The 72,089-nt window shown below is 36.9% G+C and overlaps 1 protein-coding gene across 1 annotated transcript; it reads right to left on the bottom strand.

The window, feature by feature from the left end:
- Positions 1 to 21,557: 21,557 nt before the first annotated feature.
- Positions 21,558 to 49,684, bottom strand: LOC145692040 (uncharacterized). The gene is made up of 4 exons (XM_081767333.1): positions 49,567 to 49,684; positions 43,889 to 44,191; positions 36,824 to 36,954; positions 21,558 to 22,723 (listed from the first exon to the last, which is right to left on the bottom strand). The coding sequence occupies exons 1-3, from the start codon at positions 49,624 to 49,626 to the stop codon at positions 36,850 to 36,852; spliced, it is 468 nt and encodes a 155-aa protein (XP_081623459.1). The 5' UTR covers positions 49,627 to 49,684; the 3' UTR covers positions 21,558 to 22,723; positions 36,824 to 36,849.
- Positions 49,685 to 72,089: the final 22,405 nt, after the last annotated feature.

Raw genomic sequence — 72,089 nt, 5'->3', positions numbered from 1 at the left:
TTCTAGACCTGGATCCGAAGAACCGGTTCCAGACCTGGATCCGAAGAACCGGTTCCAGACCTGGATCCGAAAAACCGGTTCCGGAACCGGATCTTCTAGAACCGGGTCCGTTCAGACCCGAAAACCGGTTCCACCAAGAACCGGTTCTAGCCATCCCTAGTTCAGGCAGCGAAATAGTCATATTTTAAGTCTTTTGTACATTAGTTTGCAGCCCTGGAATAACGCCCTTATGGAGAGTTTCATAGAATTAAAGCAACATCTTGTTGCTGTATCTATGTTCACAGATGACTTACATATTCTGCGCCTTCATAAATAAATTCCCTAAACATTTCTCTTTTGTTCTGAATTAACACCTTTTACCTGTAAATTGTAATTTTAAAAATGTCCACGTATTCTTAATCCCGTTTCTGCCACTCCAAAACACTTACTAAACCTACAAGAGTTCATTTGGTGCTAAAATAAATTGATATATCATGAATGTCAGTACACTTAAAAAATAGAACATAACTGAGGAAACCTGAAATTTCAATCTTGATACACGTATCAGTGCGCAGCACGAAATGAGATTAAAAAAAAAAAATCCCGGCGTTCTTCCCGCCTTTGATGGGACAAGGCGCAATTATTTACGCATTATTCAGTGCATTGTTTGTGTATAATCTTGTTCGTTTGTTGAATGTAAAACGCAACTCACACAACCGTTGTAACAACATAATGTGTTTTTTTATTGTCCACCAGTACACGAACAAATTCCAGATATGTCTTAAATTATAATCCACCTTGGCATATTATCTCAGCAGTAATACTGTCAACAGAGCTGCCTTGCTTATGGATACACTGAGCATTAAGTGCTCCAGGGTAGTGACGACATTAAGTGACGTCATGTCCTGTTGCTGTGGTTATGTCAACTTAAGAACTCCCGCTCCGAGTTATTCTGTTAAACATAAACAAGGCAAACACGTAAGTGCAGAAGAAAAGCAAATACTTTATCAAACGATATCAACGTTGTTCAATTCACTTGAAGAAAATTAAGACCTATAATAGCTAATTTCTCTCATGTTCTCATGGAATATTTATTTACTTACTTTGTAGTACTAAAGTTAGTATGTGTACATTCGCATGCTAAGAAAGCATATCAATAAATTGAACTAAAGGGGGGAAAATACCATCTGTTTTTCATGGATATGCTTAATGATTTAGGTAATAGATGAAAAAGAAATAATCTCCCATAATGATAAATATGCTTGCTGTTACATACCAGCGCCATCTCTTTATCGTTCAGTTGATAATTTGACACAACTCATTGTAATTTCATCTATAATTACAGTTTGGAGAAAAATAACAATGTTCAGTTGCTCTTAAAGGAGGGGGGATTATATAGTATTGGGTATTTTGCCCTATATCACGGCAATGGTGTGAGATTGAGACGAGTAATGTACATCGCAGTAGCAGGAATACATGCACGTGCTGCAGCAGAAATATTGCGGGAAACAGACGAAACAATTTCCTCTTCACCAATCAGCAAATAGTCGTGTGCGCAATGATACAACATCAAGTTACGCGTTTTGATTTTGAAAGGTGCAAAGGACTGTGAAAAACGCTTTAAATCAACATAATTTAGCACACCCTAATTGGTCGGAGAGTTGACTAGGATGTGGGTGGAACTAGAATTGCAGCCACCTCCTCATGATGAGTTCTGGGCCATTTAAAAAAAAATGTTGACAAATGGGCGAAGAGCTGCAAAATTCTTATGAAAATAAAATTATAAAATCACTCACATTAACGAATTAATAACAAGCATGCCCTCACATAACTAAAATAAAAGTACTTAGACGCTATAGAAATAATAAAAAAAGTAATCTGCATATTTCTTGCGTAAAGGTAAATTTTCGTTTTTTTTTTTTTTTTTTTTGTCATACTTTTAAAATTTTAGGGCGTTTACGCGAACTGAAGATCCAAAGTGTGATTATTTTTTGTTATTGTACCATTGATTAGCAAGCAAATACGCAACTTTTGAGTCCTTTTAGAGTTTTGTACTCAAAAATTTGATTTTTTTCGCATAAAGGTAACTTTTGGGGCTTTCTGTCAATTTTTTCAAACTTTAGGGCGTTGCGCGAACTGCAGATCCAAAGTGTGATTTTTTTTCATTATTTTTCCATTGATTAGCATGCGAATACGCAACTTTTGAGCCCTTTTAGAATTCGATACTCAAAATTTGATTCTTTTCGCTCCACCCTACTAAGCAACCACGCAAGAAACCAGAAAGATGCTGCATGTCTGCGCGATTGTCGTTGCCCATCTAGCGGTATATGGACGCGTGTTATGTGCTGAAGATGTGTCGACATAAGATCGATTATGTAATTGACAACACCTCGAAGGTACTACGTACTAATGCTATTCCCTTGAATGAAGGCGAATATATAGCTTATTTTAACGTCCCTTCCCTTACGAAGTACCAGAAAGTCGTGTGTGTGTCCTATATGAGAAATGTGAACACGCTATATTTTCCTAATCACCTACAAGTTCATATACGAGCATGTCATAAAGGTACGACGTCACTGTGTCTAAGATAGAAATTACTCTCATCACTGAATACCATCAACCTCTATTTCCCTTGTCACTGCATTCTATCAATATTGCCGAAAACATTTTTGATGATGAGCAGGCGTCAACAATAATTGTGCAAAAAAACTCGGGATAGTTTATCGATCATCAACGATCGATTGTTTAGTGTTCCTGCACTCACATCTTAATCATGGTAGTTCTGATTGCACTAGCGGTCACCGTCCTGTCAGGGCGGCGCAAATGATCCTTCTTTCCAAGAGCTTTTCGGTACGTCGCGGCAGTGGCAGATCCAGAAATTGTTTTGAGGTGGGTTGGAACAAAATAATTTAGAAAAACAGTGGAATTCATTTTTGCTCTTCAAATTTGATAGAGTAATATCAGTGGCGGCTAATGTTAGTGTTGCAGCGTTGCGCAACGACCAAAGTATTTCAAGAAAAAAATATTATCAATAGTAGTAAAGAACAGAAAAAATATTTTTAATACTCGCATATATACACTTTAAATAACACATCTTTTACTTCTGTAACTGTCCATCCCGTTAATCCGTTGTAAAAAGCGAAAAATAATCCGTCAGAGAGTCTCTAATTTATATTGAGTTGCAGCGAGCATACAACGGCCAGATTCCTTCAGCGCGGCAACTGGACAAATGTTAAGTCTCCTTTCTCCTATCTCAGAAGTTAAAGGGACTGGTCGTTGCAGTGCTTCTGCAACACAGCACGGTTTCCAGTGAACGAGGTTTTTCGCGCTAAATAAGATTTCTGAATTTACTTTCGCTAGCAATTAACAAATGGAATTTGTTTTTAGGCATTCATATTTTAAAATTACGGGTCCATACTGAAGCAAATCAATATAATGACAATTAAAAAAAGTGATTGCAAAATTACAAAATAAGAAAGAAAATATCTAGTAGAGGAGAAAACAAATGAAAGTAGATCCGCATTTACAAGTTAATTCTTAGCTTATATTGATAATGAAGGCTTCTTCTACAGTAATTTGTGAATCAAATATTAATAAGTCAGTATGTAAAATCGTCCCCCCTCCTCTGTGGATAGTATTTTAGTATACACATATTTCTTTTATGAAATAAGTATATTTTATACTTCTGATAATTTCCACATAAAACAGTATGATGGGGAACGGCACATTGAATTTGAGACTAGTTAGCAATGCTCAGGGGCGTAGCCACGAGGGGGGTCCACCGGATCCGGACCTCCCAAAAATTTCGAAACTTGACTAACATTTGTAGATTTTCTTAACGAACTATACTTGTTTAACAGAGAAACGATTGATGTAGGCTAAATATTTTATTTTACGCCTCATCATGTACTCTTCTTTTCTTACAAAAATAATCGTTCTATCATTTTTCCTAAAAATATAGGTGACAGTAAGTAAAAACTACTTATCGTCTTTTCGGGTGTGGTATAAGACAGGTTCCATATTATATAGACGTATTGTACTTCCCTCAAATACTTTGGACCCCTCCCAGTTAACATTTCTGGGTGTAGAACTGGCAGTGCTGTTTGTTTTGATGGTCTTTGATTTTTGGCTTCTGTTACATGTTGATCCTTCATCTGGCGTATTTCGAGGTTTCCTTTCCAGAACATATCACGATTTGGAATGTATTTTTTTTTCTTTTACGCACATGTGTGTGGGTTGATGTATGAATATGTGATATGACATTGGGAATTCATATACCAGTACCTCTTTTGTATCAGCTGGTTTGGTTTTTAATTATTAGGTTTAATTTTATTGTGTGCGCTTTAATTCTGCAAATAACCTACAAATTCTGAATGAATTGTATACCATGACTTTTGTAAATAACTTACAAAAAACATTGACCAGCTTTCAACTGAGAAAAAATTTGCAGACAAAACAAGCAAGGAGCAATTCAGGAGAGTGTTCGAAAAAAATCCAGTTTAAATTTACAGGATATCTTATGGCAGTAGTGTTGTTTGGACCAGATACATTTCCTCAATTTATTTTAAATTTTAATGGATAAACTGTGAATAAAGTATGTTCAATGTACTTTTTTTTAATAACTAATCTCTGCTACGAACTCTCTTCAGTCAACGCTGAAGAGGAATTCGGATCACTGTCAGGGACTGAGTTTGCTAGAATGAATCGTTCGCAATAATGTAGAAAAAATATTTAGTGAATCTACAAAGCTTCTGAAATTAATATTAACTGCACCTATAGTGTCAGCAAAAGACGAAAAGTTTTTTTTCCACATGAGAAAGAATTGACACTTTCAAGGAATTGAATGTCCCAAGAAAGGTTATCACCATTGGTTATGCTTTCCATCGAAAAAACGTGACAATAAGAATACCAGGTTCAACCAGCATGTATTAGACAAATTTGCTCCAATCAAAGAGAGGATAATGAACTTACTAATTAATTAAGGTGATTAATCGGATAAATGTTCTGCATTTTTTATTTTTTAAAAACAGAATTTTATTTAATTTAACATGCATTTGCATCTAAAGTTATGCTGATTAGTCAATGAGTCAACTTTATATCTTCTGTCTCTTATCGTTCGTACTGCAACACCCGAAACCACAATCCACCGGCCGCCACTGAGTAATATACACTTGCATATAGTTAAAAATAGGTTAGTTAATGGAACCAAAGAAGTGGCGTTACCCGATATTCTACCTAATTTATTTAAAAGGTTTATTTTATTAAAATTATTACATTGTTCAATGTATCTCATTGTAATTTTTTTCTGTGTTCTTAATAAGCTAGGATTTTAAAAAATCTTCGGAAGATACATGAAATATTTTGTAACAAATACATATCACAAACTTCACGACAAAACAGAAGTAAAAAATACAAAATTAATATATCTTTGCTTCAATCATACAGAAATTGCAATCTTCTGGAATGCAATTGGGGTTGTGTGTTTACAACTTAGTTCGCGATTTGGCTGTTAAGGCCATCGACTCTCGTCATTGAAAAGACGAGCAGTTAATATCTAAAGCCAAACACAAGAGGAAGCCCGAATCATCCATTTCCATAATTCAGATGAAAACTTATTTATTACTACAGCAAAATTCTCAGCATTTTTAGTGTGAATGACTTAAAATTCCTCTTGCTCCAAAATTTTGGGTGGGGCTTCAGCCCAAAAGCCCCCTTTAAATCCGCTATTGCGTCGCGGGAGTATTGCGGCTGTGTGAACCCTCCGTTTCCCATCGTGTATAGTACCGATGAATTACTGAAATGTCATGACCCGCGTTAGTGGCAGTTCAACTCAATAACCACCGGTCCTCTCACATTCTCAATATACGGCTACACCTACACTCGAAGACAGCTGTACAATAGGCGTTCGCTGGCGTCGTCCTGGAATTGGAGACATACGTGTACAATGTGATCATGCTTATCTATGATCTCGTTGTCCGAATATTGCTACCACATGCACTCTATACATGGTGTTTCAAAACAACACTGACAATGTTTGGTAGGTGTTTCCTGACATCAAGATAAGACAAAAACTACTAAGTTTACTAATGAAAATTGCTATTACGCTGCCTGCACAGAAAACAATTCTGTTACTGCAAAATAGCACACGCCCATATCGCTCAGGAGTAGTGATTTCAGGGAGTGGCTCATGGAAAATTTGATCCCAGAGATACGAAATTTCCAAGGCTTATCTCCGATCATGCTCAACGCGAATTTCCATCAATTTTGCAGCACTGTCTTTACCCATCGTATATTGTGAGTCTCTTAGGAGGAAATTTCATAAAATCACGCTGGTCAAGAAGTCTATAACAAAAAAGAATCAAAATGGAGTGTTCTACTTCACCTTCCCAAGTAACCAAAATGGTCGGCAAAACGTTGATTTATGGTTTTCACTTTTTTTTTTTGCATAAAATAACTTTGGGACACAAAACATTCTCTGATAGTAAAAATCGTTAATTTTAACGAACGGATTTTAGTTTTAATTAAACTATAATCTATGGTTGCTAATTTCGTTAAATTCAACCAACCAATATTCACCGTATGACCAACGATTATTTTTAGTAGTTAAAAATTGTCATCTTGGTTCCTTTTCAGCTGAAAATTGGTTGGTTGAAAACAACTGTGGCGAATCAGCCATCATCAATGTCGGAGAACCGCTGAAAAACAACGATCACAACTAAAAGCCAACCGTTGGCCAACACTCACTTTGGTTTATAGTCCAGATATAACGCTATCCGATTACCGTTTGTCTCGAACCTTATAGTTGTTTGTAGATTCGTACCACTTCCGAGCATGCGAGTTCTTTAACACGGTATTGAACAGTATTTGACATCCAAGCCTTCGCGCAATTTCAACGTGCTATCGAACTAGATGATTTTCATATGGGAAAATGTAATAGTGACTATATTGCTAGTGTTCTACGTGTGGCGTGATTTAAAAGTGTGCCTATGCACTCTCGAAAGTAACCAAATACTTATTTCGCGTAAAATTGCATAACGTCGCCAGTTGGTGTGGTTGGAATAAGCCAAAGTCGTGCAACCAATTTGTACCCATTAGTCGCTCGGCTACTATTATTTGCCGTGTAACGGAAGTGAGTTGATTTTGAGTTTGTCACGTTCAGCAGCGAGGCTATATGAAACGTGGATCTACTGATTAACGTGGAATCCAAACCACATGAGCTCCCGACGTGAATCGAACCGGGTCTTCCATGCCAATGTAACGGAAGTCGAATGTACCAATTGCATGCCATTTACTTTTAATGTGACTGCCGGCTGATGTGTTTATTCTTCTCATCGAAAGCATAGATTTATGGAAAATATTGAGTTACTCTTTAGGATACGCATTTCAATGAAAGTGTAATAAAAATCCACAAGATATCCTATTTTGACAAATTTGAAACACTCTATCCCTTAGAAAAATACTTTAATCAAATTGATAACAATCCAGCTTGAGGTATAAGTGTTTTCTAAAAGCAATTTCAAATGAGTCATTCATGTTCTCAACCCCAAAAACTATGGATTCGACACCAATCTCACATCATCATTCTTCACTTATACTATTGATGTGCGTGAACTTGAACAGTATCGTGAGTATCATTATTCATCTCAGAGATCCAGAAAACTATCGATTCGACACTAATCTTAGTAATTTTCCCTTCTTACCTCCTTACCGATGGGACTAAACTTGGACTTAAAGGGCATGCGAGTATCACTATTCGTCTCAGCGACCACGAAAATTGTGGATTCGAAACGAATATATACAGTTTTGGATTATTTTTATGCCACCTCTTCCCATCCTCCCTCCAAGAGTCCTAGCCCCTCAATATTCATGTGCAGATTGTAAATTTATGTCTAAGTTTGGTTTAAATTGCTACAGGCGTTCGTGAGTTTTGCTGCAATATATGTATATACATACATACACACACTCATGTCTATCTATCTATCTATCTATCTATCTATCTATCTATTTATCTATATCTATCTATATATATATATATATATATATATATATATATATATATATATATATATATATATATATATATGCGGAACCAGGATAGGATCAAGGGAGGGGCTAAACCATATTTTGCCGTTTTATCCAGTGTATACCTCAGCGTCAAGGGGGGCTATAGCTCCTATAGCCGTCCTTCGATCCGCCACTGTATATATATATATATACAGGCATGATCCCGGATAGCAAAAATGGCTTGCAAAAAACTTGCAGCAGATTTGCAATTCAAGTCTGGCAAAGTTGCAGCAGACTTGTGATGCAAGTCTGCAAGTTAGATGCAAGTTTAATGCAAACTTCCTAGTTGACGCTCTTCGAACTTGCAGCACGCCTACATTGCAAGTGTATGGTAAGTTTGCAAAGCAAGTTTCTGGAAGGGATTTACTTGCACAGCAAGCCTACTGCAAGTTTCCACTTGCACTGCAAGTACACAGCAAGTAGGCAGCAAGTTAGTGCAGGTTGACGCAAGTCTCTGCAAGCATATTACTTGCACTGCAAGTGCACAGCAAGTTGGCAGCAAGTTTGTGTAGGTTGAAAGCAAGTCTGTGCAAGGATACCATTTGCACTGCAAGTCTCCAGCAAGTTTGTAGTAAGTCTTTTGCGAGTATATACTTACATTGCAAGTCTACAGCAGGTTTTCAGCAAATGAGTGTAGTAAGTCTTCTGCGGGTACATTTACTGAATTTACCGTATACTGTATACGAACATACACACAGTATATTTTTCTCAACAACTTTGTCAAACAATACACGTTTAACATATAAATTATCTCTACATACTGGAAACTTACGTAATTGTCTTAATTATCCACTTGTTTTAATGCTTCATTCACTTCGCACCTACTACAAATGGCGACCTGGCGGAGAGATTTCTAAGATTAGACTTTTGTGCCACCTGTTGGTAGAAATTAGAAGTGACACACTTGCTACAAAGTTGCAGCAAGTCTCCGAGGCAAGTAAAATCTAGTAAGTGAAAACCAAATTACGACATTTGCGAGTAACTCTTTCAAAAAGCCTGCAGCAGGTGTACAGTGCACGGAAAGTCTAGCATGTTAAAATCAAATATAGTGAAAGACTTGCTGCAAACCAACATGCTATTAGGGATATATACCTAGTATATTGCAACGCTTCCCGCTTCGCCTGTGAAAAAACTACTTAGAATAACGCCGAATAACACCTGCGGAGTTGCATCTGTCCGAAGGAGTTGCATCTGTTCGGTGTTGCAGGCATGTCCATCTTGACTAAACTTGGGCTTAAACTCATCGGGTCTGTCCCCGGTGATGTTAGCGATCCTGAAATGTACACAAGCCAACAAATTTAAACCTTTTGTGTCACATACACGAAAGTAGGTTACTTGAACTAAATCTACCCTTCTGAAGAGGAAACTGACAATAAAAAGTTCGTAACACGTAAGGTTTTTGTGTGACAGAAGTGAGTTGAAATTCGGCGGAAAATTATAAATTAATTTTGTTACCAATATTATTTAACTACAGAATCTTATTTGGAAATGCATTCATATTGCATATAAGACAATATAGAATGTAATAAGATAGAGACGCGTTTGCAGAATGTTAAAGTTTGAATGTAAATCAATAAATATCTCCATTTTCGACAGTTAGTTAAACTGGTTTAACGTACTAAATAGAAATTCAAATAATAATCTAAATTATAATTTTGATCAATATTTCAATTTCAGTTAGTCCATTAAGCCACGTTATTTTAAGTAATATTTTTACAATAAAAGGTCTCAGAATTAATGTTCTCATGTGTCTGTGTTAATACTAAACTAAAATGTGCAGCTAATATACAAAGCATTGTAAACTTAATAAATGTTTTTAAAATTTGTTTTCTCTATACTGTAATGCGTTTCATTTTCTCTACCAGAAGTAGTCATCCATCATGTGATCCTATCTACCTAGATAGCTGTTATCTTTTCTGTATATTATGATGAATTTACCATCATTTCTGTATACGAAAGATTCTAACTTTTCAGTTAAAGTCTAGTTGCGAATGTACGAATTGAATTTTCAGTCGAACTGTCCATGGCTCTAAATTTGTCGTTCGACCCTTTTTATATGTAGAAATAGTAAGCAGTACTTTGTGTGAATTTACTAATTGAACGTATGTAACATTATTATGTTGTGATGTGTAAGTATTCTCAAAGGCTAGTCTTTCACAGTTAAGTGTGACTCGTTCGTCCTACTGCTCTAGAAGCTAAGCAAACAACAAATTATTCCTGTAATCCTAACAATATAGAAATAATCTTCGAATCTCCACCAATTTTCCAGCAGTTATTGTAATACACAGACATTATGTTTGCATTATATCTGCGGAATATGACACTGGTATTAGTAGTTTATCTTCCCATTGTATAAAATAGTGCTTTGAAGTTTAGTTTAGAATAATCGTTAAACACCTCTAGTTTTCTTAAGTGTTTTGTTAACCTAATGCCTAGACCAAATTATCTATATTTAAACTAGAGAGGGATTTTTGATAACATAGTAAGCCGAAAATTATTAATGTATGTTTCTTTAAAATAGTGAAATTCTAGTGCTAGAACCCAATAAATCCCATTCCTAGAGTCCTCAGCTTGCTGATGCGAATGAGATTCAGATCTCTCACTAAATTGTCCAGTCAAGAGAGAATAAAACTTCCTATATTAATTTCGTCAAAATGAGTTTGGTGACGTTGCATATATATACATAAAATGAAGACACAACAAAAAGGGATAACAAATACATTCGGTGCGTTTGTCTACGCGTAAACAGTGCTGCTATTTAGCCGGTTCGCTAGAACCGGTTGTTAAAATATTGTGTTTGCAGAACCGTTTATTATACCCAGACAAATACGTGCGCGCGCGCACGCACGCATGATATATCAAGAATGGAACTGTGGTCATATGAGTAAAATGATATGGGTATTTATATCTGAAACACCATTATTTAATTTGAAACATCATTATCAGTAATCGTCAATCCATTGCTAAATGATCTCTCCAATAATTTTTGACAACAATCTATGTTGGATAACACGGTTCCAAGATATTCGCAGTGCTACATAATTTCGTCACATCACCTTGTATTAGGATATTCTGTAGGTTGCTACTAGTCATTTGTGGTATCAAAAAATCTTTTGTCTACCTTGTATGGTTAGTTTCCTAAGGGAATTATATCTATCCATCTATTATTTCTCTCATATATATATATATATATATATATATATATATATATATATATATATATATATATATATATATATATATATTGCGAGCGAGACAGAAAACCGGTTGTAAAAATTAGAATAGCACCATTGCGTGTAAGTCTTCAAATTAGTTAAAGTTTCATCTTTGTTATATTCACATAAGGAACATCAAGTAGTGTTTCCATTTGGGATATTTCAAAACGAAAAAGTTTTCCATTTTTCTTTAATATTCTAATTCATTCGAGGTTTACGGAACTTTCCATATTTTGATGGTAAAACAGTATTTATGTAAGGCAATCTAAAATTCGTGAATACCTTTCTATTGTGTCAGAATAATGAAGAAAGACATTCTTGTTGGGAAATTTCACAAATTTATCTCTATTTCGGATAAACTAACCTCCTTTATGCCTAGATGAAGTAGAAGTTAGTTTACAACTTTTGGGTCAATTGAAATGAATAAAACACGGCACTGTATAATTCATTAAATGACGATAATTCTGATAACAGAGACAGACAATTAAGTGGAAATACCTCCTTTACATAAAATATCCCAGCATCAAATGGATTTTAATAATGTACTATAAAATATAGGTTGTTGGAATCTTTTTCTCTGTGTGTTAGTTTGTAGGATGTAAAACTGATACTTCCGCCTATTTTCAGACATGTCGCAAAAACCCTGTCTAGGCTACGGTTTCGATACTAATCCCGGTCATTTTAGGTATCTTATTTTTCACCACTTCTCCTGCCTATATTGACGGGAACTGAACTTGGATCTAAATAGAATCGGAAGTGTCACTATTTATTTCACGGCCCCGAAAACTATGGATTTGATACTAATACGGATGGTTTAGATTACTTTTACATGTCATCCATTCCGCCCCCTTTAGGGAGAATAGGGGTCTTACCCCCAAAGTACTTTTTTCCAGAAGAGATAAGTTACATTTAGTTGGAATTACTAAAGGAGTTTCAGAGCTATGCTGGAACATACGAGGGTTGGTCAATAATTGTTGTCCTCGTATAGAAATATTGTAGCTGTTTACATTAAAGTTATGAATGAAATGACCCAATATATCATGAGATTAATTACGAACCGTTGTGATTTTAGGTTAAAACTGCTTAAGATATGGAGTCTGAATGTAGTGGAAATGTCGAACTGTCAAAAGTGGAATATGGAGTAGTCAAAGTTCCTAGAAGAGGATGAAAGCGAAGATCTATGAAGAAATGAAAACTTTTTATGATGTGGGCCAGAATTGTCGTGACTGCAGCATTTCAAGGAGGAATTCAAGCAGCACCTCAAACAACCTGTGTCGACAATCATAGTCCGCCGCGACTTCCGACATGGGCATAATACAAGGTTGGGTGGCAGGGGCAAAACCGCTGATACGGAACAATAAGGCTTTAGCACGATGTCAATGGTGTAACGAAGGCACAATATGGACAGCTGCTGACTAGAAACGTGTGATATACACAGATGAGGCATCATTCAAATTACGGGCTGTGTTTATGTATAACGGACGCCCAAAGAAAGGTATGATCCACGGTTTTCAGTGGGTCCTCTACTGACATTACCGGTCTCGTCATTGCCCATGGTTACATAATCATTTAGGGGATCATATAGATTTTATGGCCCAGAAGTATCCGTCAATGGTGCATTATTCCAGGAGATAATGTGCCCAGTCACAAAGTTGAAGTTGTGGTATGGAATGAAGAACGTCGGGGTGAACACCTCCTCTCGCCCGAACCTAAACATAATTTAAAATCTGTGGTCATTCTCCTAAATATTCAATAAAAGAGAATACCGGTTTAAAAAAACTGAAAAAAAGTAGATGGAACATAATCTAATAACAGAATTTAAGTACATACCGGTACATCAGGAATTCGAGCAATTGTTTAGAATAGGCCTTAGATACAGTCCTAACCCCAACAAACCTTCGATGAAATTTATTTCATCCGGAGAGACGGTTGTTGAAATGTTAGATCACAATGAAAAATTAAATGCAATCTTTCACTTTAACGTCCCATGAATATGCTCTTTAGGTCAAGGGAAACGGACGATAAAGCAAGTGAATCATAATGGAGAAATCGGTGCCATGATATTGTGGGAGTATACCGAGAAAACCCACGGACACGATGCCCATTACAAACTTACTTGGCGAGGGATCGAACCCCACGTACCAGAAGTACCTACTTGATTTCTCCATGTGTTTTGCAAGTATTTGCTTTTGAACCTTGATTGCTGTGCTTCATATACCACACGATCTTCAACAATAATAATCTCAAGTATGAATTCTGTGATTCTTGTTTATAGTGGCATATATTCAAAACAATTTCACGCTATCTTTTAGTACTGGATCATACTTGATACTATGCACACCTGAAGATAATAACAGTTCCGAATAAGAACACTTTTATCCAGAAACACCGGCAGGATTTTCCCAAGGCCGGGGAAGGGACAAAAGCCCGACATACATTGATGCGCATAACGCATGATGCAAAACAGTTATTATTCAGGCTTATTGTATATCTTTGTGGACTACATGTGGACTACATTAAATAGGTGTATATTAAATATTCTAGTAGGTGTAACCAAATATAATGTTCCTTCATGTGTGTTTCTGGGTAAAAGCGTTTTGAAACAACCAAACACCTTTCGAAAATGCAGGGTAAAGCGCTTGTCCCCTTGCCTCCACTGCGTATGCTCATAGTCTGATTGTTGACACAGCATACGGGTCTATTTTTTTACTCAATGGTGTCATTCACCCAGTTCGCCCGAACCGGTTATTAAAATTTCTCAGGCTTTTGGAACCGGTTGTTAAAATCGTATCTCAACTTCCATATTGAGAGAGCATGGAACAAACGAATTTCATTTTTCTACATAATCCACTCTACGCTCAATATAAGTTTCCCATTACTTCCAAAGTGTCCCAATGCATCTAAAGATCTTTATTATTATTATTATTATTATTATTATTATTATTATTATTATTATTATTATTATTATTATTATTATTATTATTATTATTATTATTGGATACGCAATCAGTCATACACCATTCGTTGCACCTCTTCATCAGATTGCAACTTCTTTATCTTTACTGCCTTTCACCACTGAGGCGAGATTCGGTACGAAAGGAGGATGAAATGAAGATTTTCAATGATCGCAGCCATTGCACAGGCAGTAGTATGAGGCCGAGTATTGTTATGTTATAGAGGAAATTTGTTTTCAGAAGTCCGTATTATTTCGTATAGTAAGTTTAGGATTTTTTTGGAGATCGGAATACAAGATATTATTGACTATGCGTTCCCTATGCTGTAACGCTCCAAAATGTCACCCTTTTGGTCCCAGAAGGAAGTACTAACTTCCCTGTAGATGGTTGTGTCCGATAATGGATACTGCCATTGCATACTCGCTTTCTTACTTCCGGAATGTAGTAGTGCACCCATCTTTCATACCCAGTAACGAATCTCTTCTAAAAGTCACTACCTTCTCGTTTACGGCGTAGCAAAATCTCGTGACACATCAACACATCGCTGCTTCAGTTCGTCTATCAACTGGCGTGATACCATCCTGGCACACACATTCCGAAATCTGAGTACAGCGTGGATAATATTAGAAATTGAACAGTGACTTATGCCAATGATTGTAGCTACTTCATCCAGTCATTCGGCATTGCTCCTTATCACACTTCCAATTTACATAGAACAAAACGGTAAGCGATAACAAGAAATTATTTGTTGATATAGATTCAGCGTCCCATGCATGGGTTCCATCTCCGCTCCTTATTCTTATGTTGAAACCGCAAGCGGTAAACGTATCACTTACAAATCGGAATTCACGGACAATATTCGTCAGAATATTGGATCAATAAGAGCTAGACATAGATCACTCACTTCTGGTGGGTCAGGTTTTTGGTTGGATCCCAGCTCGCGCCAAGTGAGCTTTGTGGTGAACAAACCATGAGTGGAGTTTCTTCCGGGTCCCTCCCTTTCTTTCATTCAACCATTTCATTCTTTGTCATCATCACCTTCTATCTTTCCTTCGAAGCACAATAATAGGACGTTACAGAAAAAAAACATTCATGTTTCTCGGAATGAATTAAATGGTAGAATGAGAAAGTAGGAGCACAAAGAGAAACTGAGAAAATCCACACACACACATGGTGTGTGTCCACCAAAAAGCTCACCTGGCTAAGCTGGGATCGAACCAGTGACCCCGCATACAAGATGTCAATGCTCTACCACGGAGTCACTGCAGCTTCCGGAGTAGAAAAATAATTTCTACATGAGTGGTTGTGTTTCTCGAGTGAAGCTATAGGGTCTGAATACTTTCTTTTCATTATAGAAAAAAAAATCAAACTTTACGGTTTTATGAATTTTTAAGTACTAACTAGAGAAGGTCACGGGATATTACTCTGACTTCGTTTCGATATTATGCTCAGTCGACGCCTTTTTACATATGAAACAGTTAAGCAACCATAGAAATCCTCGATCGCAAGCGTGTTCGAATTATGAGCGTTAAAAGTTCAAAATTGAACAGATTTTGCAGAAAGATTGAAGAACCATTTCTTGAGATAGACGCTTCAGTTTTGATATCAGGGAGTTCTCCTGGATACCCAACAGAGTAGTAAGTTTAAAACATATGCATTTTTCAAGATAAGGGCAATTATTTGGAATGGTGTGAAGGGTAATGGCGTCTTACACCATGCAAATTGCCTCCCATTTGACATACTGGGCCAACCAGTGGTAAAAGTGGATCTGAAAGGATGAGGGGACGGTAGGTAGCGGCATGATGCCACGCCGTTCCCCTGCCTATCTATACCAGAGATGTGCGTCTACGCGTAAAAAACGATAGTTTACGTTTACTTGTCAACTATGCGTAGACAATGTAAAAAACGTAGACTATGTAGAATATGTCAACAACACGTAATTTAATATGGCATCGTGGACAATAAAGGAGCTTTATTTTGTCGTTACCTTCCGAAATTGCGTACAAAATAAAATGCCTAAACCAGCGAATAGTAACTTTCGAATACTTAGTTTCGTCTTGATGAAGGAAAATGAAAAATATGCATTTTGTAAAATATGCAAAAAAAATTGGCAAATACAGCAGATTCAAGACAAAGCCCACAGGTGAGAATTAGTTTTGTAAATTTCATTATAAAAGCAGTGCTCGAAGTGGAAAATCTAAGGAAGTGGTATGCGCAGAGCAGAGTAAACATACAGATTAGATAATTCCCTCTACTTTTTATATATTAGTCGTTTCCCTAATCTTTCGCTGCTCCGAAGCAAAACAACTGAATGAGGAATTATGAACAAACGAGCAACGAAATTGTTCCTTACATTTGATAGTGGTTGTCTACATAGTCTACACGGGAAAAGGTGTAATGTAGATTACGTATAGATTACAGTAGACAATCGTGTAGACGTAAAATTATAGTTTACGGCACATCACTGATCTATAACCATTATAGTTTTTTCTGAACTGGGGGACGCCTTAACTTTTTTTCGAGGTGGGGGTAGGCGTCCGCGCATTCTCCTTCACTTTTACCCCTGGGGCCAATAGGCTAATAAAATGTATTTGATACTCCTGTTCGACTATATTGTTATTCAAATATTACTATCGGGGGCCGCGGTGGCTCAGTGGCAGAGCGTTCACCTCTGGTGCTTGGGGTCCCGGGTTCGATCCCAGCCCCCGCCAAGTGAACTTTGTGATGGACAAACACCGTGTGCGTGGGTTTTCTCGGGGTTCTCCCACTTTCTTCATTCCACCATTTCATTCATTTCTCATAATCACCGTCTCCTTTAGACTAACCGGCATAACCGTGGGATGTAAAACTCAAAGATTTCATTTCATTTTTCAAATATTACTATCCTGTGTGGCCACCTTCAAATTGAACAATCACATTTGAGAACGGTTTGCCAGGCGTGCAAAATTCAATGAAGAACGACGTGATATTCATAATTAAACTTGTGATGATCTATATTGTTGTTCTTCCCAGGCCCGTATCCCTGGGGGTCGAGGGGGCCGGGCTCCCCCTAAATTTTTACTACTCCTCTAAACTTTTCACGATAAGCTTGCAAATGAACAATAATATGGTGATGAACTATAATATGGTTGGATCGGCCCCCTAACTTCTACCGTTCCCCCGCATTTTTGGACTGACTACTTACTGGCCTGGATCTTCCCCTTCTGTAGCTAGGTCCAAAGAGCTCGAGCAACGCCAGACAGGCTTCCCCTGTCGCGGTACTCCGAATCCTGTCGGCCTATGCTTATGCATCGCAGAATACGGTGTTCTAATACATCGCTAGCCATGTGCTTATTTTTCAGTAATTGGAATGTCAATTATGGGGAAATATTGGTCAAACTCCAGGAAATATTTTAAGATATTCAACGAGAAAATAGACCAAAAAATTTAAAGAAGAAAAAATGGTTAGCGGGAATGTGCGCTCAAAGTTGTGAACTAGGTGACTTTTATTCTCGAGAAAACCGCTGTTTCAATACATCACCTCTAGCCGATTGTTTGTTTTTTGGTCACATTTCTCGCGAAATACCGTAAAATATTGTCTGAAGTTTGGCCACTATTTTCAAACAATCGCCATTGAAATCCGTTGAAAATTTTAAAAAATGGCTAGCGATGAAATATTGAAACACAGTCTTCCACAATGGATACCATCATGTCCATGGGTTTTCTTGGGGTACTCCTGTTTCCTCCCTTCTTCTCATTCCATCAATTCTTTCATCATCATTCACTTGCCTTAATCATCGTCTTGCTTAGCGTTAAGGGTATAATCATCGGATGTTAAACTGAAATATTTCATTTTTTCCACAATGCACAGAGGTCGGCTGGGTTGAGTGTCGCGTTGAAGTTAGTCCCGCGGCAAAGCGTTTCGGAGACACCTGTCATTGTTTAATGTTTAGATGGCCACACAGAAAGTGACATTTGAATGACAATACAGTTGGTTTCAAATAAATTTTATTAGCCTATTTATCCGGTGTGCCAAATAGGATGCAATTTGTAAGTTGTAAGACGCCATTACCCTTCATCCCTTCCCCGATAAGTTCCCTTATCTTGCAAAATTCGTACGTTTTGACCTCACCATTCCGTCGAGTACCCAAGAAAACACCCCAGTACCAAAAATGAAGCGTGTATCTTAAAAAGTGGTTTCTTCAAACTTTTTTTCAAAATCTGTTCAATTTTGAAACTTCTATAATTCGAACAAGCTTGCGATCGAGGATTTCTCCGGTTGCCTAATTATTTCATATGTAAAAAGGAGTCGACTGAGCATAATATCAAAATGAAGTCAGAGTAACAACCTACGACTTCCCTAGTAAGTGGAATTAATTACTATTTTCCACTAACGGTTTCAGACATTAACGGGTATGTATGAAAGCTCAAAAACATATGTAAATTATTTTCAAGAAGATATAATATTTTACCTAAGCAAAATGAGTTTCAGAAAAAATAAATAAAGAAAGAAAGAAAAGAAGAAAAAGAAAGAACACATATTACATATTTAACATTTAAAATGATCGTCAAAATAAACTATCTTCGTATTACACCTGTGTATAATATTTACGTGGAAACAAACAGTTAAAAATTGAAAAGTGCTTAGCTGTTTCTTCGAATTATTCTTCCTTTCTCTTCGCTTCCCTTGGCTCTTCGATCTTTTACTTTGAGTTGGATTCTTTTTTGTGTATGATTCCTTCCGTTTCCCCATTTCCCACTTTTATTATTTGTAATAGTTTTGTCACAGTTCACAGGTTCCGCCTCTGGACTTGAAACGCTAACAAGAAATTACCCTACTACTGTGACTGCAACAGTAGACATGCAAGTTTGACAACGAAGCATTATGGCGTCCTGCGTAAGCATGAGATTCAGCCGCTAAAACTATTTCCGTAAACACAAAATAATATTTGGATAAATTGTAAAACACAACACAAAAACGGTAATATAATATTCATGTTCCGTAATGAGACAACTACTTGTAAAATAATTTATGATTGTAAGTAAAAATTTCGTAAAACTGAGCACAGGAGTAGCAAAATCTAACAGTAAGCGCCATCTTGCGTACTCATCTTAAAACTGATCAAGTTTTCCTCTTATATTTTACTTTTTTAGCTAACAGAATACATAAGCACAGAAAATAGTATCTCATGTTGTAGCTGACGCATAACTCTATTTTATAGTGTAATACTTATATGTGCCATTTCTTTACGCGTTGGTTAAGGCAATAACCTAATGCTTATACTGACTTCCGGGTGGTGATGCACCTTAAAATCTGTAAGAGTGTAAAGCTGAATATCAATGAGAAAATAAATGTGTTCTACAATACTATTCGTCAATTATATATATTTCATTCTTAGCAACATAGGACATATATTCTTTGAAATTTTCTATGATTTCTCGCTGGATGCAGCTAAAGCCCGTAAAGAATAATGGGTGGATTTATTTTACCGATCAAGAAACATCTCCCACTATAACTTTCGTAAATAAGTATTCAGTTTTTGTAAAATATAGGATATATGTATCTAAAGATTTCCAATCATGTCAAGTACTTGGATATAGAATCAGTCTAGGATGAGTGAACGAATTAACTTCCGACCTGCGATTTAGAACATATATTTTATGATCGCTTTCGTAAAAATAATTAGATTTTCATAGTGCATCAGGACTGAACATAAGTTCGATTGGACATGGACGTCTATCATGACTTGACGTGACCGATGGAGACCAGCTGCAATAAACTTCAACCTTAATGTCTAGTATGAACATGCTAATCCAACTGCTTTGTCTTTAAGACACATTGATGACGCAAAGTATAGTTCCGTTCCTCCTGAACTAGAACTTGAACCGCTAATGTTGCTGGTTGTCTTCCGCTCCTGGGTTTTGGTGTAGTCCTTACTCTGATCTTCCTAAAGTGCGTGACGATTCAGCCACTTTTTCATAGATCTGGGATCACAACAAAAATTTCGAGCAATGTAAAACAACTTACCATTAGCAGCACGATCAATAATCACTCTTTGAGCAGCACTCAAATCTAAGAGCCTTTATTAAAATGTTGCGTTTTCCTGATTCTCAAACGGAACATCCAAATATCACGTTTCTAAGCAAGAATCAATAAAGTGTCCTGTAAGTGTTAGTTAGAATATAAATGATAAGAACAAGTTATACGCTCTTTCGTTAAAATTACTATATATAGAACTCTCTTTTTTTTCGTACCAACACTCTTTGAGAATTTTTAGTACAAAAGTTCACCACATTTCTCTAGTGGCCAGGCTGGTCGTTGGTGCGCAAGATCTAGGGTTCGATTTCCTTGGAGAGTACAAAATGTAATTTTACAATCATTCGCTTTCTTTAATTACACGTCTCCTGTACCCTAAAAGGCATAACCATGGCAAATTAAACTAAGTCATTTCATTTCATGTCGTTTTATGCCATGATTAAAACTTTTAGATGATCTTGAGTGTTTGGAACTTTTGAGGCGTTATTTGTGTATTTTGTAACCTGAAAATATTCCTGGTGCCCAATGTAATATGAAAATCAGATGTTGACAAATACCCCTCGATTCACGTGCGTCTCGTTTTTGTAAGATAACTATTTGTCACCTTAAAGAGCAGCTAATTTTCGGCATCCAAAACTACTTACTGCAGGACATAGACTGATAGGGACCTTTGTCTTGTTTACACTTGTAGAATCATCTTCCAAAGTTTATCTGCATAGTTCAGAAACGCTCTGTAACACACGTGATTAGCAAATACAAAAAAGGTTTAGTATGTGAATGTCCAAGGGCCTTTTGAATAACAGCATATAAAAAACGAAAGTGTATATGTGGGGCTTCTTGCTTCAGGGAGTATGATTCTATCAAGGATGTTATAAAATAGAGCATCTGCCCATATGTATCTTCATCCTATTAAATCAAGGAAGCCAATAAACAACCGAGCATCGGCACATTTGATTGGCTACTCTCATTTCCGCCATCGTCTGATTGGCTACTTCCGTTTCTACCATGATTGTTGGCTCAAAACATTGCGATTTTATTGGGCCGAGTGGGCAGGGTAGGGGTGGCGAAATTGTGATGTAAGGCTTCAAGATCTAGTTGTAAGGGCAGATCCTCTATTTTATGACGTCCTTGGATTCTATGATCTACATCCGCTAGTTAATATGGAGTCAGCAAAGAGGTTGCAACAAAGGAAGAAGAAGAAAAATATGGCGTGGGCATATATACTAGTACAGTGTGTTACACCCGAAATGTTGAAGTATGGAGGAAGCTTCTAAGATAATTATTTCGTTATGGTAAGTAATAAACAAGGTTTAATTTGTTAGCTATATAATATTATTTTTTAAATACCTTGATAAATAATTTGAATTTAAATATATGAGATACAGTACATTTATATTTTTCTTTCTGCTTGACGTATTGTTATCAAAAGACTCATTTCTTCTTGAAAGGTGATATTCTCCTGGTCGTACGTAGGAAATTAAAACATTTCGGTTTCATATAAATATTTCTATTGGTGAAAGGAGATTCGATTTTGTTTGATTTCATTTATCCATGAATATAAATGATTTGTGCTCAAGCTTTCCTCAGTGTTGCCAGATGTACTGATTTTGCAGGAGATCTCCTGATTTTTCTACGTTCTACTGATCTACTGCGAAAGAAAACGAAAAGTAAACAATCTCCTGCTTTTTCCTTACTTCGAGAAGTTAAAGAAATATATTATTATTAATATTGAATTTTCAATGTTTCCTCACATAAAAAGATGAAATTTCTCTGTTATAATACACAAAGCTCTGTAGAGCATGTAGTTATAGAGCTTTACTGTATATAATATGAATCCAAAGGATACAATTCTATGTCATCTTCTATATGCATTATGGTTAGCGCTTTTTATGACTTTTTGTAAGATTTACAAGTAAGTGTTGTTTAGATTGGGATTTGGGTTGGAAGAGTGGCTTAGATAATTTCTCCACGATCGTCAGCAAGAAATCGTCTTACTCCACGATCACGTGTGACTGTACCATATAGCTACGTTATCGCTAGGTGCATGAAAAGACATTTTCCCATCGCACTTTGCTCTTTCACTACGTTTTACTTCACACACGTGTGTATCAAATAATATTAATATAAATCGGGACTTCTCCCTTTCATTTGCTCAACGTAGTTCATCGGAAATGAATTCTGACCTGCTTGTTTTGACTACTGCGCCCGTAATAATGGCAAATTTTATTGCCCCTCCCCCGAATTTACATTCAAATGCCACCACTGTATGTGTCTACTGCTTTCTCCTGTTTTTTTATCTTCGAATCTCCTGCTTTTCCAACTGACTGGTCTGGCAACACTGGCTTTCCTTGAACAAGAATGAAGAATTTAATCTTAAACAGAGTGCTGAAATTAACTTCGTCGCTGTAGTTGGTATAAAATTAGATATTAAATGCTGTAGATATTTTTAGATTTCTTGCCTTCATTGGACCATCCATGTTAGCAGTTAAGTTCATCTGAAAAATACGAAAAATTTATTAGAACAGCACAATTTAACTCGGTGTATCTTTATTTAAAGGCTCTCATCTGTACCTCCGCCATTTCTTCACATTTTCGAAACTTCAAGTTAATAAAGAAAAAATACTAAATTGCCTCTACTTCATTATTTAGTACTTAAAAACTGTACTTAGGATAATAGTTCGTGTTATTACTGTACTTAGGATAATAGTTTGTATTATTCATAAGTTTCTCACTGTTAAGAAATGCTTCTCTGGCTCTTGTTGGAATGTAAATTGCTGTTAATTGAACTTAGATTCTTTAACTAATGCAGAGTTAATGTATTAATCTTTTATACGACAATGTTGTTTACCTGTAGCAAAAATTACTTATCAATATTCTGGTTAGTCGTAGCATCTTACTTAAATCTAATCATTCGTCAACGACGTGATAAATTTCTAAAATCTCTACATTAAATCCTTTCCCACAGTGACCCGTAAAAGTCTGTAAATGGTTCATAAAAGCGTAATAAAAGTATTTGGACCTAAAGCTTCACTAAGTGGAATCTAAAGAGAAACGCACAATTGCTCAAATCAACGAAGTTTCCTGAAACTTTAGTGTAAATCACATTAATTATAAATGTTTACCTTTGATTTCTAAAATAATCAAAAGACATCTATAAGTGTAAAGATGCAAAGCACTCTTTAATTTTTTTTTACAATATTAGTGCCTAGGATATCAACAGATACAACTCATACTATAATATTAACCCTTTAACAAATGGTAACCAATTAATGAAGAAACGCGGACCATTGAAACCTATCACAAAACAAGGTTTTTACTTGTGCCCAAATTCTTCTGATTTCGCGATGTATTTGGATGGAATTTCTTTGCTTTTGTTCTTGAATTACAGGGTTATCTGATAATAGGTGATAATTTTACTAACAAGAACGGGTCACGCAGTGGCTCCGCTGAGATCCGAACGAGACAATTGTGTTTGCATTTGATATGTTATAACTAAATGAACCTCAAAGTTATACGTGCCACCGGGCGGAATATGCTGAGTTACAACATATTTTGTAATGTGAGAACTACAAAAAAATTAACTGGCAGAATAGTTTGAACCGAGTCATTTGTTCGGAAACGGTTGGGTAAGTAGAAAACTCGGCCAACACGTATCTCATCATTTTCAACGACAAACTCTTTGGGATAAAAAGCTTTGTCCCAGGGTCCCAGACGGGGTCCAACTCAAAATTTTTAAATGACAAGGAGGAGCAAGTGGCACATCATTTGAAAGCTGTTGTGAAATGAAAGAAAATGCAGTAAGTCTCGACTTTCTACTACAGCCCTGTGCAAAATAGTGATGGGTCAAAGTGTAACAAAAAACTTAATTTATAAGTTCATGGTCACCTCTATAAATTGGTGATCAAAAAGTATTGCGATCAAACCAACGAATGACATGCAAATGCAACCATCACGAATACGTTACAATAGAGCCCCTAACCTACTAGTGCAGCAAGTCCTTTATGCATGAACTACGTATGACAAAATTAGAAAAATATCCGAAGGTATTCAACTTTTGTTTAGCAGAATGAGTAGGAAGTCAGAGTTGAGTGTTCATCGCATGTTCGTTATATTCAAGTAAATGATGTCGAGAGAACCGTGACGAACGTGCATTAAGAACAAAACATATATGTGTTGTTACCGAATGAAATAATAGTTGAAGTGAATCGAAATTCAATTGTTCTTTAGTCTTCCAATTGTTTCTAAATGCATAATAGAGGAGAACAGAGATTTAGATTTGTACTGTTATGAATGACATAGGTTTTAAGCGACCATCTTGGATTCAAGGTGGCCATAGTTTTTCAATTAAGCTTTTGTTTACATTTTGACCCGCCGCAATCTTGTTTTGAACAGGGTTGTCGTAGAAAGTCGAGACTTACTCCATCTACTTTCATTTAACAAGATCTTGCAAACGATGAGCCACTTAACCCTTCTTGCCATTTGAAACTTTTTAGTTGGACCCTACCCGGGTCTCAGTGGGGACTCTGGGACAAGACCTTTTAACTTAAATTGTTGTACTTTGAAAATAATGCCACGCTTTCTTTCCTGTTTCCACATTTGTCTTACCGTTTCCGATTTATAGGGGTAGTCATGGACTTTCCAATTAAGTTTTTGTTTACATTTTGACCCGCCGCAATCTTGTTTTGCACAGCGTTGTTGTAGAGAGTCGAGACTTGCTGCATTTTCTTTCATTTTACAACAGCTTTCAAATGATGTGCTACTTAACCCTGCTTGCCATTTGTAAATTTTGAGTTGGACCCCGTCTAGGACCCTGTGAGGACCCTGGGGCAAAGCTTTTTATCCGAAAAAGTGTACCCTTGAAAATGATGAGATACGTATTATCCGAGTTTTTCATTTACCCAACCGTTTCCGAACAAATGACTCGGTTCAAACTATTCTACCAGTGTTCTAGCTTTTATATTACAAAATATGTTGTAACTCACGACATTCCACCCAGTGGCACGTATAACTTTGAGATTCATATAGTTATAACATATCAAATGCAAACACAATTATTTCGTTCGGATTTCAGCGGAGCCACTGCGTGACCCTTCCTTGTAAGATATAAATACACATAAAATGTCTTTTTTCTCTAAGCGTTTTCCATTGCAACACTGAGAACTATCTGCCAAAGTTGGTTGGTAGGAAGAGGCTACAGTGAGTGTAAATCCATTATCAGTATGGAAAAGATATACGAGTTGAAGTGACACGGTAAATGGCATGTCTAGTCACCATTTCATTCTCGTAGGGAGTCTTCAACAAATAATACAGTGCCTAGCAGAGGATCTCATAACGGTGAAATCCCAACAAATGTCAGGGGCTCTGTCCCTTGAAAGGTCAGTAAAAATATTTTAAAATTGTCTTTGGTAAAATGAGATTTCCCATGTGTGAAATTCCCAAAATTGAAAAAAGAATAATAACAGTTCGATAGATTAAATAAGATAAAAGGATATATATATATATATATATATATATATATATATATATATATATATATATATATATATATATATATATATATATATATATATATATATGCGTGCGTGTGTGTTTATAAATTTAGTGATTTTAACATGCTTGGCTACATTGTTTTTCTACATAGTCTGAATTGGTAACCGTGGTGATTGATACTGAGGAGCCATCACAGACACTTGAACCGCTTACTGCAGAAAGCAAGCGTTCCCAGTGTTCAATCTCCATTAGTTAACTCAGCGGAATCAGGTGAAACCGATAACCCCGGCAATGACTTGTACGCCAGCACTGGCAGGCCTGCCAGAGGCCACTTTTCAGCCACTCCTAGATCTGTAAAGGTGTTACCTTGTCCCCACTGTGGAGAGTTTTATGTGAATGCGAGAGGATTAGCTATTCATATAGATAAAAAGCATTAGATCATAAACGCAGAAGAGAATTGTCTTCATACCAATAATAATAACTTTCCTGACTGTAGAGCCACAAATGTAGCATCACTAACTGCAATGATAGCACACAGGATTTAACGTTACCTAACTTGGGTAAACTTTTGACGTCATTAAGATCCTATACACACATCCTAAGACGTGTCCTTCGTGGTGCTCGAACTGAGGTTGCTAATGCACTTTCCAAGTTATTACAGCAAGTAGCTATTTCAAATGCAGAAAGAGAATGGATCAACCTGTTTATATTTCCATTTGTAGCACTAACTGCTCCCAAACAATCCGAAAATATAAAGAGCCTTACCTCATGGGTAAAACAAAGAGTTCGTGTTTGGGATAATATAGGCCTTAACCTTACACTCGCTAAAGATGAAGAAATCTATACCTAAACAGAATGTGTCAAATATGAAAATTATTGAAAATAAATTAGCCGATGGTGATATACGAAGAGCAGCCCGTTTACTAATGTCAGATGATACAGTAGCAGCCCCTGCCACTTCAGTGTTTGAGACGTAGTTGGAGAAACATCCCGCCCACCCTGGTATATTTACTTCACTGAATCTTCCAGGAGATCAACACAGAGTTCAAGGAGTTTCAGTAAACCAAGTTAAAAATGCTATACATTCTTTTCCATCTGGTAGCTCGGGAGGTCTAGATGGTCTTTGCCCTTCGATTCTCAAAGATCTTTTATCTTGCCAAATCTTGAATCGAAGGAAAAGCTATTAAAATCACTGTGTGATCTGTTCAATCTAATTATTTCTTGAAAAATACCTCTAGAAGTTCGCCCTTTGTTTTTCGAAGCCAAACTTATCGCTCTTAAAAAGAAATGGGGTGGAATCAGACCTACCGCTATAGGGAATATTTGGCGCAGAATATCAGCCAAAATTATATGCTTCAGAATACGAGAGCCTGTTAAGAACTTTTTGTCTCCCCATCAACTTGGAGTTTGTATTTCCAACGGAGTCGTTCATGCAACCAGGATATATTTTCCTCCAAACACAACGCTCCAAAGGCTGTCGTAAAGCTGAATTTTCGCAACGCTTTTAATGACTTCGCCGGGACTCCATGCTTACTGAGGTATTGAAATATTTTCCCTCAATATACCTATAAGTTCACCAGTATTACGCTCAACCCAGTAACCTATTTTTAGGCCAAGACACTATTTCGTCCCAGAGAGGAGTACAACAAGGTGTTCCCTTGGGCCCAGCACTTTTTGCCATAACAATACACTCTTTAGTACATTCAATTAATACTGAACTAAACATATGGTATTTGGATGATGGGACTATTGCTGACAAATCTGAGGCTGTCCTTTCAACGTTAACACATATAAATGAGAAAGCATCAGTCTTGGCTTACATTTGAATTTCTCAAAATCCGAAGTTGGTTTTCTTGGATTAGATGAAGTTACATCCGACCAATTATTCAGAAGATTTTGAGAAGTTGCCCCAGGAATACGTCTCCTAACCAAACAGGATGCTTGTCTTTTAGGTTCTGCTCTCACAGAGGAAGTATTTACAACTGTGCTCTCAAAAAATATCCAAATTAGAATATTTCCTGTCTCGTCTTGACTCGATTTCAGCACACGCAGCTTTTTTCATCTACGTGCTTCATTGTCAATCCCTACCCTAAAATACTTTCTACGGTGCTTTCCATCTTGGAATGAGACTCCACTGCTGAAGAAATATGATCATATCGTCAAAATGGGTTTGGAGCCAATTTTGAACTGCTCCTTGAGTGACGACTCTTGGATGCAAGCATCCTTACCTGTTGGATTGGGAGGCCTTGGTATTCGACGAATTGTTCATATGGCGATTCCTATCTTTTTGGCGTCCTACCACAGATCTCTTCGTTCAATCGAGGCTCTCCTTCCTCAAGGCTACCACCTGGACCCAGATGGGATAGTTGAAGAAAGCTCTAACAAATGGATAAATATAACAGATACGGACCTTACTTAAATCAGCAAAAGAGGTTCTCAGGCATCTTGATACACACCAAAAGTAGTACATTTCCATAAACTTCTTTTACAATCCGTTTCTGTTCCAGAGGATAAAGCTAGACTTCTTGTTGCGTCAACCTCCCATGCTGGGGCATGGTTAAATGCGTTACCTTCTCCCCAATTAGGTCTTCATATGTCTAATGAAACCTTTCGAATCGCAGTAGCCCTAAGACTAGGTCCAGCTGTTTGTGAGCCGCATCGCTGTCCTGCTTGCGGGTATCAAGTTAACCAACGCGGCCTGCATGGCCTCTCATGCATGAAGAGCATAGGCAGAAACACCAGGCATTCATATTACAATGACATCATTTTGGGAGCCATCACGACGACAGGAATTTCTTCGATTCGTGAACCATCAGGCTGTTGTCGTTCCGATGGTAAATGACCTGATGGCATGACATTAATACCATGGATAAGAGGCAAATCACTAGTATGGGATTTTACATGTTCGGACACATTTTCCCATTCAAGCCTCCCATTGACTATTGTGAATGCTAGAAATGTTGCTAGACGTAGAGAGGCAGAAAAGAAAAGAAAATACAACAATCTCCTCGATAAATTTGTATTTGCTCCAATAGCCATCGAGACCAGTGGAGCATGGGGTTCTGGAAGCCTTGATTTTATCAGAGAGGTAGGCAGACGCATATCTATCGTTTCTGGAGATGTTCGTTCAGCATCCTTCTTATTCCAACATATATCCATTGCGGTCCAACGTGGCAACGTTTCGTCAGTTCTTGGTACGCTGCCGCCTGGAAGGGAACTGGAGGAGGTGTTTCTTCTCTAGTACAACAGAAACAAGCGAACAATAGAATGATAATATATCAACGTTCAGAGAAATTTAACAGTATTTTAGGTTTAAACTTTAAATGTTGTTCTATCCACCTGCAACATAATATTTATTCAAATTGCGTTTGCTCTTTAGAAATCATGTTTAAATTTCATTTTGTTATTATTATTTTTTAATTTACAAAAATTTAATAATTTTCTATTTTGCGAGCTCGGCTTTTTTTTTTTTTTTTTTTTTTTTTTTTTTTTTTTTACAAATCATTAGCGATATATTTGTGGCTATTGCGTTAATATGTTTGTTTTACTGACAACGATGTCTGTCCAGTAAGTCCGTTTTGAAGCCTGTTGTTGTTTTATCGTTGAATCATACGCTGTGGAAGGGGCCTGTGGCTGAACCTATGGGTTGTGATCCATAATTGCTCGGCTCCAACGTGGTATGCGTTCTCACACAGAAGACTTTAGAATTTTTTTTAATACATTAAGCAACAAATTTAACTTGAAATACAGTGCACGTACAATAATACTATGATGCGCATAAAATTAAAATAGTTCACTGATCTTAATGCTCAACCCACCAAAGCTTTGGGAATAGTGGGTGAGCACGATTTAGCAAAACACTTCTTTCAAGATCGGGAACATTTGCCCGAAAGACTTGATTTTTCTTTGCGAATCCTTGTGAAGCGAAGCTTTTGGGAGGAAAAATGTCTGGATTTTGTTGTCCTCTTCGGTAACAAAACAAAAGTTAATCTTGACGGTGATACGGTCCTCAAGAATGCGGCGAGGAGGTGATTTCCTTTCTTTTTCGCCATATAAGGTGCTCTGGGCGACTCGAGCGAAGCCAAACGCACACACACATTGACAAACATCCATGTATTTGCTTGCGAGAGAGTTTTTTTTTATATGAAGTTTGCTTATTAAGTTTGAAGTTAACACTGCAATAACTGTTTATCTTTTTCTGATTAAAACAATTAATGAGCTTCAAGAATCAGCGATACGGCTCAATAACAATGGGTATCGCGACGCGTTCAATCCGTTTACCGCAGAAAGGAAACTTGTCCCGGACGAGATCTCTATCGGTGGTAAACGAGACTTTGTAGCTTTCCCGTTAGAGGTCACTTCTTCATGCCCGATGATGGGGATTTCGGGATAATACGGAGGAAGCTGAGGAAGGAGGAAGGATACTACACAGTGGATGACGTTGTTGAGCTCATAAAAACTTTCCTCACCATCCCCAACAAATTTCCTATTGTTCAAATGAAAGCGACTGATTGCATTGACTACAGTTCCTGGTGGCCTGAAGTTTACAAAAAAGCGTGTCTGAGCGACGACTCTTATGGCAGAAATGTTCCTAAACACCTAAAAGGACTTTCAGCATTTCAAAATACCATGAGATGTACTTCTTATCTTTAACTCTACATATTAGTCAGTGTAACATGAATATTGGTGGTTTGATAGTGCATACTTTTAGGCTGAGAAACTCTTCTAAACACTTTGACTTACTTGCCTGCCAGACAAACGTACAGCTCTGTCCTGCTCATAAGCAACATGGAAATGGATGACAAAACACAACATTGGTCTACTTACCTCAAGAAAGAAGCTATGTTGAAGTTCAATAGCATCTTGGTCCATTACAACGGAAACACGTTCTGATGACAAAGATGACTGATTAAATTGCAGTTCAACAACTTATATATTATTCTGAAATGTTTAACAGCTTTGTTCCAACAAGGAATGTTTATTTAATTTTATTGTCGTTTTCTTGAATTAATTCAATCTATGCGTACACTACAGAAATTAAACATGTCTGAAAACTAAAGTGTCTCCTCCATCCCCTTACGTCCTACACAAATTTTGCATGTGTGTTTTAATAACGTATACTTCTATCATTAAAGAAATGTTATGGTGGAAATACCGTAAAGATAATTTTCTTCAGTTTTTTAGCCTCTCCTGCAACATTACGGAATGTGCACATGTTTGCTTTCTGCAGTAAGCGGTTCACTTTTCCTGAGGGCCAATGAAATATATTTGCGGCTTTGGACTCCAGAACCACATAGGTTTACTCTTCTGGGATAATTACCGTTGATTGTAGTTAGCAGAATTATTTAATGATGTAAAGAAGGATGTAAAGATTTATGTAATGATATAAAGATAACTTTCATTTAACTTAATTCCGTTCTGATTTAGACACGATATGGCAGTCTAAGCTCACATTTCAAAACTCCGCATTACTTTCACAAAGATTTGATGTTGTCTCGTCTTGTCTGAAAAACGTATCACGAAAGTGTTGTCTCATGTCGAAAAATGTTAAGTTTTATATTGGAAGAACTGTTTTGTATAACGTCACGAAATTTCTGTCTTGACGCGTTTCATGGATATTCTACCCACCAGTGAAGGTAGAATATTTATGATAAATTTAATAATAATAAGGATGAAATTCGTATGCATCAATAGACTGGAATTTACTATAGTTATTCAGCAACTGATAAACTTAAATGAAACTTAATAGTACAGGGTGTGTCCCAAAAGTTATGAAATATATTTTGTAAATGAAAATGATTTATTAACAAGATCTGTACAACAGTTAATATTCTTCTAATTACTGTCCACGAGCATTTAGGTCTACACATTTTTTCCACCGACTCATCCATGCCGGTACGCCCCCTCGAAGGCCTTAACGGGAATCTCCTTTAAAGCAGTTGTCACGGCGCTTAGACAGTCTTAATGCTGTCAAAATGGCGTCCTTTCCGTTGTCCAAATAATCCTGTTCAATTTCCACACGTTCCTTTAATTCACTGGCCATCAACACTTTATTGATCATTTGCTTATTTGTCAACAATTTTTGGATCAGCTTAGCAACACCTTTGGTATGTTCAATTCTTCCGTAATGATGCGATGCACAACGGTTTTCGGAATGTTCAGATCGTTAGTTAACTACCGAACACTTATTATATGTCAGCATTTAACGACTCGTGCATACGATTCACATTTTCATCAGTGGGCTTATTGATGGCCGACCCTTCGTCCACCCCTTCTGACTCGCCTTAAACTTCTTCATGCACCTTGTAACTTATACGTACGAAAAAGTAGACTCTCAGTAGGTTTGTTTAAGCAGTTTATATGTTTGTGGCTGCAGTGTTCTTGTCCAGTTTGGTCAGGACTTGATCATGCAACGTTATTCGAAAGTATGTGCCATGACAAGTCTCAAAACAGGGGTGCACTAAATCAGCAATCCTAACGCCACTGATGCTCGGAACTGACTGATCTAGGGTGCGCTGCAAAACTGAAGGTGACGAATACCTAACTCAATACTCTCAAACGTGCTGCGATCTGCCGGTGCGCGGCAAAAAATGTTTAATCACTTTAGAAATACACCTTGTATTTTGTATTATTCATTCTACAAATTTAAAAAAAATAGTGTTTGAATGTAGAAGGGAGTAAAGCTAACTTTCTGTCGTTTTGAACACAGTATGTATTTCATCTTTGTGATCGTTGCGTGAAGCTTAGAACTTAAAATTCATGTCAATATATCGTAACTAACCCTTATAATGTAAAAGGTAGGGTTAACGTTTTCATGTACTTCAGCGTACCGTATGATATATATATACAAGGTGTTTCAGATAAAACTTCCAGTGCTTATAAATCCGAAACGGCTGAGAATAGAAAGATGAAACAAAAACTGAGATAGGAAAATGTCATAGGGCACATCACATGGTGTTGTTGTGGTGACCCCCAGGGCCCTCCTTCAAGAGGGCCCAGGGGCCAACTTCAAATTTTCAAATAGGAACATGTATTGAATCATACCTCATTCAGTAGTACTTAAAAAACGAAACAACTTTTGTAAGAAACAATTTTCGATTTGGGCCACCGTTTTTAAATGGCCGCAAAAAGTGGGTCCTATATAAGATAAAACGTCCAGTGCTTATAAATCCGAAATGGCTGAGAATAAAAAGATAAAACAAAAACTGAGATAGGAAAATATCATACGGCGCGTCACATGGTGTTGTCGTGGTGACCTACAAGGCCCTCCTTCAAGGGAACCCAGGGGCCAACTTCAAATTTTCAAATGGGAACATGTATTGGATCATACCTCATTCAATAGTCCTTAAAATACGAAACAAATTTTGAAGGAAACAATTTTCGATTTGGGTCACCGTTTTCAAAATGGCCACAAAAAGTCCTGTATCAGTTTGAAATTGGCACCTGGGCCCCCTTCACGGAGTTTCCTGAGGGTCACCACAACAACACCACTTGATATGCTTTACCATTGTTTCTATCTCAGTTTTTGGTTCATCTCTCTATTCTCAACCGTTTCTGATTTAGGCCTATAAGCACTGGACGTTTTATCTGATACAGGACCCACTTTTTGCGGCCATTTTGAAAACGGTGGCCCAAATCGAAAATTGTTTCTTACAAAAGTTGTTTCGTTTTTCAAGTACTATTGAATGAGGTATGATTCAATACATGTTCCCATTTGAAAATTTGAAGTTGGCCCTGGGCCCCCTTGAAGGAGGGCCCTGGGGGTCACCACAACAACACCATGTGATGTGCCCTATGACATTTTCCTATCTCAGTTTTTGTTTCATCTTTTTGTTCTCAGCCGTTTCGGATTTATAAGCACTGGACGTTTTATCTGAAACACCCTGTATATATATATATATCGGGTGTCTCACCAGAAAAGTGCCATATTTTGAGGAATGATAGTATTGGCCATGACAATCAATCGATCGAGACATCGATATGAAAAGCTCGTTCGAGATATGATCGATTTTATTTTGTACACATTGCTTCGAAGGTACATATCTCGAGAACTAATAAAGACATTGGAGTTATTCAAAAACGTGTTGCAGATAGGTAGAACACGTAATAGGCATTAGGAGCCGTTCATATATTACGTTACGCAGTTCTTGATCAATTTTACCCCCTCCCTTTCCGTTATCACAGTTCCTAATGCAAGACTGAACCCCCTCCCCTTTTGTTACGTATCACTTTTTGATTTTTGTTTTTTCACCTATTTTGTTAATTTTGGGGGTTATCACAATAAAAATAATGGCAGAACCTTTCATTACAAAATGCTTGTATTTTGAATATATTTGTAGTGTTTTTTCGCCAAGAAATCAAAGTATTAAAAAATGATAGTATTGTAATATTTTAACCCCATAAGATTGTTTAATTAGCCAGTCTGCATTCTTCGAAATTCCATACTGTCGTTTTCTCAAGGAGTTCGCACCCAACCTCTTAGGTCACCGATGATTGGCAAGGAGGGTTTGCTGCAGGAAGATGCATGTGAAACAGGATTTAGAGAATTGACATTGGCCTCTTTTTTTCTGGAATCCAGGATGCTTCCTGTATTTGAGGTTTCCCAGTGTCGACGATACAAAGAAGTTCTCTTCCCAGTAGATTAGAGATTCGACGTGGCTGCACACGTGAAGGAGCAGAAACATCTCATTTGTGAAGAAGTTTTCGGCCATTTTCTTTGGACTTCAGTTTACCTCTTTTCAAATTATTCTTGTCCTAAATTAGTGCCAGAATGCGAATAAACTCGATTTCTTATGGAAACTTCAAATCTAAAGGTAAAAAATTCAGCATGAGATTGAATATCCGATGAATTCGGTTTTTAATATCTTATTTTGCTTGGATCGTTCTATCGCGGAAAATATTTCACGAAAACGAGTTTCTTCTGTTTCACATGCGAAACTCCTTGGAAGAATAGAGTGGGTAATTATTTAAATCAAAAGTTTAAAATTTATTCTTAGAAATAGCGATACGAGTGGGAACGTGAGAGCATTTTCAAGCGGTAGTTACGATCGCTAACAACTAACTCCAGAAAAGTGTGTACTGCAAATTCATTGCGGTTATAGCCACAAAACATAGCTTTATTGTATTTTAATATACACAGGGTTCATCACTAGTCATTCTGGTGTTTAGTAGCGTCTTCAAATTCTTTCTGCATGGTTCAATTTATACGGGCTGTATGTTCTCAATTTTCCAAAACAATATCAATATTTATTTATAAAAATGAAAAGAACTGAATAAAGTTATTTGTTTAAAAGATTGCATATAAACTTGGGAATAAAGATAGAGATTACAAAAAAACACATTACGTAACGAAGACATTAACTCACTTCTCCCTCCTGTCATAATTTTTAACGCAAGGCAGAACCCCCTCTCTCCCTTTGCCGCGTTATGTTATAAGTGGAAGACCCCTTAGATACGTATCACATTCATAACATTAACAGATCCCACTAGCCCGGACAAAATCCCAGAATTCATATTTAAATTTCTATATGCTAATTAGGGTGTCCCTTACTTATTTTAGGTAATTTCGTGTTGCGATACGTACCCTCCCCCAAATGTATTCTATGTGACCATAAACACGCATTAATGAAATGGCAGCTCTCTACGAGAATGTTAACTCGTGTCGACTTGACGACAAAATCATTAAATGTCATTTCCACTTTACAATTTAATTTAGAATTTCCGACCGTGGTAATGGAGAAACTAAAACAGACAGAGAAACGAAACTTTACACGAACAACTAGAGAAAGCGCGACATCTGTTCGTGTCTTGACAAGCAGCACCGGATAAACAGTGTTGCCAACCCAAGACAAAGTTTTGTTTTTGTAATTGGAATGGCCTAAATTGAATATCATCATTGAAAGCAGCAATGAAAATAAAGACAAAAGAGATTGTAAAGGAAGACCAGTATTGCAAACGTTTGGAGAAATAACGTGTAGTATGTGTTGGTGCACACAGGGAGTAAGGTACTAACGTTTTGTACACCTTAAATCAGATATTGAAAGAATTGTTTGCGTTGACATTAAGTCTAGAAGCATCCGCTGAACAGCGTTGCCATCAACAGAAGAGAAAAATTGAGTTTGGAAGATATACAATAACTCGAAAAAGCTCACAAGTGCTGTATGCTTTAAAACCTATAATGTAGAGCATGAGGAGTAGAACCGTAGTTAAGCGAGATCGATAACTGACCGAGATATACGATATCTTGTAAAAGCTGACAAGTAAGGTTTGTGAAAGGTAGCAACGCTGCACAGCGGGTTGGAATCCCAACAACTTGGTAAAAATATGAAAACAGCGTTCAATTTGCATGGGTTTATGTACTCGTGGGCTTTTGAGAACGCTGATAACCATGATGTAATCAAGAGTAAAAAAGCCGCTGCTGTGCAGCGTTGCCATCTTTTGCAAACCTTAGATCTCTGCTTTAACAAGATACCGAATATATCTGTCAGTACGTGAGTTATCAATCTCATATAACCACGGCTACTCCACATGCTCTTCTGCCTTGCATTATAGGTTTTAAACCATACAGCACTAGTGAGCTTTTCCGAGTTATTGTATCTCTTCCAAAGTCCATTTCTACCTTCTGTTGATGGCAACACTGTTCAGCGGATGCTTCTAGACTTAATGACCACGCAAACAATTCTTGTCAATATCTGATTTAATGTGTACAAAACGTTAGCACCTCACTCCCTGTGTGCACAAACACATACTACACGTTATTTCTCCAAAAGTTTGCACCACTGATCTTCCTTCACAATCTCTTTTGTCTTTATTTTCATTGCTGCTTCCAATGATGATATTCAATTTAAGTCATTCCATTTACAAAAACATAACTTTGTCTTGGGTTGGCAACACTGTTTATCAGGTGCTATGCAAAGTCTCGTTTCTCTGTCTATATATAATCAAGAATATATATATATATATATATATATATATATATATATATATATATATATATATATATATGTATGTATTTCTTGATAATCTTGGTGCTCTGAGGGGTCCATTTGAATCTCACTACTTGTAGGCTATTTTCTAATGCTAATCCTTCTTGAATCAACACTTACCTTGAAATGTATAAATGATCTCTCTATTATTTTTTATCTGTGGTTTCTTGTTTTTCAGGCTTGGCAGATCTAGAACTGTTGGAGGCTTCTTTGACAGGCATGGACTCATCCACACCGTTCTTCTCTTCATACTGAAACAGAATTGGTATTCCATATTTATTCATTGCCAAATTATAAAACAAACATTTTCTTATACGGAAAACCTAGACAAAACATGCAAGATTCATATTTACAAGAAAACATTGGACTTGTACGGCAGATGAGGTTAGATTTACATCAAACTTGCACATCCCAAGTGTGACGTAATGTCACGTGATACACGGTGTATTATCACGGGGGGCATAGGTGGAATAAAACAAGCTCAGCGGGGCTTCTAACCCCCTTCGATCGCTGACGCTCGTTCAGCTATGTTTCATATCGTAAGTAAATTACTTTTTTATCAATAAAGTTTTGTGCAAAGTGGACTAATTATCACGTGACATTATGTCACGACCGGATGGTGCAGCTACAATGTAAATTTAACTACACCCTTGTATTGTTATTTAACAGATGAGTGAGCTGAATAGATATGTTGTAGTGTCGTCAAAGAGTTTACCTTCTTATTCTGTTCAAATAGTCTCGGTATGAACAACGTGTTTCTTCACATTAAGTTGAATTTAAGTAATGCAAAAATCATATTAACTTACGCACAACTTTTATGATTTGTTTCCAACAAGAACTTGGCTTTAGGATGCTCAATACAAAACTGGAAAGTACGCGATTGCTACCATCATTTGGCTATAAAATGAATATGAACGAAACAAATTTATTAAGAAAGGGCTGTACAACATCGATATATACAAAACATGAAATATTTCAGCTTAACGTTGCACGATTATGTCCATTACGCTAAGGGAGACGGGTGATTAAGGGAAGGGATTGATGATGGAAAAATCCTCATCGAATGAAATGTGGAAGGAAACGGGAGTACCCCGAGAAAACCGACGAACACGATGTTGTGCACCACAAACTTATTTTGCCGGGGATCGAACTCCATGCACCAATGGTGAGCGCTCTAGTTCTAGACTAGATATATTCACAAAGACAGAATTGTAAAAAGATACATACGACATAAAGATTGACCTTACAACCGTCGCTTTTTTTCCCCATAAAATTTTAATACAGTATGACATCGATAACTCGAAGCTGAAAGGAATAGATAAAGATTTGAAGTATCGAGTTTCTCGAGTATTCAAGTTCGAGTTATCGAAGTGGAAACAACAAAAATTCGAGATACCAAGGTTCCGTGCTCCTCATGGAAAGTAAGTATATAACCTCTATATTAACTCTCTCTCTCTCTATGGCCTATGGAACCCGGAGGTTCAATGCCGCGTTCACAAAAGCTCTCCCCTGACTTCTATCCTTAGCTAATTAGATCCAGTTTTCCTCCCATCTGCGCCTATGTCTTCCTAATGGTCGTTTTCCGATTGGTCTTCCAGTCAAGACTTTGAAAGCGTCTCTACTTTCTTCCATTCTAGCTACATGACCCGCCCACCTAAGCCTCCTAGACTTCACTACCCTAACAATGTTGGGTAAACCATATAAATTATGTAGTTCCTCGTTATGAAGTTTCCGCCATTCCCCATTCCCGTTCCTCTTGGGTCCGAATATTCTTTTCAGGATCTTGTTCTCAAATATTTTCAGTCTATGTTCTTCCCTCAGAGTAAGTGACCATGTTTCGCAGCCATACAGAACAACAGACATGATTATCGTTTTATATATTTTAAGCTTCAAACGCTTCGACAGAATTCGCGACGACAAGAGTTTTGCCGCCTTTCTTACCTCTATAATGCAAAGTTTTATTCATTCAGCTCGAAGTTGTGAAAGTTCTTTAAATTAAATAAGATGAAGACTAAAAATAAAGTATTAGACATGAATAAAACACAATTACCGTACACATTAACAACAATGACAATACGAAGAAGCATAGAGCTATAGTTTCGAGTTATCGAGGTCACATCGAGAGAAATTAGACATACAGAGGTAAACTGCGACTCGTAGAGGTTCGCAGATACGAAAATTCGGGCTATGGAGGTTTATAAATATGATTATGAAACCCTTAAAATTCGACTTATCGAAGTTGTACTTTTTAAACATTTGACTTAAAGAGATTATTTTAATATCGAATGTTATGGAGAGTTTAAGGGAATGTGAAAGCATTCGAGTTATTGACGTCCAACTGTATTTTGTTATAGTCTTAAACAATCTTTACAAAAATATAGGCCTACTATAAATTTTGTTAGAATTGAAAGTTACGGAAGATGAAAAGGTACACTAAAGGAAAAAAATGCAAAACAATAAAGAAATGGTAAAAATTGAATTACATATTTCAAAGGAAAGGAACAAGTGTAAGCAATAACTAACTAACTAACTCTATGGCCTATGGAACCCGGAGGTTCAGTACCGCGTTCACAAAAGCTCTCCACTGACTTCTATCCTTAGCTAATTGCATCCAGTTTCTACATTGTATTCCTATCTCTGCGAGATCCATCTTAAAATTATCCTCCCATCTGCGCCTAGGTCTTCCTAATGGTCGTTTTCCTATGGATCTACCAGTTAAGACTTTGAAAGCGTTTCTACTTTCTTCCATTCTAGCTACATGACCTGCCCACCTAAGCCTCCTGGACTTGACGACCCTAACAATGTTGGGTAAACCGTATAAACTATGTAGTTCCTCGTTATGAAGCTTCCGCCATTCCCCATTCTCGTTCCTCTTGGGTCCGAATATTCTTCTCAGAATCCTGTTCTCAAATACTTTCAGTCTATGTTCTTCCCTCAGAGTAAGCAACCATGTTTCGCAACCATACAAAACAACAGGCATGATTATCGAGTGTAAGCAATATACAACATGAAATATATTGACTTTCTTAGACGATAAAAGAAAAATGAGAAGTAAAGTTAAATTTTGATAAATGCAGTGCAGGAGTTATCCTTGACAGAAAGCTGACGTTTGGACAGCACATCATTGAAGCGACAGCAGTTGCCAACAGAAGATTCAAGGCACTCCTTCCGATTCTTGTCAGCCCGCAACTATCACATGAAGCACGCAGAAATGTGTATGTAATGTGCGTTCGTTCCCTACTGCTGTATGCGCACCCGGCGTGGAAGATGAAAAGGTACGCCGCCTACGGCGCCTCCAGACAGTGCGAAACATAGCAGCAAGGGCGATCACAGGCCACTTCCTGGACACACCTATCGCGCAGATACACGAAAACTTGGACCTGTCTTTCCTCAGCGAAGTAAGGCAACCCCTCTCGACCAGATTCTGGACCAATGCCCGATCTCAGACGAACCAGCAGTCGCCCAGATTGGAGCCAGACCACCACCGCCAAGAAGAACGTATCCAATGCCAGGCTCGCAATAGGCTAGACAGAAGAAAGCACAAAGGACTCGCGACAGTTGCAGTCCTTCAGAAGAGATACGTCAGCAATCAGCACTCACGTCGACACAACACATAGAAGGCAGGAGCCTAGGCTCGTAACTTCTCGCAGGAAAAACGTCAAGAACACTCAATGCAGTCCAGGAGAGCAAAACTGATGTGTCACATTTACACTGCAATGAGCTTAAATCTATCATCTGGAAACAGAGGGTATAATGTCTGGTATGCAAAGCAGAGATGAAATGGGTCAGTGAGTCAGTGGATCGTGGGTCAATAACAAGTGACCCATTGCGATCCACCACCCACCGTGACCCACTGCAACCCACCAACCTACTCTGACATACCAACCCACTCTGCTCACTGCATTGTAGACAGCATCTTCTGGACACTAGTGAATTTGTCTATGTTTTACTTTCAAGGCCTCTATTTCCTTTCCTTTTTTCATTTGTTTCTGTTTACTTACCTGACAAGGGATATATGCGAACCGTAATAGCCAGATATTTATGAAAATTGGTACCCTAACTGATTGTGGATCGCTAATCATCGTGGTGATAACCACTCGCTGCGGAAATGCCTCGTTTACCGCTACGTATAATACATATACCAAGCAGTGAATGGGTAAAGCTGTAACGTATTATACCCTCAAAAACGCCAGATAAAGGCAGAAAATGAAATATATATGCAGGTAAGGCGACATCTAGGGAAGCGGAACGCGTGACCAAGAACACAGCACTAGTGCTCACAAACAGTGTTGCTATCCCAATACAAATTTATAGTTTTTCAGATAGAACGTATACCATTTTATGACATTAAAAAAATACATAAAACGTGAAAGAAAATAAACAAAAGGTGGGTTATCATTGTTGCCAAATAAGGGAGATATGAAATTCTAAAGTTGAGAAATTATGGGGTCCGTATAGGGAAATCAACAATGTACAAGAAGAAGAAGACTGCAGAAGGACTAAATGTACAATAGAGAGTAAACTACAGCATGCACACCATCCATTGACTAACGGGTTTGATACAAGATTCATCCAAAAAGGGCAAATGGTAGAGTTGCCGTAGAAAGAAGAAGTTTCATGAGACATTATGCGGAAATGTGAACAAGTCTTCCTGTAGCGCAGCAACTCCAATGGCATTTGTGTGGAATCTATATCTCGAACCATTCCCGAGAGCTACAAAACGAACTGCCTTGGGGTTGCAACAGTAGATAAAATCCTGCATGTCTACCAAACCACAGAAGGCTTAGCGCTTGAAAAGAGTATAGAAAAGCTGTGGCACGAAAGGTAACAAATCTGTGACAAGAAAGTCCGTCAGAATCGATTCGCAAAGATTAATGAACTGTGATAGATGTCAGTCGAAAGTATAGGAAACGTATAGTTAGCATGTCAGACAACGATGAAGATAAAACACACTGCATTCTGGTTACCAGTAATATACAGATGCAAAATATTTTAATATCACACACCAATTCATTCAACAGAAAAGCTACAAATAGTATGGCAAAATACGTACATTTCTCACCCTAGCGGCACACTCTACATGATGTATCAAGCCCGTTAGTCACTGGATGCTGTACATGTTGTGGTTTACTCCCTACTGTACATTTGGTCGTTCTGCAGCCTTGTTCTTGTTATACATTTGTTTGTTTCATTGTACGGACACCATAATTTCTCAACTTTACAGCCTCATATCTCCCTTATTTGGCAACAGTGATAGCCCACTTTTTGCTTATTTTCTTTCATGTTTTATGCCATTTGTTTTAATGCTATAAAATGATATACATTCTATTTGAAAAGCTATAAGTTTGTGTTGGGATGGCTATACTGCTTATGTGACACTACTGCCACGTTCCTGGTTGCGTTTCCCTCTCCGGTAGGTATCAGGTTAGCTGCATACATTTATTATTGTCCGCGTTTTCCCGGCTTATTTGGGGTATAACTCGTCACAGCCTCATCCGGTCACAAGGCATTTCCGCACCGAATGACTATCACCACGATGATTAGCATCCACAGGGTACCAATTTTCATAAATATCTAGCTGTCACGGTTCGAATGCGTCCCTTGTGAGATGAGTATAATAAGTGGAAAAAAAAAACTTCAGACACTTTTGCATATTGATATTTGTAATTGTAATTACTTGGCTGGGCCACGGTGGCTCAGTGGTAGAGCGTTCACCTCTGGTGCTTGGGATCCCGGGTTTGATCCCAGCCCCCGCCAAGTGAAATTTGTGGTGGACAAACACCGTGTGCGTGGGTTTTCTCGGGGTTCTCCCGTTTCCTTCCACTTTCTTCATTCCACCATTTCATTCATTACCCATCATCACCGCCCCCTTTAGTCTAACCGGCATAAATGTGGGACGTAAAACTCAAAGATTTCATTTCATTTTTTTTACTACTTCGTTTTCGAGGCATACAGTCTGTGAGTTTTTACAGGAGCTAACTACTAAAAAAACACATTTTTGAATCACTGAAATATATAAATTATTATCAGGGCCGGCGGTAGCAGTTTTGCTGCCATGGACGGTACTATCACATGCCACCCATTTAATCCGCAAACCTTATTTTGACAGAAGACGTTCAAGTGTCACGAAAAAGTAAGATGCCCTATCAATGGCGTATAGTGAGATTGTTCACCACTGCAATGCTGATGTTTTGACGGATAGATGTTCTGAATATCACAGTTTAAATTTTTCCAATTTAATCTCGATCGAAAGTCACTCGCAACGTATGTGGATTCACATGACCCTATTCAACAACACACTGCTTCCTGATTTATACAGAACAGCAGTTCTTTCACTCTACCCGAGGAATTTTCACACTCTGTTCATAACACACTATCGTCTAATTGATTGGAAACTCTAGCCTGTTCTCTGAACTACATGTTATCATAAGCAAAACACAGGCGAGAGAAGGTAAATCAATTTAAGGTCTCTTCGCCTGCAAGAATTCTTTTAAAACGGTCATTTATCATCTATTACTGCTGGATGTTTTAATTGTTCAGTCATACCTGCATTGCGAGACAGTCACATGTGTTTTGAGAAGGAGCTCGTAAAGTTGGTGAGGGTCATGACATCATCTGTTTGGCTTTCAAGAGTACAATGCAAAAGGTATATTTTGTTTTCTTGCAAATCCTGTCTAAAAGGTTTTGTGGAATGCAAGAACACATATATCTATGTCGTCGACATGACTATCGGACAGAGTACACGTATATTATGGCTTCTTTCCTCTTTCTTCTTTTCCCTCCTCCCTCTATAATTCCTTATCATCCATTTCCCACAGTAGTCTAGGGAAAGAAAGGATTGCAGGTATATGGTACGGACATGCGAATGGTACCTTTTGGAAAATTGCTTTATTTTGGAGAGAACGAGGTACGAACCAAAATCCTAGAATAAATAGCAATGATACAGTAGCTGCTTGACTCAAAGTCTGAAATTTAATTTAAAAATCCTAAAATCGCAAAAGGAATAATCAAACTGAATACGGAACCACAAAAGTTGTTTCTATTGTTTTCGTATCGAATGAAATCATGTCAACATGCGTATTTTATCCTTAAAAATGTTACCTTCTTGATACAGATAGACTTTAAAAATGTAGTTTTCTTAACTCGTATATTAGAAATATTGTAGATTCATTAATAACAACTTACCGGATCGTATCCAAATATATTTACTTCAAAATGAATGTCATGGTAGTTGTTCGACCTCCCAGCGACATACACATAATGAGGTTTTACTTCTACATTCTCATAGAAGGCTCCATTTCCGTTCCCTACACGATCGAACACTTGAACAGAAGTCACCACGTAGCTTGATCTTCCTCCTCCCGGCGGGAATTCCACGATGCATCGCTCAGGAATGGTATCCCAATTCGGTTTGCAGGAGTAGCTCGCTATTTTCACGTGTTTCTCACTTTCAACTCCAAAAATCAAATCATTGAAACCAGATCTTCGCTAGAAAAGAAAGCGAAAAATTGTACACTGGAAATGAAATAGCAGTAGTTCGTAAATATCTCTACACATTTACTGAAATCTCAAGGAGCATTGTTTAGAAATATAAACTATTACATATCCTAGAATTCTAGATTTAAAGAAATATGTAATCTCTTTATTGTGATTTTTTATGGTAAAGACGCAACACGGGTTGTTTCCCTTCCCTCATCTTTTTATTACAAATGTTATACACAAGCTCTTTGTACATTATGCTATAAATAAGTAGTTTTTTCTAAGTATTAGTCCTTTCTTTATTAGGTTGGATCTCCTGCCTATAGCAGCGTGGGAGTGGATGGGTATCTCCTGCTCAATCCAGAGAGAAGACGAAAGGAACCTTCTGCCCGTATCAGCGCGGAGGTAGATAATATCACCTGCCCAGAGCAGCGCGGAGATAAAATAGAAACCTCTTGCCTAGAGCTTATCAGAGGTCAGGTTAGGGAGTCTCTCCTGCCCAGAGCAGTGCGAAGAGAAGGGTAGGAATGATGTCTTCTGCCCCTCGACATACTTTTTAATTGCCGATTTTGGAGGCGAAGTCTATGAAGGGAATGTAGGTGTTCTTCGTAGTTCTCCGTGTCCTTCTTCGTACTTTTTCGTAGGTAGTTTCTGTCAGCTGATTGATGATCCTCGAGTAGAAGAACATGATGTTATTTACAAATAGGAAGGGATATTTCACCCTAGGTGGAGAAAATATAATCTGAAAAACTATTTTTAGATGAAGAACTTCCAAACACAAAAAACACTGGCAATACTAGGTGTAAGGCAATGAAAACATCGAATGTAATGCACTTGTAACACTGATTATAAAATACTAATAGCATTGATAGTGCGTTCACCATTCAGGCGTTGGATGGCAAAGTGACCTAACTCAGTTTTGAGATATTGTGAGATGTTGAGACTTTTATTAGAATCGATACAGAAAAAGCGGAAAAAAGTTGGTTCTTTGTGCTGCCATCTTTTGGCCGTGGTCTTTTAACTCTGAGATACGCAACCTTGTCATGCAACAGGTTGTGGTTTCAAGTTCACGGAAATAGCTTAATCTCATTATTTAACCCTTCAGTGGGCAGTGTTGCTCTCAAGCAACATCCATTCTGTTGCGTTATCCGCACGAATTATAACTTCAATAATTATTTAGTTGGCATTATTTCTTTTATACATCTATATATATAAAAGAGAACGTACAAATCCTTTGTTAGCTCATCACGCTAATACGGCTGAACCAATTTCTTTCATTTTTGGGGGGTTATTAAGATTTGGACCCTAGATGGTTTTTATCATATCACTTTAATTTTCAATTACCAGTGTCTTGAGATAATTGACCATTCAAGTGTCCATAACGTACAAATCCTTTGTTAGCTCATCATAGCTAAATCTAACCGTATTTATATGCAACCCACATGACCGTGTCACTCGGCGGGTTAACATAAATGACAGGCGATATAATGTTAACATTTACTCCAATCTTCTATGGTTTTTATCATATCACTTGAAAGCGAAAAAGTAAAAATTATCTAAGTAACAAAGTTTATTGCGTTCCGGGGTGACCCCAGCGAAGCGGGGTGAACGCTGCTAGTTATTCATATAGATGGTTTGCGGGTCGCTTCTTTAGATACTTCTAATCTTCGTCAACAGGGGACAGTCAAATTTAGTATTGTAGAAACTTTATCACCTACCTTCCACGAAAGTTCTTTTTTATTTATTTTTTTATTTGTAGTTTCTTGCTCTGTAGGGAAAATATTTCAACGAAACTGTTGGTAAATACTGAGAGTATTCTTATGATATTTGACCATAATACGCAATGCTGCTCAGTAGCTGCACATAAGACCGATTTTATGGCAATGTTGCTTTCAAATAAACACCCTGTATTTTGTAATCATAGTACAAAAATAGTTTAAACATTACGAAATTATGATGAGGAAGACATGGTTTAACCACAAAAGCAAACTAAATATTTTAATGATAACGCTGTCAATGCTTACCCATTAAAGGGTTAAAAAGATGAGTTACGCCACTTTGCCTTAAAACACCTCACATAATGTATGGTAGATACAGAACACGGATTATTTCTTTTCCCTCATCTTTTTGTTACAAAACTTCTATTCAAGTTCTTTGCACATTTTGCTACGAATACGAAGTCTCCCCAAAGTATCCTTTCTCTATGGGGTTGAACCTCCTGCCCGTTTCAGCTCAGAGATCTTTCGGGTTGACGGTTAGAAATCTCCTGCCTGTAGCAGCGCGGAGGTGGGATGGTGTCTCCTACCCAGTGCAGCGTGGAGACGAACGAAACCTCCTGCCCGTAGCAGCGCGGACGTGCCCACAGCAGTGTGAAAAAAGGTAGGAATGATTAGCTGGAACAGATATGTTCTTGATGTCGACGTCCTTTTATATACCGTTGTGTGGAGAGAAAGTATATGTAAGGGAAGTCTATGGAGGAGTTGTAGGAGTTCTTCGTTGTTCTTCGTGTCCTTTTTCGCAGATGAATTCTGTCGGCTGATTGTTGATTCTTTTGGAGAAACACAAGCTATTGTTCACAAATATGATGAGAGATGCATTATTCATTTCGAATGACCATAACTTTAGGGAAAAGAAAAATAACTTTCGTATTCCATCGAAAGCAGAATTTTGTAGAGGATTCTTAAACTAGTGTCTACAGAAGAATTTAGAGTTTTAGAAAAAAAATCTGTTGTTTTTAGCTAGCACGTGTCTCACTAATGGAAGGCGAATGGTAGCTTTGTTCAGAAGGTTTAACTTCCATGAACATTTCATATTTCTTAAAAACGAAATACTTTGATTATTCTGTAGACTAATCAAAAGGATTGCTGTTTTGAAACTATTTTACACTAATTCCTTATGAAAAGTTTTCTAACTGCATTGGTTATCATCCTATGAACCGTTTCGAAAACAGCCGAAACTAGCACTGCAGCAGCAGGAAGTCCTCCTGTGTGTTTGGTGGACTGCTCGCGGCATCGTTCATCGGGAACTGCTACCAGGTGGTCAGAGCATCAACGCAACTGTGTATTGTCAGCAGTTTAGCCGTGTTCAAGAAAAACTCAAAATTCTGGAGCCAGCACTTCTGAATCGCAAATGGGCCCTCCTGTTACAGGACAACGCTAAGCCCCACGTGGCTAGGATGACCCGAGACACCATTCTATGCCTTGGACGGGAAAGACTGTTGCATGTACTATACTCTCCAGACATTACGTCGTCTGATTATCACTTGTTCCATTTCTTGGAAAATCACCTTAGAGGACGCCAGTTCATATCCCTAGTAGAGGTACAAAATGCACTTGATATCTTTTTCGCTTCACGGCCCATCAAGTTCTACCGCAATGGAATCGATGGTCTTCCAGGACGTCGATGCTGACGGGGACTATTTTTGATCTTCCAGGTACGTCTTAGGTGACATATCGATGTTCGAAGGTGGTGAGTGAAAAAGCGACAGAACTTTCTTGGTTATCTTATATTAAATTGATTCTAAATATTTGAAAATATATACTTTGTCGAAAGTATTTCTACTTCTTGTATTTCTGTGACAAAATGATATAAAGAAATAAAGTGAAATTGTAGTAATGAATTTTCTCTTAAGATGTGTTTCCTTTACCAACTTAATTCTGCTCTCAAAATGACCATCTTCATTTTAACCCTCCAGAAGTCGCAGCGCGGTCTTTTCGACCGCACCAATAAATATTCTTTGATTTTGTTTAGTGACTTTGAGCAAACTTCCCCTCACCCCCCTCTAATCCTTCCCAAGACTGTATTGTTGCAACACACCACCGCTTTTGGCAAGTATACAATTCATTTAAAAATATGTAATTCATTCCTTAACGTCAAATTTTACAGATCGGTCGTTTCGACCGCGTGCGAGTTCTCGCGTGACGGTCTGTGCGCGAAGCTACTTCTTTTTCAAACGCAAATACAGATAATATTGAACATATGTACTTTAATAGCACTTTCCTCAATTCGAATGTAATACATTCTTCTTTTTTAAATTTAAAGGTTCAAAATGTTTCCCGAACAAACTCGACTTTTCATTTGTCAGTGTTCTGGAACGCCAACCACAATGAAAATTGTTGAAAGTGGATGTTAGTTTACGGTGTCTCTCAAATATTCGTCCATCAATTGCATAACGTAAGAAAAGCCTCACATGAAATTTGTCTAAAACATGTATGTAAACTTAAGACAACGGAAAAGCATTCTGTAAATTATACTCTAACAGTCTCACTTTAACAATAAATTGAAGAAAGAAGCATCCTTCCTGATAACTAGTTACTATGCTAGTCAATGAAAAGTACGCGTAATATTTATATTATGTAGTTACTATGTTAATCAATGAAAAGTATTAATATCCCTGTTAAGTAGCCACTACTCTAATCAAAAATAATAAGTAAATTATTATCAAGCAACTTATGATCTACTCACTATTGTTTTGTATGTGAATATCTGTAAAAGGTACACAAGCATCGTATAGTACAATCAAATTAATAAGGACATTTTTTGAGGAAAGTAGTGCCAAAAAAATAAAAATTAGGGATAATCCAAAAAAAAAAAAAATGGATAGAAAGATTGCGATCTTGGCCAAGAATTTTAGGACTGATCCAAAAAGATGCATCAAAAGATTGAGATCTTGGGCAATAATTAGTTTGTGGATCAGTGGACACAACATTTTTGAACGGCCCCTAAATCAAGTTTACGTTTTTTTTTTTTTTTTAAATACGGAATAAGCACATCATACTGAGTTTAGTGATAGTTTGGGTTTGGTTACACTACAGTAGTTCTCCGAATATAAAGCCTACAAGAAAAATTTTGATTGAAATATGTTGGATCTTTCGATGCAAAAACATTAGAAGGAAGCGACTGGAATTAAACTTACATAGATACATTACTAGTAGTTCTTTGTGCACAACAATTAGTACGTTAGATAAATGTTCTTCCTTTAGTTTGTGGGAATAAAACTAATTTTGTCGATATGATCTCCTTTAAAGTGTTGTCACTAAATGTCTCTTGTTGCATGCAATAACTATTTTTGCTTGTAGTGGGTTAAGTATAGCTGCCTTATAGTTTTAATAATATCTGCTTCAAGGCGTTACTGTACTTTGAATAAGGGGCCGCGGTGGCTCAGTGGCAGAGCGTTCACCTCTGGTGCTTGGGGTCTTGGGTTCAAACCCTGTTTTTCTCGGGGTTCTCCCGTTTCCTCCCACTTTCTTCATTCCATCATTTCATTCATCTCTCATCATCACCGTCCCCTTTAGTCTAAGCGGCATAACCGTGGGACGTAAAACTCAAAAATTTCATTTCATTTTCATTTTGTACTTTGAATATAATAATTGTCATGTACTTACCCCTTCACTTGTATTTGGAAAACGTAAGACGAAAAATAGTATTGTAATTCTTAGTATCATTTCCACTGCAATCTACTTGATCGTAGTTCACGTAGCAGGCTCATTAAACCATTAGCTGTAAAAACGAATAGGATTAGTATTGAGGAAATAATGAAATGAGATCTTCCAGCTTAACATCCTATGATTATGTCTGTTAGACTAAGCGAAACGGGTGATTAAGGCAAGTAAATGATGATGGAACAACTGGTGGAATGAGAAACTGGGAGGAAACGAGAGTACCCAGAGAAAACTCCCAGGATGTTGTTTACTATAAATTTACTTAGCTGGGGATCGAACGAGGGAACTCACGTACCAGAGGTAAGCGTTTTATCATTGAGCCACCGTGCCCTCTCAGTGTTGAAGAAAAATGTAAATTTACAATGCTATATGAAGCATTTTATTCTGAGACTACTGCATATGTAACTAGTACTATTTTTTACGGTTATGGGAGGAACGGTTACTCAATGGCACAGAGTTTCCTTTTGATGCGTGGGGGTAACTGGTTCAATCTCCGATCTAGTAAGTTTGTGATGGACAACATTCTATCCATGGATTTTCTCGGGATAGTTCTATTTCCTCCCAGTTTCTCACTCCACCAATCCTTACATCATTCATTTGCCTTAATCATTGTCTCCTTAGCCTAAAGAGCATAATCGTGGGACGTTAAACTGAAAAATTTCAAAGATTTCTATGATTATGTTTGTTGATTGCATTGCTATTGTATCTGCTTCTATTAGATTAGAATACCTCTCTGGTCGTTCCTTATTTTTGTTTTGTCATTTTAATATTTTAGAGTCACGTTGGTTTAGTTAATATTTTAGAGTCACGTTGGTTTAGTTAATATTTTAGAGTCACGTTGGTTTAGTTAATATTTTAGAGTCACGTTGGTTTAGTTAATATTTTAGAGTCACGTTGGTTTAGTTAATATTTTAGAGTCACGTTGGTTTAGTTAATATTTTAGAGTCACGTTGGTTTAGTTAATATTTTAGAGTCACGTTGGTTTAGTTAATATTTTAGAGTCACGTTGGTTTAGTTAATATTTTTAGAGTCACGTTGGTTTAGTTAATATTTTAGAGTCACGTTGGTTTAGTTAATATTTTAGAGTCACGTTGGTTTAGTTAATATTTTAGAGTCACGTTGGTTTAGTTTGATATTCAATTCGACCTGAATTGTGTTCGGAAGGGGGATTCCGTTTGTTCAATTAAGGAGTGGATCTTCCATGTCCGAGGCCTATTCTTGATTCCTGATGGAAAGTAGGGTTTTGTCATCCTACCCTTGCTCCAATGCGGATCAGGGGTTCAGGTAAAGTCGACCTGATCATTATTAGTATATTCACAGAAAGACTGGAGATAAAAAAAAAAAGTAACACTTGTATGGCGTGTAGGTTTCTCCCATAAAAAGTCACCATTTTCGGAAAATACGGAGAGGTTCGGATTCCCTTTTAAGCTGTAGGTTCACGTCTTATATAGCCTCGATATTTAAGGGAATGCTATATTCCAAATCGAACAAATAAGCAACCAACGCGTCGCGTGACTCGAAGTTCAACAACTACATCCAAATAGTCTAAAGGAGGATTCCTTTTTATTATAACGAAACAAAGTGAAGTGTTATAAAGATGTTATTCTGACAGTTCGTTTTAAGGGTCTGAAATTCCCGGTAATTTTCCCGTTTACAGCAGGTGCACATCCTGAATTTTTTGTTCTGTGGGGTCCAAGCTTTAAGTGCGGCCCAACATTACAAACCACTACGTCTATATAGCATTAAATGAGTATTATTCTATACCTAAAAAGGCGATAAGTAATTCTAAAATACTTCCACCTATACTTTCAGAAAAAATGATACAACTAGATTGTTTGTATAAGAGAAAAAGTACAGATGAAGCGTAAGATCAAATTTTCATGCTACATCAATCATTTCCCTGTTAAACAGCTATACTTTTATTGAGAAAGTGTATAAATGTGTGATGAGTTAGGAAGTTTTCTTGGAGGGGGGAGAACGAGAAATTGGTGGAATGAAATGTGAGAGGAAACAGGAGTATTCCGAGAAAACTCACGGACATGATGTTGTCCACCACAAATTTATTTGCTCGCGAATCGAACCAGGGACCTCACGCACCAGAGGTAAACTTTCTATCACAGAACCACCGTGGCGTCATAAGTCTGTATTAAAATCGCAAGTGGTAGAAATGCACTACAATTTCTCATTTAAGGTTGTACAAAGAACAAAGGAATAAGAGATAGCAAGAAGCTTTTTTTTTTTTTCAAACAATTTAGTGTTCTAAGAATAATTATCACCTTTCGTCGCAATCCCCTATTCACACCGGAAGTGGAACAAGTTAGCCACTTCCGGTTTACCATTGATTGCTATAGAATTAAAACCACAGCCGTGCGCAGATCCTTGGATTAGGGTGGGGGCAAACCAATAGCGGTACTCCTGAAGATATGCAATCACCTTGTAATCACTATTTTCTTTATAATTTAATTTTTTTCATTTGCCCGGAGGATGTGGAAGTATCTGGGAAGGTGGCAGACCCAGGAGCCTACAGATAGCGTATTAGGTGTGTGTATGTGTGTGTGTGCGAGTGTGCGAGTGATAATATACTGCTGGGAGGAAACAAACGGAAGAAAGACTTAAATATAATTAAATCCGGAAATTTTGGTCGAGTATTGCAAAGTTCAAAGTGTTACTTTGTATTGCGACGATTACAGACGTCTTTCAGGGTCCGTTTTAGTGAAATTCGTATAATCCTTATTAGCAAAAAAAAAAAAAAAAAAAAAAAAAAAAAAAAAAAATCGAAAAAAAACGCAGTGCCAAAACATTAGGTGGAGCGAGCGCCTCCACTAGCCCCCACGGGCGCACGCCTATAATTAAAACCGTAAGAATTAGCGAGAAGCGGTGTTCAGTAACCAATTAAGTGTTTGAAAAATATATTTCATCTGTAACCTAGTCTCTGCACTAAAACCGGAAATGGGAGGGAACCTAACATTTCCGGTTTTAACGTTGGTCATTAAAGAGTAAAAACGATCGCGGGTAGTGAAAAGCAATTTTGTGCAACCAATTAAGAGTTTTAAGTATACAGGGTGTTTCAAAACAACACCGACAAGGTTTGGGAGGTGATTCCTGATACTAAGGTAAGACAAAGATTATAGACCAACCTGGATAAAAAAAAGAAAGCATTTTAAAAGTTCATAGCTCCAAAGACTTCACTTAAGGACTAATATGTGCGCTATCCAAAAGTCCATGTTTCAGAAACCTATGTACTAACGCAACAATTTTTATAGAGGGAGTTAGGCTACGGGCATATCATTTGAAATACTCTCCAACTACCTGTATAAAAATTGTTGCAGAACTACCACAGGACTCTAGAACTTGGATATTTGGATAGCGCATATATTAGTTTCTAAGTGAAGTCTTGACCCGACTATAGCAGGTACCATAATTTTGAAGTTGTGGATCTTTAAAGTTCATTTTTTTCACGTTTTCGGCAGCCTATAACTCCGAAAGGAGGCATTTGTGCACCCAGGTTGGACTATACTTTTTGCCTCATCTTGGTGTCAGGAATCACTTTCCAAAGTTGACGGTGTGGTTTTGAAACATCCTGTATATTCCATTTCCTGACTTCAATAGTAATTAAGAATATAGTGCACCACACAAACCGAACTATTTTATGCTACACGTGGCGTTGTTACTGGTTATTTTTTTTTTTAGCCGATTGCTTTCTATGCAGAATTATTTTTATGTTTCCTTTGCAATGGACTGGGATTTCAATGGTTTGATTTTCCTGATTTTTTCTACAAATTTAGTTAAATATCCCTTACTTCTTAGGAATTAACATTTGATAATGAAATTTAAGAGTCCCCATCACGACGAAATTAAAATACCGCTAATTTTACAGTAATTATGTGATATCTTCAAATAGATAAAAGATAATCAAAAAGTGGAACAAGAGCTCGCTAGAGAATATTATTTTACTTGAGATACCGTTATCACGAATCACTTATCTGGTTTCCATTTTCAACCAGCCATTTAAATATCGGCATTTATTTTCCCGTTTATAAATGGCTGCAAACGGAAAGCTACTATTAGATGACTCGTGATAAGAGTACCTCATGCAAAATAATATTCTATAGCGCGCTCTTGTTCCTCATTTCGATTATATTTTATCTATTTGAAGATATCGTATAATTACTGCAAAATTAGCGGTATTTTAATTTCGCTGTGATTAGGTCTATTAATGCAAATTATATTAAATGTATATAATATAATGTAAAATTATTGTCAAAACATTGCGGACATTTAACGAGAACAGAAGAAGATATTAGTAAAATAGCACTATTAAAATTTCTAGTTCATTTCAAAGAAGACAGAGGGAGACTCGATGGCTCAGTGGTAGACTGCTTATCTCTTGGTGCTTGGTTTGCATGATTCGATCGCCGCTGGTGGACATCATCTTCGTGGGTTTTCTCGGGTCGCTCCCGTTCCCTACTACATTCTCATTCCACCAGTTCTTCCATTATCATTCATTTCCTTTGATGATCCATCTCTCTTAGCATAAAGGACATAATAATGGATCCTTTAACAGAAACATTTCGTTTCATTTCAAAGAAGACAGAAATCAGTTTCCATATAAATCAATAGATAAAAAGCAAAAATGCGTTCTGTTCTGAAAGGTGTTAAGAGCACAACTTATGTATTTAGTATAACAAGAGCAGTGATATTACAATTGAGTTTTAAACCGACGTCTAAGAACAGAGGATGTACTTAATACGCCCATTTAAATATATGCATGAGCAGCTCGGAGGGACACAATGGTATGTAACATCTTCTAACTTTCTACTAAACTGGAAAAGAAAGTTCAATATTCCCTAGTTCAATATTCCCTCTTAATGCAATGCAATGCTACATATCAAATAAACATTTTTGTAATCTGGGGTACATTTTTGACATGTAATACTGTTCTGTGGTTTGATCCGGAGTCATTGAACCTAATAATTTAATTTCACCGGAAGTATATACAGGGTGTTTCAAAACGACACCAACAATATTTGGGAGATGATTCCTGACACCAAGATAAGACAAAAAGTATAGACCAGCCTGGGTGCACAAATGCTTCCTTTCGGAGTTATAGGCTGATGAAAACATGAAAAACTAAATTTCAAAGGTCCATAGCTAGGAAACTATGCGATCTACAGTAGTCGAATGAAGACTTTACTTAGGAATTATATATAGTATGTGCCCTATACAATAATCCAAGTTCCACAATCCTGCAGTATTTCTGCAACAATTTTTATAGAGGTAGTTAATGAGTACTTCAGATGATATGCCCGAAGGAAAGCTCCCTCTGTAAAAATGTTACGTGAGCACCTTAGTATTCTGAAACATGCATTTCTGAATAGTGCACATATTAGTTCCTAAGTGAAGTATTGACCTGACTATGGTAGATCCCGTAGTTTTGCAGCTATGGACCTTTAAAGTTTATTTTTTCATGTTTCCGGCAGCTTGTAACTTCGAAATGACGGATTTCTGTATCCAGTTTGGTTTATACTTTTTGTCTTATCTTACTGGCATGAATCACCTCCCAAACGTTGTCGATATTGTTTTGAAACACCTGTATAAGGTTTATTGTCCGAAAGGGTATAATTTTCCAGTGATCTTACATAAATTACATGAAGATTTAACAATCGACCCTGGAGCTAGGCCATGCAACCCCTCAACGCTTGCCAATGTTAATGACGTAATTAACTGACTTCATTGTGTTCACCCATATGTTCAACATAGACTTACCGATTTTGACTATATTTTTCAATCTTAAAGAATATATCGTGTTGCAGATTTCTTATAAATTTCGCCAGAATCTGATGACAGCCTTTGGAGCTGAAATATGAAACTGGAACAAGTTGTAGTTAATACCGATGTGTATGTTCACGTATGATTCGTAATGGGTAGATCGATTACGATATGGTGTCCCAGGAGGAAGGGGTAATATTTTTGGAAATGGTAGTATGGGTGATTCTGCGCAAAAAGGTTCATATGAACATTGGACCTAATCTGAAGCGTTTGAGAGCTAGAGCTTTTGAACCATTTTTAAATTTATATTGCATATTATTCACCCTATAATTATTCTTCAGACGGGGGACATAGCGGATTTGAAAGGTTATGTAACATATTGCAGTAGTGTCTTTGAAAAGGGGGATTATTGACGGAAAGTTAAGAGTACGTAAGGGAATTGGATGGCAACACTGGTTCCCAAATTTCCCTCAATAACTTCCCTTCCAAAGACAGCACTTCACATATTGCATAGCATTGGAAACGTAATTCCAACACCTTTTAAATCCGCTATGTCTCACGTCTTACATTGGTAGAATAAATACAAAAAAGGTACACAAAGCGCAGCTCTCGAACCGTTAAGATTTGGGCCCATGTCCATATGAACTTTTTTGTTTAGAATCATCGTACTACCATTTTACGATTTTATAATCAGTAAGTAGGTTAGATTCTACTATTAGTGTAACTACACTGCTGGACCAACGTAAAACTGGAAAAATAAACAAATTGAAAAAAAAATAACTGAAGAAAAGACACTAATAATCAGAAATTAAAAAAGAAAATTGTTTAGAAAAATTACATTAATCGGCTTGCATATATTTTAATCACGCTCGACTCTAGCCATAGGAACTAAATACACGGTTCTGATTGGTTGGAGTTATCCGTTTCTCGCTACGTAGCCTACATATAGAAAAAGTGAAACTGCCGGTACTTTCGGCCCTCGTAGCCGAGCGTGCTAGCGAGCGGACTAATAATGAAGATCGCTTTTGGCGTAGGTTCAAACCCGCTGCAAGTAAAGTTTTTATTTTTTAAAAATTTCCCTTGTACGTAATACATAATGCAAAAAATTGTGCTTTTTTATCATTTATCTAGAGATTTTTGATAGCCATTATAAACAATTAAGTTATAAACCAACAGGTGAGTAAGAAGTGGTGCCCTCGCGAAACGAGGAGTTTTAAGCGGGGGGTGAGAGATAGAGAGGGGGAGGTACCGGATTCACCAGGAGGGGAATGACTTTGCACACAAACTTTTATTGATAAAAAAAAGTGATTTACTTATGTTACGGAACATACATAAGCGAGCGTTAGCGAGTGAAGGGGGAGTTAGAAGCCCCACAGGGCTCGTTTTGTTTCACCTTGACACCCATGATACGTCGCACTCGACTGGTGCAACTTCAATGTAAATCTAACCTCGCCTGCTTGCTTTTAACCAACTTGAAACGGTTGGCTAGGGTAGGGCGCGAAAAAATATGCGACCTGCTTCAACAAAAATTGCTAAAAGCAGACAATAATAATAATAATAATAATAATAATAATAATAATAATAATAATAATAATAATAATAATAATAATAAAACTATTAAGAAGAGAATATAGTTTATTACTATTATCTACAAAAATTTTAGAACAGTGTCCCGAGCCAATTAAATTAATACCTAGTTTAAAATAACTTCCGGTGGTAATTTCATCAGGCAGTTAGTTAAAATTTGTCAGTTTGGCAGTTTATTTGAGCAAGGTACAAGTATTAATTACTCTTTCTACATTTTATACGTATAATGGTTTAACAAGCTTTCTTGAAATATCCATATTATTATTATTATTATTATTATTATTATTATTATTATTATTATTATTATTATTATTATTATTATTATTATTATTATTAGAGTAGACTCCCGAGGATCCGGCTCGCGATTGTTCGGTCTAGTTTTCTCTTATCGTAATTAAATGAGGAAGGCAAGGCGTTGCATTGGCAACAATGCCAAGGCATTGGAAGCGGGCGGCATTTTTGCCGATCCCAAACGTTTCAGCATTCTTGCCAATTTGATGTCGAGAACATAATCCAAACAACCCCTGCGGGGCTTCTAACCCGTTCCTACTACTACTACTACTACTACTACAACTACTACTACATTAGCTGTGGATCTAATTTATATAGTACAAGGGCAAACGTACTACTACTACTACTACTACATTTGCTGTGGATCTATATAGTACAAGGGCAAACTTATTTTAATGAAAGAAGTTTAATGAAAATTTTAAAACAATGATCGTTAAATCACTTTTTGACTATTATTTTTAATCTTATTTTAACTAAAGAAGTGTTATAAACATTTTTAAAAGTAATAAAAAAAACTGTCCATAGGCAGGATTCGAACCCTCGCCAAAAACATCATTGTTACTAGCATGTTACGCTAGACCACTCGACTACCAGGGCCGACAACAAATTTCGTTTATTTTGTGCTATATGTAGAACATGTCTAGTGATATCGCATCTGTATCGACCAATCAGATCAGAGGATATGCTGAAACGTTTGGGATCCGCAAATATGCAAGCGGGCGTCTGCTACGATCTTCCTACGTGTCGTGTGCAAAATACAAGTTGTGACAGGAAAAGAGCAGCGTTCTGCTCCTTGTTGTTTCGTCAGTGTGTAACAGACCTCAATACAGTACGCTTGGAGCTGTTCCTGATTATAACTTTACGGTACGTACAGTACTGGATTCGTAAATTGTTCCTGGGGTATGTTTAATGAGTTCATAGAACTCTGGTCTATCCGACTTGATTTGTTATCCGGCCTGCCCTTCCGCTACATTAGACAGGACTACTGTACTCGTTAACTATATTATAGTGTTAAAATAATGTTCTAGAATATAACAAAGTACTGTATTTTTGCTGCATTTTAATTGTTCTCAGCACGTAAAATAAAGTTATTATTATTATTATTATTATTATTATTATTATTATTATTATTATTATTATTATTATTATTATTATTATTATTATAGTACGGAGCCAGATTATAGGAACATAATCAGATTTACGATTACTGCTCACAATTTTTAATGTAGAGCGGTTTAGAATTTTTAAACATTTGTGCCCCCCCCAAATATATTCATGATCCCTCAAACTTTCGTGTCTTGGTGCAGACCTGTCTCTTGCTAATTCTTAACTGCGTTCGGAGCCGGCTAGCTAGAGCCGTAGCTAGAGATTTCGGCGCCCGGGGTGAAGTAGAATTTGGCGCCCCCTACAAGCTTTTACCAAGCTTTTTTTCATTTTAATTTCTTTTTTCCTTTTGTTCTTTTTTATATGTAAGAGAAGCAGCCTTTGACGTTACGCTACACTGAATTTTTATCAAGCAGTTTGGACAGACCATTGCAACAGCCAAAAGTGATTATTTTCCATTCTTTTACAAATAAGAGCTTTTAAAAATGGCTTATTTTGAACTTTTTGTTAAACTTAACAAAACTACGTTTGGTTGTATACAAATCCAGTTGTTGTGGAAATTTACAACTATTTAAACGTTTTATAATAGCAATAAGAAATTAAATTTCAATACATTAGAAACTATGTGCTTTTAAAATGTTCAAAATGGGTGGCAGCATTAATTTCCAGCAATAATTATACACTTTGTAATTTTATTCTGTATGTAACCACACAAATAGCATTTTAATTTTGATTCTTTTACGGTAAAAAAATATTATTTTGTGAAATGTGATGCAGATTCAGAAGGAGCCTTCTTTGCTAATTTCTCAACATTGATCGCTGAAGATGAAGAATATGTTTAATGTTTGTATTTAAAATCTAAAATATAGTTTGGCTACTACATATGTTTGAAATTATAGAAATTACTTCATTTTTTAATGAATAGTAGTTCTGAATTTAAGGTTACTTATTATTGTACTAACACAACTAGATACGTACACACAACAAAAATATCGTGGGGATACATTTTTAACAAATCTATTTCTTTGTAAATCGACCACAACATTGGTTTAATATTGTGCCAACACTTTTTCGTTACGACACGTCGTTTACCAGGGCCGGCGGAAGGGGGGTCGAGCCGTGCCACTGCCCAGGGCGGCAAATCTAATGGGCTGCAAAATTTGAAAAAGAAAATAATACAAGGGTGACAAAATTTGAGAAAGAAAATAATAAAGGAGCGGCATGTGAAAGTACCGCCCAGGGCGGCAAAACTTCTAACGCCAGCCCTGCATTTACTCATTTCGAACACTTTCCCTTTCTTCTTGCTCGTTCGGCGCAGTCTTGCTATCAGCGCCATGGGCAATTGCCCTACTCTCCCTCCTCCCTAGCTAGGGCTCTGACTACCATGCATTTGCAAAAGAACACTATTGCCTAAAAGACTTAAATGATAATGTGAAGATACCGACTTTATCCAATTAATAAGTAATGAAACCACTTTTCCAATAGATAATACTAATTAATATTTAGATCTCAAAGTGTTAACAATCCTAGATGTGTTAGTTCTTTTCCTATCAAATGAATGAAACGTTATTTCAACTAAAGGTTACAGTACCTGAATCTTGGTTACCACAGGACTATATCACAAACGTGACAAGAGAAGACTGAATTACGTTACGTGAACACAAACGCTGCCTTTGGTTTGTGATTGCTGGAGTCTATACGAAGCTTCAAGGACGAAAATTATTATAACTAAAGTTTTGATTTGAATTCCAGATTAGAATCTTTATTTTTTGTGACAGACACATGCGACAACAGGATATGACACGATACGAAATTATTTAGAGAACACGCAACATAATGTAATACTTTGCAGAGAATTTTTTTATTTATTATTTTTCTAATTTTCTGTTTCAAGCATTATAAGCATTTGCTTCAGCAGATGTAATATTACTTCACAGGTATTTCCAAGAATTGCGTAATTCACATGAAATCGTCTGCTGAAGCAATTTAAAACATTCATGGCCATGTTATCTTTGTTAAGGTTATGAGGTGCTGTCGTCATCACTTTCAGATCACCAAACTATATTGTTTGTAAGTATGCAGAATCTTATATCCATCCATCTGTGAACATTATTAAAGCAAAAGTGGAAAGAGAGAGCGAGTATCGGCTATTTAAAAGTAGATTCAGTGTTCTTCTATGGATGAAATAAGCATAATTTTTCCGCAAGTTCTTCTGGCATCATTTACTTTCGGCGGGTTTCAAAAGGCATACCCAGTGGTCGAGGTGAGGCGTTATGCGGTGGTATACCATACCGCCTCTGGTTTTTCAGTGCTGAAGGCATACCGTCTCTGGTTTTTTAATGATTAATTAAAACATACCGTCGCTGGAGAGTAGATGCAAAATACGTTTAATAAATAATAAAAGGGTTTTATTTGTTATGTAGAAATAATTTCTGAGTTGACAACACCGATATTTTAGTTTTCTTTTTCTTACTTTTTGTATTTAAAATGAGGTGTCTTCAAACAAGTTTACCTAGTTTATATTTTGATGTGCTGCGTATTGAATTGTTTCCTTTGTTATGAATGTATGTATGTATACATGCATGTATGTGTGTGTGTGTGTGTGTGTGTGTGTGTGTGTGTCTTCTTGCCTTAATGCATATAAATGCCGTGTTTTGATCATGGGTGGATTTAGGAGTTGTTTGCTTGGGGGTGGACCTTCCGGGGGTTTAGAAAACACCCCATTCGGGGAGGGACCTGGAGTTGTTCATATCCTCATTCGGTTTTTGAACATTTTCGTGTATAATTCTCTATAATACACACTTTTTTTTTTTTCAGAAAGTTGTTGGCAGGGGATCAAAGTCTTTCCATACCCCTCCCCTCCCGTTACTACAGAGAAGCTCTCCAATACTTTTCAGTCATTATATAAATAGAAATGCAATGTAACATACCCTCACTACATTTCAACATTTAGGTAGCCGGTATGTCCAATCAAAATCGTAATAAAACATACCGCCTCTGCTTTTTTTCCACTTCGAACACTCATTATACCTTTAAATGGAGATAAACAACGATAGTTTTTGTTTAATAAAGGTTTTGGTACGATTGGCCTCAGGTTCATAAAATGTCGCATATCTTTCTGGATAATAATAATAATAATAATAATAATAATAATAATAATAATAATAATAATAATAATAATAATAATAATAATGTCAAGTAGATATCAGTGCATTATTGTAACTAAAAATTCTTACACTGAGAACCGGACAGCGATATATTGTACAAATATACAGAATCCTTATGTTTACTACGGAAATCAGTGCAGAACATACGTTATCCATATGCTACATATTTTTCGCACTTAGATGTTACATCATGCCGTTGAAGAATGTATGACATCTAATAGTCTTCCTATGTTACATACATATACGTATGTTACATACGTCAACTATATGATACGTAAGTGTGAAATCCCGACCGCCTATATAGTTCTTTCGTTCGTACAGAAAGTACGCTTATTCGGAATACTTATACGGAAAGTACGCATAAAATATACATTTTCAGTTACACATTTGCTGTACGTTAAGTTCGAAAACTACAGAATTTACACATGTAATCTTCGTTTCTACATATGCCACATACGTTTCTTTTCCCCTTAATGTATGTACACTCATGTCCAAAATGATTGTCGCATATCTATAACTGTCTTCTTGTAAGAATATATTTGATAATGATTTTGTAGGGTACTTTTAATATTGATAGTATGTCTATAATCGGGAAATGTATATTTGTGGTAAATTTCGTAGGAAAAGAATTATAAATATGAAAATTAGAATGAATAAAACAAATGCTGGTAAATGGACAAAAAAAGTTTTATTGTTCTTATTTACTGCTCTTTTGACATGAAATCGGACACATACATGTCTATACCGATTATATACATACTAAAATTATAAGAAATACCATTACAACAACATATTTATACACATGCAACAATAATTTTAGACATGAGTGTAGACACACACACACACACACACACACACATATATATATATATATATATATATATATATATATATATATATATAGGTGCTTTAAAAATGTCTGATTCTTACATCTTAATGTTATAATACAATAAACGTAATGATAATTAATATTTCTTAGTGATTTGTTTTTTGCTTTTTTCTCTTTCTGTAAACGGGTGAAAGTTAGTTACTATTGCTCGTTTTCAAAAGGCATCAAGAGTTCCACAAATACTGAATTTCAATAATAACACACATATAGTAAGTTGTTCACATAATGTTGTTCAGAATACTAATCATGCTACTCTTAAGAACATATGTTCTATAAACCTCTACTAAATTAATGAATAAACCTTGCGAAAAAAAAAAAAAAAACTATGGGATGTTTTCACTAAATCCTCTCCCTAATAATGAATACAATCAATTAATTGGATACGCTAATATGGGATCTGAGTAAAGACTCCACTGGAAAAAGTACAGAGATGGAATCCCAACAGAACTTTTGTATTGACTTTCACTTTAGTCGATTAGAAGCTGTGGAACTAATGTTCGTAATTTCATATTAATATCAAGCTTAAATTGTCAACAAAGGTAAGTGTAATCCGGAGAGCTTGATTAATGAAATGAATTTTAAATTGTTATTGAAACAGAGGTAATTGGAGGGTCCGGATTAGCTTTGAAAATTTTAATTTCTACGTAAATGTTTCTAGTTCGTGAATACAATTAACTGAGTTCAGAAGGAACAAAGATTCACAAATCATTATCTGGAAAGGAAAAAAAGGAAAATAATAAACATTCTGATTTTCAACAAAATTATATTTTTATTGTTTGCTATTTTCAAAGTTTCTCGCCAACTCGTCTCTAAGACAGAAGAGGAAATATTCCGTTCTTATTAAAAGGTGTCGGTACGCCATACCGTTGCATACCGCCAAAAAACCGACTGTGAACAACTATATTCGTATCATTCCGCTGTTCAAAAGTATGATTGACTATGGTGCTGCCAAAGTGTCTTGAGCCGTGTCAAAAATGCGAACTAAAGCTCGCACCCTCTACACACCCACGCGTTGAGCCAATTAGGTTCAGCTGTTGCTAAGCAAGAGATCGTTAGCAAGAGGCAGTGAAATTCCTTCAGCTAACAGCAACGCTTGGAATAGAAGACTAGGTGTCACCTAATATTCCGTTCCAAGCACTGTTATCGGCTGAAGGAATTCCACCCCCTTTCGCTAAGGCTCTCTCGCTTAGCAAAGCTGAACCCTCATTGGATCAACGCAGTGGGTGTGTCGAGGATGTGAGCTTTAACTGAAGCATCACTCCCGCTCTCAGAAAAGGAGCAAGTTATACATATGTTGTATCCTTCAGAGTGCTTGCAGCAGAGAAAGAATAACACACATACACTGCGCCAAAATCACTGCGCTTGCTTAAGTGTAATATTTCTATTACATCATTAAACACACTTGATAATGGTTATGCTTTTGTGATGACCAATAAATAGCATTGAAATATTTCAGAATAAAACAATCCGGGTAAACCCTTCACAATTTATTATGAAAATAAGTTTTTATAAACAATTTACAAAGTTTCTTTGTAATATACAGTAAAATAAAAGTGTTTCCAAATTTAGTTGAGTTGTATGCTTAGCACAGAGCACTAGCTTTAGATTCTAAGGTTCAGTTAGGCTCTACGGGAACCCTTTTGTTTATGGTAGACTCAGTAGGTAGATTGTAATTAGGATATCTCCTTTGTCGAGGGTGGCCTCCAGAGATAAGGGGTCTTATGAATAAAACGGAGTCTTGACTCTGTTAATTTTGCTCATGAGTGAGATGAGCAAGCTCTGTTTCACAAGCAAACTCTAAAATTACGTATGAATTAAAACTATCATAGTTGTGAGAACTTACTCCTAAATAACCTGAGCATGCTCACAGAGTTTGCTCCACTTCGCTCCGAGACGGCCAAGCAAGTAGTCTCATATGTTTATGTAAGATAAATAAACGTGTTAAAAATGAGTGATACGGAAGAAGATTTCGGAAAATAGGATTATTCTTTACCAGCATTTGTAGACATGATAAAAATTATTCAACGATATTTAGTAAATCCATGTTGCCACAAGTAAGACAAGAGAAAGTATATGCATTTACGATCATTGGAAAAAATATGAAGAATCATTTGGTATCCCTATCACAAAATCGCAGTTGAATAAGAAATAGCTAACATGAAAACCAAACTTAAGAAGAAAATGGACCTGAAGAGGACAGGACACAAGCCAAAACAGAATGATAAAAAAAAAACTTACTGGAGCTAATGGGCGGGATACCAAATTTATTATTAATAAGACTGAAGGTAAGCCTACTTTAGTCTAAAGTCATATGCTATTTCTGGTATGCATATTAGCATTTTTGATAATTCGTAATCAAAGGATTAGAAGTGTTTGTGACCCATCCCACTTTTTTTTTTAAAGGAAAATACGAAAGACATGTTGCCTCATTTTACGTATAAAATATCTGTGCACAATTACGTTCACTTTAGTCTATTTCTTCTCCCCTTTAGGGCGTCAATTTTCAAAATTTTGGGTCGAGGCTTTTGATCACTAAAACCGCTTTTGGCAGAAAATAAAAAAAAACACGTATTCGTTTATTTTTTGCGTATTGTCCCTACACAAAATTTCGTTACAACTCTTCATGTCCTTTAGGCACATCTGACATATTGACATTTCGTGATCTTTTTGTTTAATGTTTCAACATTATGCCTGTTTGGTTGAGACTAGTGATGGGTAAATTCCCGGGAAGATATTTTTCGGGAATATTCCCTGGGAATATTCCAGGGAAGATTCCCAAAATGGGAACTTATCCGGGAATTTATGTTCAATCAGAAAGAAAATTGCATTCTACTACTATATTATGATTTCAAAGTTGAATTAATTATTATATCACAGCATATGATTACTGTTGTCTACAGAGGATTCTTTAAAATGTATATTCTAAACGGACTATGTTACTTTATTAACACTATTATATTTAGAGAGTACGCATAAATGTATATTTATTTACAATATGTTCTATCAATTAAATATGTGTGAAAAAATTATATAGTAACAGTTTAAATTTATATGTAAGTGGATTTGCACAACTTGACACTATTACTGATATTATAAATATATTAAATTTATAAATGTTATAAATCAATTAGACTAGAAGATACATGTCTCACCAATTTATCAACGTTTGCGCATACATATTTATGTTCACAAAATTTGCAAGATACTTACTTATCTTTATATTTTAGCACGTAACGTTGCCATACACGACCTTTCATTCTACCTATTTTTCGAAATTCCATACGTTAATTCACATGTAAAAGAAATCCGAATACTTCTTCAGAAATTCGAGTCAGAGAGAGGAGACAGTCGGACGTCTATTACTAGCGGTGGTTCAGGGTTTATTAATAGTACTTCATCTCTATTTCTACATAATTCTAAATTACTTTACAAAATGGTTCCTTTTCATCATTTGTAAATTAGTACTTTGTTAATTTTGGCTGTTCTTTTGCATTGGGGGCCAGGTTTTGCACCTACTTTTTTGCGATATTCGATTCCGATGCGGTTGTTTTATGATTTCTCACGTTAAATTACGTTACCAACATTAAATTCAGACAGCGTTGCAGAGCGAGTGTTAGCGAATGAAGGCGGGTTAGAGCCCCGCATGGCACGTTATTTTCTATCTTCGTTACCAACAATTAACTTTCTTTTCTCACATAAATCACTTTCACTTACCTTTCCGTTTTGTATAAATCCCCTACTGCCCTAAAAAAATAATGTGTTCGATATTTTCTTGACTTCTTGAACATCACTATCAACTCATTTCTTCCGCAAGTCATTCTACTTTTTGCTAGTTTTGGCCCCCAATTCTAAACAATTACCTTACTTTTTAGTGCAAATGGAAATGGAACTTAAGAAAATCATATTATTAGTTATATAAAGTACCGTCAAATAATTTTAAATTTTTTAACCTCCAAATTCTTTAAAACCTACAAGTAAATCATAATATATTAAAACAAAGTAACTTGTCATATGGTTCTTATAATTTGGAAGGTAAAGTAAAGAAATGGAAATAAATTCCTTCCCGGGAATTTATAGGACAGAGAAAAAACCCGGGAATATTCCCATTTTTTAAATTCCTTCCCACCGGGAATATTCCCACTGCCCATCACTAGTTGAGACACCATGATTAAAGGAAGTGAATTATGATGGACGAATTAGAGGAAGGAGAAAGTGGGAGGAAACTAGGGTGTCCCGAGAAAACCCACCACCCACCATGAGCCACTGCGACCCATCGACCCACTCTGATCTACCGACCCATTCTACTTAATGCATTGTAGACAGTATCTTCTGAACAAAAAAACCAGAAGTGCAATAATTGCAGCCAAGTTAATCAACCTCAAAAAGTGTTGAGATGAGGATAGATGAGCCAAATTCCTTGTCCACTGCATCTGAAACGAATACACCAATATGTCTGTTCCTAGTTTCACAACAGGGACATTTCAGCCCTAAGGCTGGTGGTTGCTCAAAATCCACCACGCTCATAAGCACCATCCCTAAGGCTCGTCAAAATCATTTTCCTTGTCATCCCGTGGAGGATTATAAATTTTCCTTGTCTGGGTCTCATTCCACCAATCTTACTGCAATACATATGTGTCTTAGCAGTTAGGGAAGTGGAGTATTCCTAAGGTTGGTAATACACGCCACGTCCATTACCACTATCCCTAAGGCTCCTTAATATCATTTTTCATGACGCCTCTTCCAAGTTCCAGTGTTCCTTTTAGATGAATTGGCCAAGGAACTTGGCTCATTCATCCTCATCTGAACACTTTCTGAGGTTGTCGAACTCGGCTGCACCTTTTGCACCTCTGGAGTTTTTGTTCAGATTTCACTCCTGTTTGTAATTAACCATATCAATATTGTATATTGGGACTCTCAATTGTGGCATATTATTAAATTGAAATTTAGAATTATAGAATTGAAATTGAAATTTAGAATTCTAAAATAGAAATGTAGAATTATAATTTTTAAAGGCGTCATAATGTGCCACATGCAACATTAGTTCCCAAGGGCTATCCTACCGGGAATCGAACCCAGGATCCCGTACAACAAAGGCGCACACGCTAGCCACTAGACCAGCGGGAACGGTTTCTTATACTAAATAATGTCAGAGAGCTATGTTTAAACGAGATTCTAATTCATTTACCCAAGCTACAAAATCACGATTTTTAAAATCACATTTCTCATTACCAAAACACGAAAAGTATCAACAGGGTCCCAAAACCCTTGATGCTGAATCCTCGCTGCTACATCACTAGACATGGCTACTGTTTCAACATTCTTAGTCATTCTATACCCTTCCACACTGCGAAATAACGGAGTTCATTACATGACGCGTATATTGCGTAGAATCACTCTGTTTCGAGTTTTCCTTCCAATAATATACACCTTTTAAATAGCATGTAAACTTAATTATATTTACCACCAACATATCTCATATAAAGGTCGAACAATTGGATTTTTCATTTCTTGGAAAACTTCATTAATTCTAAATATCCCCACCTCTATATTGTCTTACTTGTTAATTTAATTTCAAAATCTAATACGAATTACTGCAATAAAGGAAAAATATTCACAGTAAAAGTATTAGCTTTCCCTATCTGGGTTTCGAACCACCAAATTTACGACAGATTGTAAGCGTCTTGGTCCAGTCGACCACTCGGACGATTGACAACATTAATATTAGGCACATGATGTGTTGAATAACGGAATCCGTTCCGGATTTCAGATTATTTGGACAGTTTTTCCCCCATTAAAATTTCTCATAGCAAATTCCTGAAATTTCATTCTCAAGCCGTTGTAATGTACTTTTATGGAGAGTTTCACACCTTTCTCTCATTAAGCAGTACTAAAAGGCTACGAACAGTTTTAAACCCTTAAAAATTCTCATAGTACATTAATTAAATTTCGAAAATTTTCCATACTCAAGGTACCTTTATGCAGTTCCACGTGTCTATCTCAGTAGGAAGTACCTAAGCAATGTGATGAGTGACCTAGTGAAACGTTTTCTTCTTTATTATTGAGGGTTTCTCGTCCATAAAAATATCCCATAGCACACTCCTCACGTTTCGAACTTTTTCCATACTCAAGTCACTATAAGCTGTCTTTATGCAGTTTCAGGGTCTAGGTCAAAACCCCCACAGCCAAAACCCCCACACTCAAGAAATGTCAAAACTCCCACACGATCGGTCATAACCCCCACACAAATGGACAAATTTCCCAAATACACGAACGGTCATAAGTCCCACAGCCAAAACCCCCACACTCAAGAAATGTCAAAACGCCCACACGATCGGTCATAACCCCCACACAAATGGACAAATCTCCCAAATACACGAACGGTCATAAGCCCCACAGCCAAAACCCCCACACTCAAGAAATGTCAAAACGCCCACACGATCGGTCATAACCCCCACACAAATGGACAAATCTCCCAAATACACGAACGGTCATAAGCCCCACAGCCAAAACCCCCACACTCAAGAAATTTCAAAACGCCCACGGAATCGGTCAAAACTTCCACACAAATGGACAAAACAGCCACACATAGCAAGGTCATAATCCCCACATAAATGAACAAAACCCCCACACAAATGGTCAAAACTCCTACATGCAGAAATTGTCACAACTGCCACACAAATGGACAAAACCCCCACACAATCGGACAAATCCTCCACACTGAAATGATCGTGATTGCACGTCTTTGTTGCGGCTCTTTATGACGCCCACTTTCGTGTTTCTGTCATTAGAAAACAGTGCAAGAAGAATAGTTGCAACATCAGTTTAAGTGGAATAAAAAATGCTATTAAAAAGTATAAGGGCAAGACATGCAACCAGGATCATTTCAGAGTGTGGGAGATTTGTCCGATTGTGTGAGGTTTTTGCCCATTTGTGTGGCAGTTGTGACAATTTCTGCATGTGGGAGTTTTGTCCATTTGTGTGGGGTTTTTGTCCATTTATGTGGGGATTGTGACCGTTGCTATGTGTGGCTGTTTTGTCCATTTGTGTGGGAGTTATGACCGTTGGAGGTTATGACCGATTACCAGTGTGGGGGTTTTGGCTGTGGGAGTTATGACCGTTCGTGTATTTGGGAGATTTGTCCATTTGTGTGGGGGTTATGACCGTTCGTGTGGGCGTTTTGACATTTCTTGAGTGTGGGTGTTTTGGCTGTGGGGATTTTGACCGTTTCCCCAGTTAGTTTCACGTCTCTATTTCATTGGGGAGTACCTAATCAATGTGATGAGTGAGTGAATAAACCAATTTCAGCTTGCCTAAGGACAGTTTTATGCCCATAAAAATTTCCCATAACACATTCTTTAATTTTCGGACTTATCCATACTCATGTCATTATAAGGTACCTTTATGCAGAGTTTTCGTATATATCTCATTGGGAAGTAACTAATCAATTTGATGAGTAAGTGAATGAACAGACTTCAGCTCAGCCAAGAACTGTTTCTCGCCCATGAAAAAATTCCCATGGCACATTACTCACATCTCGGAGTTTTTATATACTCAAGCTTTTATAAGGTACCTTTATGCAGAGTTCCACGTCTCTATTTGGGAAGTACCTAATCAATTTGATGGGTGAGTCAGTGAATCAGTGAGCTGAAAAACTATATATTTTAGGGGTCCCGTACTCAAATGTGGTTGAAGTAGGAATGTGATATTTTGTATGTGAGCACATCTCTTAGATATCTTCTTAAGTTGTAAATTTCATATTTTTACCCTCAATAGAATCGGTTTTACAGAGCCTCGAAATCGGCGTTTTTACCCAAAACTCTTGTTCGTGTATAACATGATTACGGCAGTGCAGGCGAGGTTTTCATTTCCGGCGAATGTTTCTCATCGCTGAACTTGGCTGCCATGCACTGTCGTGCATGTTGATAAATGCTTATGAAGTATTACAATCTTAATAAAACAAGAAGTAGTAACGAAACAATATATTGGAGGCTAACAACAAACTAGTACAACAGTTTTATATTAATTCTTAGCTAATATACAACGTTTGGAAACAAACATTTAGGAATCTCGAAATTCTACTGATTTTCTTTATTTTCCTTGGAATTTCTTAACATTTTTCCAGTGACTCGATTTCGGAAGCTGCCAGGAACCAGATACCAAGAATACTAAGCAACTTTCTGGGGCCGCAAAAATGTATTTCACCATATAAAGGCATGTGCTTGTGTAGCACCGATGATTCACATGGCTTCAAACTATACAAAACCCGTGAATCACATTCGATGCACACTGCTCCACAAAGTAGGGCTACTGTGAATCATAAGTGATGCACGTGTCAGTCAACGTGTTAATAGCCATTACCGTCAGAATATCTCTTTAGTAACTTAATTGTTTTCCAAACTTCAAGGTATGTTTGTTTTGAATCTTTATTCTTTGGAATATTGTGCATTTCTGGCCACAATAATGTACAGACTTCTAGAGACTAAGTCCGAAAAAAAACCTCAGATCCTCTTCATTCCTCTTCATCCTTACACTTTTCTCACATTGAGGGGTGGAAATTAAACGATAATATTGTATTATGCATATGATGATATGGTTAGAGGGAAGCAAATTGGGCCCCATTTTTTTTCGCTTAATTCTTGTAGTATGTGATGAGACAAACAAGGTGGTACCAAAATTATCGAAATTGCACCGGGGGAACATGGGTAGTTTGAGTAATTTTGGAGTTCTGTATGTAAAATGAAGGGGAGGGAGCAGACTGGGTCCCATCTTTTTTCGATTCATCCTTGTAGCATGTGACGAGACAAACACGGTGGTACCAAAATTATCGAAATTGCTCCGGGGGAACATATGTAATTTGTGTTGGCAGTGCCCCATCTCTTTTCCTCATAATTACGGAACTGTTGAGATCGAGGGTTTTTCCCGTCTATGGATTTTCGTGTTCACTAACACAAATCGAGTGATCATAGTCTCCCACCACATTTCGTGTGACGACAGAAAAAGTTCCCTTGTCAGTGAAGTATTCAATGGTGTAAACTACTCATGAGTAGACTCTCTCTGGGGTCAGTAGAATACTGTAAAATAAAATGAGAAAGAAGAGAAGAGGGCACAGAATGTAGGTACAAAACCACCGTACCAAAACGTGTAAACACGCAAGAAAGATTGACTCGCAATCGTCGCCAGAACATGAATCACAAGATTAATTTAAGGTCAATCTTTCTCGTAACTAAGAAGTATTAAAAAATATTGTCAATGCAATAGTATGTTACATAAATAAATTTAGATTAACGATATTTAATCAGATGAACCAATATCTTGTACAAAGCGATCTTCCTTCAAAGATATATCACAACATATTGATAAATAAAAAATAGCACGCTTTATGTGTCAAAATAGACCAACTTAAAACTACAGGAGATATTTAGAATTTAACTAGATTTAAACTAAAGAAAGACTACAATACGTACATTTATTAAGCAAACAGTTGAAAATAAATACACCTGCTAAATAGATTTTAATAAAAGTTGGTCATATATACAAGTATTGGCTTCATCAGTTCACTACATAGGATAGTGTTCCCAGAAAAAAAAATACGTATATGTTTGATTACATATCGTTATTGCTAGATGCGAGTAATACAGTGGTTTTCTAGATTTTTTTAA

The sequence above is a fragment of the Thermobia domestica genome, chromosome 8 (assembly GCF_964235325.1).
Source record: "Thermobia domestica chromosome 8, izTheDome1.hap1.1, whole genome shotgun sequence".
Classification (NCBI taxonomy): Eukaryota; Metazoa; Arthropoda; class Insecta; order Zygentoma; family Lepismatidae; genus Thermobia; species Thermobia domestica.
The sequence above is the reverse complement of the archived record's forward strand: the minus strand, read 5'-3'. Positions and strand labels throughout refer to the sequence as shown.

Excerpts from the sequence above, each read along its gene's own strand:
- LOC145692040 (XM_081767333.1), bottom strand. The coding sequence starts at position 49,626 with ATGATACTAAGAATTACAATACTATTTTTCGTCTTACGTTTTCCAAAT. Across the intron at positions 44,192-49,566 it reads TTCCAAATACAAGTGAAGGG|CGAAGATCTGGTTTCAATGA; the intron begins GTAAGTACATGA and ends TTTCTTTTCTAG. Across the intron at positions 36,955-43,888 it reads ATATATTTGGATACGATCCG|TATGAAGAGAAGAACGGTGT; the intron begins GTAAGTTGTTAT and ends ATTCTGTTTCAG.